Below are 72,089 nucleotides of genomic sequence, written 5' to 3'. Positions count from 1 at the left end.
AGAGGAAGGGTGAGACAGATGGCTGTGAATCCCTAAAGCGCTTCCTCCTCTCTGGCGTCTTGGTCTATCCTCACCTGACAGCCTTGTAGCCTAGGAGTCAGGTTCAATTTCCCCATCCCCACAAGCCTGCAGCAGGCTCTGCTTGGTTTCCCAAGTTTTAGTTTCAGCTTTCCGCTTGGCTTCTGAGCCTCCAAGCTCCACGCCACTTACGAACTGTCAAATGCCTCTATGGAGAAATCCTGGTGGAATATTGGCCCCATCTTACTATGCTTTCCTTTCTCTCAGACCTTTTATGCTCTGGCTGGTTTAGTAGTCCTCTAATGCCTTCAAAAAGATTTGGTTTCATATTTTGTTTTCACTTTGTAGTTGTTGTCGGTGGGAGCATCAGTCTATTAAAAGCAGGTTGCCCTTACTGAAGATGGGAAATCCAAAGGTCCACTTAGAGACTCTCGCTTTTATAATCAATATTCTGATACTAGTTGGATTCACTGAAAATATTCTCTGAAAGGCAGTTGCTTGCCTTACTTAATATTTGGGAAAGACAAAAATACCTTTCTCTATCTCTTTCTCTTTGTTCTATTCCATTCATCTCCTTGTCCATTTGCCCAAATGATCATTCCTCTGCCTTCTAGTATCTTCAGTCTGTGATGAAACAGAGGGTTATAATTTATACTTTCCTACAGGAAGAGCCATTACATCTTTGGGATCTGGACTGGAAACTAAACACTCAAAGAAACACGGATGTTATTACACCATTAATTCTTCCTTCATGGCTGTAAAAGTTTAGCAGAGGTGTTTAATCATTATACTTCTAGTAGCATAAAGAGGACAACTGTATACTCCCTAACCTTAAGCCTGCCTAACGTAGTTACAGCAATGGATTCTCCAGGGTTCCAACCAGATTCACTCCACAAAGCTAAATATGCATATTCCAGCTGGCCAGACTATTGGACGCCGACAGTACAAAGCTGAATCTATTTCTGGGCATTGCCCTCGGCTGTAGGAACTTCCAAGTTCCAGATTACACCACCACAAAGGAAGCTGATACAGAGAAACAAAGGCCTTGTTCCTGTGAAGGGCTGTCTCAGCTCAAGAGAGTATCATGGATTGACTAGACCTCAGTTGAGACCACATTGCAGGTCAGCTTACCCCTCCACCAAATTCTGACTCTTCATCTATGTACAGGTTTGTCTTCTGTAATCACACCCCAAAAAGCCTTTTGCATGTCACTTCCATCTTAAGAGTTTATTTTCGGGGAACTTAATCAAAGGCATTCACCTAATGTTTGCTATAATTGTCCATTTTATTTCCTAGTGCTCACACTAGCTTAGCGTCCCTTGCTCTAATGTTAAATTCAACCTTAGGCAGATGGCATGCAACTACAAGGGCAATTTGGGTCAAAACAGGAAAAAAAGCTGGTAAGGAGATATATGGCATGCCCACCTAAGCTAATTTTTAATCATTCCAGCTCTGGAGTTTACAAGATAAACACAGTAGAGTGAACAACAGGGATTAATGGAAGCTAAATGTCTATTTACCAGCTTTGATAATGAGCCTATTATAAAAACAGGCACACAAGAGCACGTGGACTGAACAGATAGGTGTTCAGGATAGACTGGTGAAAGTTTCTATCTTGTTATTTCTAATGATTTCTAGGCTCAAAAGAGAACTAATTATACCTGGATTGATTTACTCTTACCTTCTGCAGCTCACAAAGTCAGGGCACACCGCTGGAGAAAAATACAGAGCAAGATTTTACCTCAGAGGAAATTTAAAATTAGAAAGTAACCAAAACACGAATAATTAACAAGTTGACTAAAAATAGCTATAACTCTCAGTTATTTTGGCATGTGTTATAATTCTGACAAAGAGCAATTGGTTTCCATTGATTCTGTGCAAGTAATTTGAACAAAAGGAGAGTTAAATTCATTGCAAACTCTTTTGTGGAAATCTGTGGACATAATGATGGATGGTTGATTTAGGAAGCAGTCAATATTTCCATAGATACAGGATTTACCTTAAGCAGCTTGTAAAGTTCCCTTTGGTGCTAAATCCCAAGTGGCCTGTATTACACAACCTGCTCCATTTTATTTCAGTGTTTCCTTGTTTTAAAAAAAGTCTTGCATTCAGTACAAACAATTCGAAATCTGTATTCTGATTCAAGCTTGGATTATGTTACCTCTAAGCCCAAACACATTCAATCTGTTTCTGAAAGCTATGTTATACGGTCTTCAGCATTAGTAATAAAATATAACTAATCAAGAAAACCAGCATGCTATCAAATAAAACCCTCACAGATTAAAATTGAAAGAGAAAACAGTAAAATTGGAAGGTAGTAAAGGTGAACAGTTTAAGAACTCTTACCATGGAGAGCTCTGAAAGTCATGTAGGTTTATTTGAATCATCTCCATCTTTCTCTAGGATTAAGGTCCATGGAAATAAGGAGTTTCTGTCTACCACTTAGAACAGCACATAGTAAGAACTCAATAAATATTGAGTAGATTAATAAAAAAGAAAGGCTGGATGAAAGCTATGTAACTAATTTTTCCAAGCAATTAAAAAGATGCATCAGATTTATTTTAAAAAAGAAGAAAATAAAACCTAAAAATTTTCATATGAAGAGCATAAAGCTCTTAAATGTTCAATTTTCTATCCATGGCAGTGAAAGGCACTGCAGGAAAAAAAGTTATAAGGATTCTGACACCTGGTAAGGCTGATGATACTGTTGATAGCAAAAAATTATCTGTGGCCAGGTGCGGTGGCTCACGCCTGTAATCTCAGCACTTTGGGACGCCGAGGCTAGCAGGTTGCTTGAGGCCAGGAGTTCAAGACTGGCCTGGCCAATATGGTGAAACCCCATCTCTACTAAAGACACAAAAATTAACCAGGCATGGGGTTGCATGCCTGTAATCCCATATTCTTGGGAGGCTGAGGCACAAGAATTGCTTGAACCTGGGAAGCAGATGTTGCAGAGAGCCAAGATTGCACCTCTGCACTTCAGCCTGGGTGCCTGGGTGACAGAGCAAGATTCTGTCTCAAAAGACAAAAAAAAAAAAAAGATTATCTGTAAAACATACCTCATAATCCTGGCTTATGAGGGTAGAATAAAGATATCTTCTTAGAAATGAACTTGATGGAAAAAAAAAACAATTATAAAGATAATATCAAAAGAAAATAGAAAATACCACAAAATACAATTTATGAAGAAAACATGTTAAATACTATAAATATTGATCCAGGATAGTAAAGGCTATCTAGTGAATATATTGGTCTCTTCAGCTTTACAAAAGAGTCAGAAGCCTTCAAAATAGGTTTTATAACCCAAGGAACCACATAATAATTCCTTATTTCAATTGAAACAAAAAAATTAGGTTATCCAACAATCTAGAAAGGTAGCCCTGAACCCTGCTGTACATTCGTGGAATGGTAAATAATATGGTGCTAGACAAAAAGGTACCGGAGATTTAAAGAGAAATTCACATTTGGCATGGAATGATGAAGTGAAAATTGTGGATGGTAAAAAGCTGTGCAGTTATTGGAGGTAGAAGTAAAATTATACACACACACACACACATACACACACACACACAATCACACAATCACTTTATTAAGGATTTTACAGTAATCCAGGAAGGCATTCTGTTAATCAACAGAGAGTTATGCCTGGGAGGTCAGTGAAATTTTATGAAGAAGAAAATGTCACTTATGTTGCTGAATTTCTATAATTTACACTTCTAGTATATTCTTAAGGATGTCATTTTTTTGGTTAGTACAGTAAAGCCTACTCTTCACCTTTCCTCTATCGCCTTTAAGATATGAGTGAGAATTAAAAAGGAAATACTAGCATTTAATTAAAAATATGCAAAGTAAAAAATGAGAAAGGGGAAAAAACACCTAGACAATTGATAAATATGCACTAGACATATTACACAAACTACAGGATGAAATTTTGATCAGCATTTCAACTTGAAATTAAATAAAATATGATCTCTATAAAGAAAAAATATATATATATAAGATCTCAGATAAAAATATAAAACAACAAAATGACATTAAAAATGAGTCAGGAAAATATAATTATAAGGATTCCAGGATGATATTGGGAATATAACAGTTTTTTCATTTTTCTCACTCCCCTAAAGCACACACAGATGGCAACTGCAATAAGCTCAACAAAAACACGCAGACAACATATATTATGATAAATGGTGAGCAAGTACCCTACAGACTCCAATATGGGAAAACAGAAATACCAACAACGTGTATTAGATCTGCAGAGAAAAAGACAACAGGGCGTATCGTGACAATGGAAGCAGACAAACACAAAAGTTAACAGCAAGTATTCACTGCAACGTATGAACGGACAATGAAGAAGAGCAATCAAAACTTGGAGGGAGCTCTAAAGTGTCCAGTTCAGATCACTACAAGTGAACTTCATACTGGAGCAGTACACATTCTGTGGAATCCCAACATTTACTAATGAAAACTTCATTCCAGGAGGAAGAGAAATTGAGGAGAAACTTTTGGAGATAGAACCCACATTGAACAAGAAGTAAATAAAAAGGAAGATTCAAATATAACCAAAAACGGAAGCAGAAAGAGCAGATGTCAGAAAACATGAAGCTATATTTTTATCTCTTTGGGAAAACAACAGAAATGAGATCTCCAGAGAAATAAAGCTGTAAAAGTTATCCTGAATGCATCTCTCTCTTTAAAGTCACAGGATGCTTTCCTATAATAAAAAACAACTCCAGAAGGCATGTTTTCAAAATGAACCAAGAGAAATTAAGAGATGACAGACTCTAAGAAAAGACAACAATAAAGCATAATTAGAAAATACTCAAAAATCAGGGTGATTAAGTAAAGAATGACTTGAAAATAGAAGTGATAAAATTCGGCAAAGCTATTTTTCAACTATCATTTCAGAAACGAGTATTTAACAAAAAGAATGCAAGATAACAACAGATCATGACTTGTGTCAAAATTATTTAAAAGAAAAAAAATAGAAACAAAAGGATTCACGAGAAAAGTAGTATATATTTTCAATGAAAAGAGTCAAACTGTAAAATACTTGAAGGAATTTTTCCTGAATCAAATGTGAGGACCATGACCTGTAACACAGTCCCGAGGGATCCTGTGACCAGGTGCCCAAGGTGGCCAGGCTACAGCTTGGTTTTATACATTTTGGGGAGACACAAGGCATCAATCAATACATGTAAGAGGTACGTTGGTTCAGTCCAGAAAAGTGGGACAACTCAAAGTGGGGGTTGGCAGGGAGTTTCTGGGTGGATTCAAACATTGACAATTGGTTAAAAGAGTTATTATCTAAAGACCTGAAATCATTAGAAAAGAGTATCTAGGTTAAGATAAGGGGTTTTGGAGACTAAGGTTCTTATTAGGAGATGAAGCATCTTGTAGCAGGCTTCAGAGAGAATGTTTCTTTTATTTTTTTTCTTTATTTCTTCCAAAAAAAAAGAAACAGGATACATGTTCAGAACATGCAGGTTTGTGACATAGGTATACATGTGCCATGGTGGTTTACTGCACCTTTTGACCCATTCTCTAAGTTCCCTCCCCTCACCTCCCACCCCCAAACAGACCCTGGTGTGTGTTGTTCCCCTCTCTGTGTCCATGTGTTCTTATTGTTCAACTCCCACTTATGAGTGAGGACATGAGGTATTTGGTTTTCTGTTCTTCTGTTAAGTTTGCTGAGGATGATGGCTTCCAGCTTCATCCATGTCCCTGCAAAGGACATAATCTCATTCCTTTTAACGGCTGCATAGTATTCCATGGTGTATATGTACCACATATTTTAAATCCAGTCTATCATTGATGGGCATTTGGGTTGGTTCCATGTATTTGCTATTGTAAATAGTGTAAATGTTTCTTATCGAACTTAACAAGGTGCCAGACTCCTAGTTAATTCTCTTCTGGATCAGGCAAAAGACCTGGAAAGGGAGGGAGATTCTCTATAGAATGTAGATCTTCCCCATAAGAGAGAGCTTTGCAGGGTCATTTCGAAATATGTAAAACAAATATATCCTGGGTAAAATACTTTGATTTCTTTCAGGACCTGCCATCTGTCATGTTGGTATCTCATTGCTACAAACAGTTGGTTTTGTCAGTCTTAAGGTCTCTGTTTTAATGTTAACGCTAATCAGTCGTGCCTAAATTATAAAGGGAGGAGAGTATAATAAGGCATGTCTGACCCCTTTTTCCAATCATGGCCTGAACTAGTTTTTTAGGTTAATTTTTGTAATGCCTTTGGCCAAGATGAGGGGGGCTTAGAATTTTATTTTTGGTTTCTGATAAAGAAAAGTGGCAAATGAAATTCAATATACATAGATTTAGAGCTCCCGAAGAAGAAAGTAAAAGCAATGAATGATACAAATAATAAATACATATTTTAAGAAAACTTTTCCAAATTAAAATATTATATGAATCTATATATTAAAATAGCATGCCACATGCCTGTGAACATTTACTCCACAACACTAAAATTATTGTACCATAAAAAGGAAACAAGCAGAAAGAAGAAGAAAGAAAGAAAAAAGAAGAAACGGAAGGGAAGAGGAAGGAAAGAAGAATCCTTTTGAACTTCTGGCAAATAGTTAATAAAAGTCAAATGACTTATGAAGAAAAAAAAAACTCGTGTGTTCATTAGATTTTTCAAGAGCAACATTTTATATCACAGTATATTTAAAATATTCAATAAAGTAAAATTTAAGTCAAGGACTTTATATCCAGTCCATATAATATTCAAGTGTAAAAGGCACACGCACGGTTTTATTTCTATGCAAAAATAGAAGGAATATTGCTTTCATGATTCTTTCCTGAAAATCTAAAGAATAAGTTTCAGACAACCTAAATGACTGAAATTACATAAATATAAGGCAGGTGATGAACATAAAATTATGTATTTTCCATGGGGATAAATAGTGAGTACAACAGAGTATGTACTGACTTTCTGCTCTGACAATAAAGATTTAGCTAAACCATCAAAAATAGGTATAGTGATTGACTCAAATGATGGTGTGGTGACTTCTGTGAAATGCTCTCCCACAATATCAATGAAAATACTAGCAAAGCACAATTAACCACTAACCATTTCAGAACTCTGGAAATTAACCACAGCTACGGAAAACCAAAAATCATTTATCCAAAAGCGACTACTGACTATCAGTAAAGCAAGGCAGGGTGTGTAACATTTTTAACTTGGGATTATTCCCATTCCTACTTCATTGGCAGCTCAGTAATCTTATAGTCATGAAAAGCCAGTATTCTTGCAACCAATCAAAATCATTTACCTCAACTAAAACTCCATTAAAAATACAATCTTCAGAGCACAGTCAATATTTTGTCTAAACTTTCAGCTCCCAGAATAAAACTCTATTCCGAGGTACTATGGCTATTCAATTTAACTCAGAGCTCAGCTCATCAGGAAGAACATTTTAAAAGCCCTACCCCTATGGCATTTCCAGAACAATAGCAATTTATTTTTTTATTTTTATTTTTTATTATACTTTAAGTTCTAGGGTACATGTGCACAACGTGCAGGTTTGTTACATATGTATACCTCTGCCATGTTGGCGTGCTGCACCCATCAACTCGTCAGCACCCATCAACTCGTCATTTACATCAGGTATAACTCCCAATGCAATCCCTCCCCCCTCCCCACTCCCCACCATAGGCCCTGGTGTGTGATGTTCCCCTTCCCAAGTCCAAGTGATCTCATTGTTCAGTTCCCACCTATGAGTGAGAACATGCGGTGTTTGGTTTTCTGTTCTTGCCATAGTTTGCTGAGAATGATGGTTTCCAGCTGCATCCATGTCCCTACAAAGGACACAAACTCATCCTTTTTAATGGCTGCATAGTATTCCATGGTGTATATGTGCCACATTTTCTTAATCCAATCTGTCACTGATGGACATTTGGGTTGATTCCAAGTCTTTGCTACAATAGCAATTTATTGACAACACCATAGCTTCCTGAAGCTATGACTTGATCTGCTTGTGGCAGACAAGAGCCTAGCCTGAAATATAAAAGGAAATAATTGAGAACAAGATGATCATAAGGAACTTGAATGTTCTGACATATTTCTGAAGATCGCAAAGGCTGTACTCATGCACAAAGCTGTACCCATGCCCAAGGTGAAAGACAAGACGCAGTCACCACTGGCTGGTCTGGCAGCCCTGCACAAGCAGGAAGTCAAAGCTTGTAAACTACCTGAAATATGAAGTTATGCCTTCTCACACAGATGCCCTTTGCAAAGGGAGGAAGACAAACAAGTAAAGCATGTAAGGAAATCTGACCTATATTGGCTGATCACATTGCAATGACATAAGGATGAACCCTAGAAAGCCAAGCATAAAAATTAAAACAGGCCAGGCGCAGTGGCTCATGCCTGTAATCCCGGCACTTTGGGAGGCCGAGGTGGGGGAATCATGAGGTAAGGAGCTCGAGACCAGCCTGGCCAACATGGTGAAACCCTGTCTCTACTAAAAATACAAAAAATTAACTCGTCATGGTGGCGGGCGCCTGTAATCCCAGCTACTCAGGATGCTGAGGCAGGAGAATCACTTGAACCCGGGAGGCGGAGGTTGTGGTGAGCCAAGATTGCGCCATTGCGTCCAGCCTGTACAACAGGGTGAGACTCCATGTCAAAAAAAAATTAGAACAGATTTTTTTAAAAATTAGCAGAGAACTCAGTGGCTTCAATTCCAGAGAATGTAGAATCTACAGTTTTAGTTCAGATAATACCCTAAACAAATAAATAGCAAGAGGAAAGTAGCAACAAAATAAAAAAATTAAAACCCAAAAATATAGAAAACTAGAAGGGGAAAAATCATCTGATTAAAGTTGTTACAGTATATTATCTAAAATATTTAGTTTTCAACAAAAAGATAATTATGAGAAACGCAAAGAAATGAGAAACTATTCCAAATACATAGGGGAAAAAATCCAATAGAAAATTTCCCTGAGCAGGTCCAGATTTTAGATTTAGTAGATAAAGACTTAAAAGTAGCTATTATAAATGTTTAAATAACTAAAAGAAATCATGAGAAAAGAATTAAAGAAAAATACGAGAATTGTGTCTTGTCTGAGAATATCAGTAACAATGTTGAGTAGAACATCTTGATATTGATAATGAAATAGAAAATGTAAAAAGAACTAAATATAAATTCTGAAGTTGCAAAGTATAGTAACTAAAATGTTAAAACCCACTAAGGTGAAATAAAGAGCCTATTTGAGCAAGCAAGAGAAAAAATAAGTGAACTTCAATAGAAGGCAAGAAAAATTACTCAGATCAGAAAGGAAGAAAAATGAGCAGAACTTCACAAACCTGTCAAGAATACAAAAATACACATAATAGGCATCTGAGAAAAACACAAATAAAGTGGCATTGTCTGGGGAAATACCCGAGGTTCGTTTTCTCACACTAAGGAAAATGAAAACGTAGACGCACAAGGTGTGGGTTTAAGAGTGGAAAATTTAGGCCGGGCAAGGTGGCTCACGCCTCTAATCCCAGCACTTTGGGTGGCGGAGGCAGGCAAATCACGAGGTCAGGAGTTCGAGACCAGCCTGTCCAATATAGTGAAACCCCGTCTCTACTTAAAATACAAAAATTAGCCGGGCATGGTGATGCATGCCTGTAGTCCCAGCTACATGGGATACTGAGGCAGGAGAATCATTTCACCCCGGGGGACAGAGGTTGCAGTGAGCAGAGGTCGCGGCCACTGCACTCCAGCCTGTATGACAGAGCTAGACGCCCTCTCAAAAAAAAAAAAAAAAAAAAAAAAAAAAAAAAAAAGGGGGGAAAGTTTCAGGTGAAAGAAACAAGAGAAAAGCTCCCTCTTGTAGAGTAAGGACTGTTCTGGATCTCCGTCTGCAGCGGAACGCAGCTGGTTTTATAGAGCGGCTTGAGGAGGCAGTGTCTGATTTACACAGGACCCAGGGGATTGGTTGAACTAGATGTTCTATTTACATAGCCCATGAAGAGGCTGGCCGTCCAACCTTAATCTTTTATTATGCAGATGAGGTCTCTACCTGGACAGCACCATGACACCCACACACTTAGCGACAAAGAAAAGGGAAGAGAAAAACCTCCATGTTGGATATACCTGGCCTCCAGCACAGCTGCTGGCAGTCACCTATGCAAGCTTCCAGCTTGCTTATGTGTGCTTGCAGCTTGATTTTTCAGGCTGCTTTGTGTTGAAAAGAAATGATTTGGGGGCTGCTTTTGTATTTTATTCATTTATTTATTTGAGACAGAGTATCATTCTTGTCGCCCAGGCTGGAGTGCAATGGCATGATCTCGGCTCATTGCAACCTCTGTCTCACAGGTTCAAGCGATTCTCCTGCCTCAGCCGCCCAAGTAGCTGGGATTATAGGCACCCGCCACCACATCCAGTTAATTTTTTTTTTTTTAGTAGAGACGGGTTTCACCATGTTGGCCAAGCTGGTCTCAAACTCCCAACCTTAGGTGATCCGCCACCTCAGCCTCCCAAAGTGTTGGAATTACAGGCATGAGCCACCACACCCGACCAACTTTTTTATTTTTTATTAAAAGAGAAATCTTACTGAGGACTCCCAAACCCTCACTAACTGCTTAAGTAATTTCTTTTTAACTCCTACATTACAAAGAGAATGAGGTATAAAAAATATGTGAAAGAATTATGGCTAAAAACTTCCCAAATTTGATTTAAAACATTAATCTATACTTCCAAGAATTTCAACAAACTCCAAGTAAAGCAAAATAAAATTTGAAAATCCATACCTAGAAAAATTTTGACCAAAATGACATCACATAAAAATAACTCTCATTAACAGCTTACACTTCTCATCAGAAATCATGGAGACTAAGGACAGCAGATAGCATCTTCAAAGTGTTTACATAAAGAGATTGTCAACCAGGAATTCCTTATCCAGCAAAACTACCCTTCAAAAGTAAAGCTGAACTTAAGGCATTCACACGTAAACAAAACCTAAAAGAATGTGCTACTAACAGCTCTGCCCTACAATAAAAACTAAGGGAGTTTTTTTGGGCTGCAATGAAAGGATATTTGAATATACTCACAAAAAATACAAAGCACCAGTAAAGATAACTAGATAATATGAATGTATTTTTGTTTGGAACTTTCCTTCTTATAATTGATCCAAAAGACTACAACAAAATGCAGTATTATAAAGCAGTGTTGAAGGGCTTATAATGTAAAAAGTGATTGCATGACATTAATAATACAAAGGAGAGGGGTTAGAAAAGAAGGTATATTGGAGCAAAGTTAATGCATACTATGGAAATTAAGTTAATATTAACTGGAACAAGATTATTTTATTTGAAGATGCTAATTATAATCTCCAGAAAAACAAGTAAGAAAATAATTCAGAAAATAGTAAAGGAAATAGCAAGATAATTAAAATGCTATACTAAAAAATTATCTATTTAACAGAAAAGGCAGGAAACAAGGACCAGAAACCAAAACAAAGCAAAAGAAAAAGACATATAAAAATAGCAAATATGGCAAATTGAAAGCTTATCTAATCTGTAATTATAATAAATATGAATGGATTAAGTACTCCAATAATAAGGTAAAGATAAACAGAAAATATTTTTGTAATGACCCACCTCTATACTATCTACAAAATGCATACTTTATATTCAAAAACAAACAAGTTGAAAGTAAAATGATCAAAAAAGACACACTATTCAAGTACTAAACAAAAGAAGGCCATAGTGGTTGTACTTATGTAAATAAAATAGATTGTATGAGAAAGAAACTTTTAGTAGAGATGAAGAAATTGTATTTATTAGGTAGATATATAAGTAAATATGCATCTAATACATGAAACAAAATACATAAAGCAAAAACTTCTAGAACTGAAGAGAGAAATTGACAATTAGAAGAGTAGTTGGGTTTTCAATACCTCCCTTGTAGTAATGAATAAAATAACTAGGTATGAAATAAATGAGTCAGTAGAATAGCTAAAAAATACTATAAACCAACTAGAGCTAACAGGCATTTACACAACACACTTCTCAAAAATGTAGAATACATGTACTTTCCAAACATGCAGGAAACACTTTCCAGGATACATCAAATGCTAAGGCTACATAAATTTAAATTGCTTAGAGTTACACAACACATATTCTCTGACAAGAATAGACTTAAATTAGAAATCCATAACAAAATGGAATTTGAGAAATTCATAAATATGTGGAAATTAGACAACACATTCACAAAGAACTTAGGAGTCAAAAATAAATCATAACAGAACTCAAAAATATTTTCAAACTTATACTAAAACTTATGGATTGCAACTATAGCAATGCTTACACGGAAATGTATAGCTGTAATATACAGCAATAAAAAATAAAAAATCTCAAGTTAATAATAAGTAGGAGTAAAACAATAAAAATTGAGTGAAAATAAATGAAATACAGAATAGAAAAGCAATAGAGAATACTAACAAAACCAAAAGTTGATTCGTTGAAACGTTTAACAAATTAATAAATCTTTAGCTTATGCTGACCAAGAAAAACAAACTGAAAATACAGATTAATATATTTATAAATAAAGGAGGCTCTTTCGCTACCAACTTTGCAGAAATAAAACAGATTGCCAGAAACAACTGTATGTCAACAGATGAGTTCCCTTAAAATGGACAAATTATTAGAAAGATACAGCCAACTGAAACTGGCTCAAAAGAAATATAAAAAATATACATACACTTACAACTACAGAGATCGAGGTAGTAATTTTAAAACTTTCTAAAGGAAAAGTACAAGCCCACAGAGCTTCACTAATGAACTCTGCCAAATATTTAAAATATCAATACTAATATTTTATAAAATCCTCCATAAAATGAGAGGAAGAAACCCATCCCAACTTACCCTGTGAAGTATTTCCTGATACCAAAGCCAGAAAAAGACATTACAATAAAAGAAAACTACAGACTAATGTCCTTTCTGACTATACACACAAAAATATTCAGCAAAATACTAAAAAACTGAGCCCGGCAGCGTAAGAGAATTTCGTGCTAAGACTACATGGAATTTATCGCAGGAATTCAACATTGGATTAACACCCAGAAATGAATCAATATAATACACCATATTAATAGAATAAAGGACAAAAACAGTATATATCTTCTCAACCAACGCAAAAAAAAAAAAAAAAAAGACATTTTTAAAAATCCAAAATACTTTAATGATAAAAAACATGTAAAACGTTATGAATAAAAGGGAACTTCCTCATCCTGATAAAAGGGATCTGGTCAAAATCCACATATAACATCACATTAGGTGGACAAAGATTGAATAATTTCCCACTCAGATCAGGAAAAATGCAATAACATCCACCTTTGTCCCTTCTATTCAACATTGAGCTGAAGGATCTAGACAAGGTGATTAGGCAAGAAGAAAACAATTTTAAAAATTCCGTGAGAAAAGGAAGAAGTAAAACTATTTTTTCTTTAAAGATGCCAGGATCCTTTACATAGAAAATCCTAAGACATCTACTAAAAAACTACTGGAACTAGTAAGAGCAAGGTTGAGGTTATAAGATCAATATACAAAAATCAATTGCACTTCGACATACTAGCAATGAACAATTCAAAAATGAAATTAATAAAACTTGTATTTCTAATGGTATTCAAAAGAGTAAAATATCTAGGAATCATTTTTAAAAATAAGTTCAAGACTTGTATACTGAATATCACCAACATTGTTGAAAGAAATTTCAAAGATCAAAATAAATAGAAATTTAAAAGATTGAAATAAATGCTACTTCAATCTCTACTTGTTATTTTATATTTGTAAATCAAAAAATTAATAATATTGTTAAAATGCTAATATACCCTAATTTCATCTACAGATTCAATGCAATCTCTATTAAAATTCTAACTAGTCATTTATCAGAAATTGACAAGTTGGTCCTAAAATACATATGTAAATACAAGGAACCAAAAATAACCAAAACAATCTTGGAAAAGAATAACAAATGGACTCCCAGGTTGCCCATTTTTAAAATTACTACAAAGCTATGGGAATCAAGACAGGGTGGTAGTGGCATAAAGACATACAGAGAGATCAATGAGCTAGAATTGAGAGTACAGAAATAAACCGTCCCCATTTATGGTCAATTGACATTTTACACAGATACCAAGACAATTCAGTTTGAAAATGTTGTCTTTTTAATCTGTGGTGGTAAGACAATTGGATATCCACATGCAAAAGAATAAAGGTGGATTCCTTACTTATATCATGATTAATTTACAAACAAATTCTCACAAATAATTAACCTTAAATTAATCATAAATGTGAATATAAGAGTTGAAAATTTAAAAACCCACAGGATTATCATGATGTTAGATTAGTCAATGGTTTCTTTGATGTGACACCAAAAGCGTAAGCAACAAAAGAAATAATAGATAAATTGGATTTCATCAAAACTACACTTTTATTATTCATGGCACACAATCAAGAAAATGAAAATACAATCCACAGAATGGGAGGAAATACATATAAATCACATACACATATGTATACAAAGCGACTTCTATCAAAATCTTTAAAGAACTCTTATAATTCAATAATAAGACAAAAACTAAATTAAAATATAGACAAATTATTTCAATTGCTGTTTTTCCAAAGAAGATAATTCAAACAGCCAGCAAGCACAGGAAAATATGTTCTACATCATTAATCATTAGGGAGATGAAAATTATAACACAAAATTAAATTTAAAAGCCATCCTTACAAATAAAAAAATAAATTAAGCAAATGATGCTAATTGAGTATTTATTTAGTAGCATAATGATGCAGGAAGACACTATTCTGGATGACTTTAAAACAGTGATTTTTGAATGTACATACTCAGTGGGGATATACCCTAAGGATAGAAGTAATTACCACATACACACACTTAAACCTTTTTGCTAGTAATATTAACATTATCATTAGGAAATTGTGTTTGTGTGATATAAAAAAAAAAGAAACATCATTATGACACTTAATGAGTGGAATCTGAAGTATCAGTATGAACTCACAAAGTGAGTTTTGGAAAATTTCTTTATCCACCAAAAAAGCCTAAAAGTAGCAATTAACCAGAAGCAGTGAACACCCCGCATGCTCAGAATACTTTCTCTAAATATTACTTCCAGCTAAGATAAACTAGGGTTCCTTGGAAAAATCATTCCAGATTCTAGATCTGGGGCAAGTAAAAACGGTACAAAATGGGGTTATACCTTTTTTTTTTTTTAACCATTAGAAAGCAAGAAAAATACCAAATGCCACAAGGTTCATGTCCTAAGTGAGGAAAGCAAAGATCACCTGGCGGCCATCATGCAGGCCATTGAGACGCAACACTCATTATCTGAGGAATTCAGAAGTAATTGCACTTCCCTATTCTATTATCTAAAGCTGGCACCTGGGTCCAGGCTCCTTTTCCAAATGGGTATAAATAGCTAGAATTTCTGTACATCTCCGGAATGCATGCATATTGTGATTCATTGTGCAATCCTTGCTGACATTAAGGCACCAAAATGTCTACTAATGTAATCATTTATTATGATCTATGTGGCCAATGTGGTTCAAATTTCCCTTAAGCTCCCACTTTAAGGTCCATAAATACCCCTAAGGAGAAATCCACAGCAGTGCACTCAGTCCTTTCCTGCTTAGGCAGCACACTGCACTCTGCTGCAACATTCTTTCTATCTAATATAACTTTCTTTTTCAAACCTCTACTATTATCAGTAGCTTCTTCCCAACTCATGAGTTGACCACTCTCCAATGGCAGGGCTCTGACATCTCCTCGCAAAAAGCACTCATGGCCAGAGTTTAACAAGATACTCCCGTCCAGATTAGAAAATGTGAGCATTAATGAGGTTAATAACTGCAATGGGTTGCAGCACATCAAACAAGTTTAAATCCAGGAGTTCATAAAGATACAAAAGGAATAACAACAAAGCAAACTGAACTACTACTCGTTGCTGTGCTTTGAAGGATGCTGAGAAAACAACTCATTATTTTGAAAAAAGAAAGCAATAATTAAGCATTTATCCTGCCTCTCCTATATGAACGATGCCTCAAAATAATTAAATATTGATAAGAGAAAGTTTCTTCTAATAAAAGTCTTCCATCAAATAAACAAGAAAGAAAATACAGAAAGGTGTTAAAGCGAACTAAATATGGCCTGAGAAAGACTCCGTAATTCTATATTTGAGTTCTTGTGGATTGACTGTCACCTAACATTGGAAACCTAGCGTCAGAGTATGCGCCTGTAACCATCGCTGAGTCTTGGCCAATCCCGGCAGCTGTATTTCAACTATTTATACACTGCTGAGTGTTCAAACTGTGTTCAAATAAGGCACCCGCCAACAGGCCACCAATCTGGCTGTTTCTGTAGCTCACTTCCGATTTCTGTACATCACTTTCCTTTTTTTGTCTATTAATCTGTTCTAACCACAAGGCACCCCCGAGTCTCTCTGAATCTGCTGTGCTTCCAGGGGCTGCCTGATTCGCAAATCATTCATTGCTCAGTTAAACTCCTTTAAATTTAATTCAGCTGAAGTTTTTCTTTTAACAAAGGGATGTCTGACATTAGCAATTCCCAGTGAATTACTGGAGCTAGACAATGATTATCAATGGCTTCTAATATCATTGAAAAAGAAAAATCAGACATTCCTGATGAAAGTACCCTACGACTATTAAGAAAATACTCTTATAAAAATAAATCGGACAGAAATTTGATACAAAGTCTCTGGATTCAATCCTAAATTTAAAGAAAATATAATGTGCATAAGAACATGATAAATAATACCATACCTCATCAGGTTCCAAATGGATCCTATCCATCTTTCAGTTAACAGATTGCTCAAGTGCTTTCAAAACATTTCCAGAACAGAAAGACCAAAAGTTCCCAAATTATATTTATAAAACCATCCTACTCTGGATATCAAATTATGACAAACACAGCACAATGACACGAGACATAGATGAAATATACTAACAATTGGCATTGTAAATGTCCTAAATGATATATTAACAAGCAGTCTTGAAGGACATTAATATGGAAATATGTGGCCACCAAATGCCTTACACGATGATCTTCATCATTAGCAGAAAAGGAGCAGATATCACTGTAGCTACTGGACAATCAATATTTAATAAAATTCAATACCCATTCTTGACTTTAAAAGAAGTAATATTCTTAGTAAAGTAGCCAAAGATTAAGCCAAAAGCCAGCATTATGCTTGATGGCAAAACACTAAAATGATCCTTAATAAAATCAAGAGTAAACAAAGCTAGCTCTTCTCCTCACTGTTTTTATCATTATTCTGGAGGCCCCAGCCAGTACAAGAAGACAAGAAAAAGAAATATGAGGCATAAAATTTGAAATGATTTAAAACTATTGTCATTTGCCAAAGACAATAGAGCATATCTAGAAAGCCCAAGAGAGTCAGCTGAACACAATTAAGAACTAAAAGAGAATCCAGTAAAGTGGTTGATTATAAAATCAACATATAAAATTCAATAGCTTCCCACTATAAAAAGATCAACCACTTAGAAAACATAATGAGAAAAAGATTGCAATTATAATTGCAACAACGAATAAAAATATAATCGTTAACAAGAATGTGTTAGCACTCTATGAAAAAAATTTTAATTGCTGAAGAATGATAAAAAAGTCATAATTGGGAGGCCGAGACGGGCAGATCACGAGGTCAGGAGATCGAGACCATCCTGGTTAATACGGTGAAACCCCGTCTCTACTAAAAAGTACAAAAAACTAGCCGGGCGAGGTGGCGGGCGCCTGTAGTCCCAGCTACTTGGGAGGCTGAGGCAGGAGAATGGCGTGAACCCGGGAGGCGGAGCTTGCAGTGAGCTGAGATCTGGCCACTGCACTCCAGCCTGGGCGACAGAGCGAGACTCCGTCTCAAAAAAATAAAAAAATAAAAAAAATAAAAAAAAAAAAGTCATAATGAATGGAAAGACACACTATATTTTGGGGTGTGTCTTTAGGATACGGTGATATGATAAAGCTATCAAGAGTCTATAAACCTATAAGGTGTCAAAACTATAAATCTATAAATTTAAATTTATGAGATATTGATATTTTAGAGAGGAAGGAGAGGTAATAGGGACAGACAAGCTAATTCAACAGTAATAGAAAAGTAAACATGAAAGTATATCCAGAATAATTCTGAAGTCTTTTTGAAGTATTATAAGATATAGCAATTCTGAACTTAATATTTGCACATGAATGGAGGACAGACATCAGTGAAATGAAAAAGAGAGTTCAAAAATAAGTTAAATGTAGTATAAGGTATAATGTTAGGAAAAAGCAATTAGAAAAAGATGGATTAATCAACACACGATGTTTGGACAAATGGTTAATCCTCGGGAAAGTAAGGGAAAGTGGATTCCTACTCCAGTCTTTGCATCAAAATTATTTCTATATGGATCAAAGTTTTTTAAAAAACCTGGAAAATACTAGAATAAACATGAAAGGATTTCAAAAATGGTACCACCCAAATTAATTTGTAAATTAAATCCAAGATTCATCAGACACTGGACAAGATTTTTCCATGAAATTTGACAATCTACTCCTAAAATTCTGACAAAGTAAAACATATTTGAGAATGGCATGCAACATTTTAATGAAGAAAAAAGATAGGCCCACTTGCCCTACCTCACAATAAAAATAAAACTCATGTCCTGTATTCATTTCTTTAAAAACAAATATTTATCAAGTGTAACCAAGTACCTGCATTTTTCTAAGAGAGAGTTTAACTATTTTTATGAATATTTTCTCTTCTCTTCCCCTCTCCCCTTTCCCCCTGTTCTCTGCTTCCTACTTAGCCCTTTAGAAATGCAAATACAACCTTTCACCTCCCACTCATCAGACATTCCTTACAGGGCAAGTTCATCCATGCGCTCAAAGAGGCATCTCTCCTCCAGAATTGACAGTTGATTTGCAAACCAAAGCCTGCCACCATGAACCCTCACCTCAACAGAGCATGTCAAAAGTATGCCCATTTGGCCACTTTTACAATTTACCTCTGCCCAGGAAGACCTCAGCTCAACTAACTGCCTGGTAGATGAGGCACCCAGACAGCAGGGAGGATCCTGCCCTTGCTCATTTCCTCCTTTACCTTATAAAAACGCCCACTTTCTACCCCGAAAGTGAAGCCGTACCGCTTCTTCCCCAAGCTAGCTTTGGAATAAATTCACTTGCTTTGTAAATAGCCTCGCTCTTGTTAACTGGACTCTGCACGCAGTGAGCAACTCACCTGCTTTGTAGTTACATAAGTAGTCTTTATCCTCTCTGACCTTAGTTAAACCCTTTGTAAATTAAGGTCAGTAAATGTCCTAGGGTAGTTCACTGTTTTTGTTTTGTTTTGTTTTTCAGTTCTGTGTGAGACGAGGATGTAAAACCCCTTTGAAGCACATGTTTTCTGTGCTTGCTGTGGCCTTTGTTGAAGAGTCATTGAAGAGTAACCGCTCACTGTTCCTAGAAAGGGCACGCTGACTAGTTGTCAGCTGCCTGTTATCTGAGGCAGGTTCTGAGCACCTGTCCTGTTGAATTCCCACTGACTGACGCGAAGTGAAGGACACACCCATTGCCAAAACAAGAGTCTTCCTTGTGTAAACACATTCTCCCCTGGTTCAGAAGAGCCTGCTCCGCAGTGGTTGCCTGGTAGTATTTTCCCCCAGTGCTTTGTTGACAAATGAGACAAGATTTGACACTAACTAGCGGTGAAATATGGCTCCCCGTACTGAGGTGACTGTTTGGCCCTCTCTGTTTCGATGACACATATTATTGAAGGCCCCTTCAGGACATTTTACCTCCAAATGAATTTTTTTTGTTGTTAAAGAAGGAGAGAATGCACTGAGCAGATTTATGAGCCCTGCCTGTCTGCCTGGGAAACTAGCTGTTTTGACATAATCTCCAGAAGATGCCTCAGGTATTGAATTAACTCAACTGCAAGAGGCCGTCACATTGAATAGCCAAGCTTTATTCATTTTCCAGCCCCTAACACCACCTGATCCAAGCTGCTTTAGCATCCAAAGGAACTGCTAGGATTGGCTGAACACTGTAGAGGCCTCATTCGTTTACTCATTCATATTTCAGTAGTTATTGAATGCGTAATGTATATAAACCAGATATTGTCCTAGGTTCTAAAGACACAGAGGTAAACCAATCAGGCAAAAACTGCTACCTTCAAGGAGCTCACGTTCTAATATGACATACAGAATCACATTTATCATATTTGTGTTATTAATATTAATGTTAGCAGGATTCAAGTAAAAGGTAAGTCTACACTTACGGAGGCCGAGGCCAGTGGATCACTTGAAGTCTGGAGTTCAAGACCAGCCTCACCAACATGGTGAAACCCCTTCTCCACTAAAATTACAAAAATTAGCCAGGTGTCACGGCGGGCACCTGTAATCTCAGCTGCTTGTGAGGCTGAGGCATGAGAATCACTTGGACCTGGGAGGCAGAGTTTGCAGTGAGCCGAGATTGCACCACTGAACTCCAGCCTGGGCAACAGAGAGAGACCATGCCTAAAACAACAAAAAAAAGTAAGCCTAGAGCTCCACAGACAAGTTGCAACAGGAAGTAGAAACAGAGCAAGCATATAGAAGCAGTGTAGACAATTAACCTATGTGACCTCATCTTTAATGGGGATCTTCCTCAGGTAGCCATCTACTGAGTGTATAATATCGCGGTAGACCAGTGGAGACACCACAGTTCTGATTAACTTACAAGTAGAAAGTGGTAGGCTCAAAATAGGACGTCAGCCTGTGTGCTTATCCCGTCCCTATTTTCTGTCTGCTTCAGCTCTCTCAAAATGTTTCACATCATTCCTCATGATACTTGAATATCTACTACTAGGAAATCACAACTTTAGATTTAACCTGGCTTTCTATCTTTGATCAATTGTTAAGCTCCCCATAGTAACTTACTCCTTTCTTGTCATGCCATTGAATCTTAACAGTAATGTTCTGTTGCAGCTATTTCGTATACTCACTTATTGGATAAGGAAACCGAGATTCAGAAAGGTTTGGTCAACCTCATGAGGTCACACAGCCAGAAGGGAATAAACACATAGGCAGTCCCAGGTCTTCCTGCTTCACATCTTGCATTCTGAACAGTGCTATTAGATGTTGTGCTCTATAGAATGTTCTCAGTTGCTACTAGGGGGAGCAGAGATGGTAAGTCATGGTCCTTGTCCTCTAGCAATTTATAATCTAGTGTGGAAATAAAGCGTCGACAAATAATTGCAAGGCAGGACTATGTATGTTTTACTGAATAAAACTCTTAAATCTAGGTAACAAAAGGAAGGAATATCTACAAAGCTCATATTACAAGAGAAGGCATGCGAGAGCATATGCTGTCTCCAGCAATTGGGATTGACTAGAAAGGCTACAGATTACACAGTTCACTGCAAAGGCTGGTCACTGAGAATTCTTGCGGTGGAGAGAATATATCTAGATTATTTTTCCAGAGTTGAAGTTGTATGTAAAATCCAACCAGAAATCAGAAGCTCTGGTTCCCCTCCTTTTCTCATACCACATATTCTTCCAGAAAAGCCCTATATTCTCTTCCCCATTCTCTTATAGCCATTTCAATCAAGACTTCATGCAAAATCAGCGTCCTCCAGGGAACTGTGCTGTCCAGGCCTGTGCCCTGCTGAAGTGGGAAAGGCTGTTCACCTCTGGTGGAATCAAATGACCTGGCACCAGGCACTGCTCCTGGGCAGGAGGGGCACTTGATAAATGTTTGCTTACGTGAGAGGAAAATAAAATCCTGGGACCCCCAACTCACTATGCAAAAAGGAAAACAATTAAGCCGAAAGCTGAGTCATGCAAGAAACTGCCTTTCTGTTTGTTCCTAAGCAAATAGCAACAGATTAAAGGCCAGATATCTCCATAGGTTCTACGTTCACTTTATCTAAAGTAAAGTGCCAATTTACTGAGCACAAAATGAACACATAATTGATGATTCTCCTACCTGCTCCTTTTTTCTCTAGCAAAATGTGGATTCAGTAATATGACCATATCTGGCCCCTTTTCCCTCCAGCCTGCTTTTCTCCTTTAAATATTGAGGCCCTCAAAATAATCTTTGGAGAAAGACGCAGACTGTAGGGTGTTTCCGTGATTTCTGTTTCTTTCTTACGGGCATGTCCCTAGCCTTGACAAAATAAACTTCTAAATTGATTAAGACCTGTCACAGATGCTTTTTGGTTTACACTGAGATACATCAACTTCCTGCGAATTGCTAGGAAAGCAGACGCCTGGACCCGTAAGAGAAATTTTCATTGTGCTTCCTCATCCTGAGAATAGTCATTAATTTTATTTTTGACCATCTCAAAAGAAATTTTGTTTTATTCTCTATCCTTTCCTAGAGTGTTACAGAATATCTTGGCTGGGGCAATGTGGTAGATGGGAGTGTCATTCTAGAGGAAGAAGTAATTCTTGGGATTCTTTTTTCAAATTCCTATGAAATCCTCAGTGCCTCAGGGGCCAAGTTAACAATTTGGTTTCTGTTAGGTTTCTGCCAGGTCCGTTTTCATCATGAAGTTGTAGAAAGTAAAGTCTCCACATTGTTATAAACTGTTAATCTGCTCGTCATCATCTGTATTTCAGGTGTGGAAGAGGTACTGCATCCCAAGGTTGCCGTGAGCAAGGGATTTGGAATCCAATAGAAGTTTGCATCATTGAGCTATCCAGGTGCAATCCTGTGGTCACACTTGACTCTTCCTTCCCTTCCTCTTTCCTCAGACACACGGTTCTGCTGGTCTTCATGACAAATCACCTCCCGTAGCCACGCCCACCACCCAGCCCCACCCAGCCTATGTTGCCGCATTAACGGGTGGTATCAATGCGTCAGTCATCTCTGCACTTGATTGCTGCATTATTTGGTTCTCATTATTTGCCTTCTAAAGTTTAACATTAGCCTTGAGGGGGGAAAAGAGGAAAGCCCTGGTGGAACTTGACCTGTATCACTTCCCTGCCACAGCATCCCACACTCCTTACGCTCTCCCTGCTATGGTGCAGGGCCCAGCTTCCTGGCTGACGCCTCCTCGAATCTAGTGGTGGGTCAAGCCGAGCGCCTGTCGGCTCATTGGATTTAAAGTGAGTTCTTCCAAGGCATTCCCTGATTCACTGTTGAGGACCAGGCCGTCCATCTCCCTCTCTCTTTCTTCACCACCCTCCTCCTCAGCTTAGAGCTTCCCTGTTTTTGGTGAAGGTGGACACGTGGCATGAATAAGACAAACCCTCTTTGACTTATGTTTTACATCTTGGACTTTGCCTCCTAAAATAATAACCTGAGAACTTTTTCTTTTTTTTTTTAAATGATTTCATCTGCTTTGGACATGGCCCTGCTGGGGAAAATGACTCATGGAAGAAAGCATTAATATTCTAATTTCCCAAATTATTTCTCTGCCTTGTCCCCGTGTGTGGTCCTTATAGCTGCCATCCTTTCCAGAGGTGTTTGGGAAGTTTTCACAACAATCTTACAGTAAGGCAGCATTCGGCAGGAAACTGACCGGGCCCGTTTCAGGCTTGACCTTGGACCTGGCTGTCCCAGAGCACCCCACTAGACCATGAGGTCTGTGTGGGCCATCCTGTCCCATCGCCTATCCCTTCTTGTAACAGAGATAATGAAGCCACGGAATTTTGTTAAATGAATTAATGGAAGACCCGGCTTCACCCTGTACCACCCTACTTCCCACAGAAAGGCTCCTGCTAACTGCAAAGAGCCCTTAAGTACCCATGTGAATAATACAGGAGGTTTAGGAAATGTTTTCCTCTTAATATGGGAAAAGGGGCTATTCTTAAGGTAAGTTCCTTCGGACCAGAATGTGTCACTGGCCAAGAAAAAGCAAAAAATGTGATCGTACAAGCAGGTATGAATATGTCAAGTCATTAATATCAGCCTCCGTGCAGCAAATTGCTTGTCACGCTTCATTTATACTCATTTATGAAGAAACAGGAGTATTTGCAGAGAGAGGCCATAAATACATTTTACATGGCTCTCTGGAAGCTTTCATCTCCTGACTCGGAAGAGTCTGACAGGGGTTCCCAACCCAGGCAGACTGTGAAGGCAGAGCAGAGTCTGAGAGGAAGCGAGAGGGGCGGGGCAAGGAAAGAAAAGGAAAAAAAAGGATTGTCTACTAAGCAGGAGCTATAAAAATTTATGAGTCTGAAGCAGGCCTGGATTTATGCATTGAGACAATTTCGTTAAACTAAATGAAAGTTAATCTGTTGTAAATCTTTGCAGTTCTCGGTGATTCTGCAGAAATTCATTTACAGTAATTGAGAATAAGAGGAAACATAATGAACTCACTGATCCTGATGTCTCTGAGGTCACTGTGGACATGAGAAAATGCTCTGCTTGCATTTAGAAGGATACGTAGCCATGGAGGTACCTGTCACCTGTGTGTTCTGACCGGGAGGGGGACAGAGCCAGTGTGCTGGTCCCATCCCAGCCCCCAACTGCAGCATGACCTGCCTCGTGCTACTTTTCCATGTTATCTGTACTCATGTGCCCAAGCCTTCAAAAGACCCACCAGGATGAGGTTGCCCGCCCTGCCTCTGGCCTGCACCATGAGTGCACCTGCTGGATACTGGCTGGTGGGCAGATGCCTTGCCTTGCAGCCACCTGTTGGGGAGACACAACCCATGCCTCTGACAGTTGTTCCTGACTCCTCCCACTCCCAGAATCATCTCTGTCTGACTCTGGACCCCCAAATCAGCCACTCAGACAAGTCTTTCAGATTCCATTGAATCTTGTTCAGTCCTCTGTAATCGACTTATTGAGTGATCTGTAGAAAATGGGTTCCAAACATGGAATCATTTTATTCCCTTTTTTTTTGTAATCACTGCTTTCACCATGCTGTCCAACTTTCATCTCATCTTTAATGACATGCTATGTCAATTTTACACATCTCAGTCACTTCTGGTTTTTGAAAGTTAGCATTGTTTGAACCCCTCTTTTACCTTGGATGACAACTTTTCCCTTCCCCTCTTCAGCCAGGCATCTGGCCCCAGGAAGGCAGAATGGGGAGGAGGGGAGATGGCTGGCTTTTTCACGCTTGCTTCCCTCCTTCTGCTGGAGGCTAAGAGAGCTGTCAGGAGTCGGTCTGAGTCACCCCTGAGGATGGATGAGGAAATGCCAGGTCTTTCTCTGGCTTATCCAGCTGTATCCATTGGCAGTCTCTGCTCTGTGCTAGACTCTAAGGATGACATGCCTGGTCTTCTTGGGTCTGTGCTCATCTATACTTTGGCTTTTCCCACTGCCATGACCCTCTTTGGTCCCTGTCAGTGGTCCATGTCACACTCAGAGGGTAAAGGAACTAGTGGACTTCCTGAGATGTAACTGGGTGGTGAGAACACAGAACGTAGCCTGGGATGGAGAGGTTTGCAGCTGTCAGACTCAGTAAAGTCTAACAACTATAAACCTCCACTGTGCCAGAGGGACATATGTTGCTGCTTCTGTGTGGTTGGAGGGGGAACACAAGTTAATCTTTATCAAATTCCAGCAATAAGCTGCACTTCAAGTATGTTTTCTTATTCCATCCTTAACACCTCTGCAAAATAGATATCACACTTCTGGTGTCTAGATGGGAATAAAAATAAACAGAAATCTCATGGGCGTGCATTGTATGATGTGCCATGGGAAAAGACTTCAGGGTTTAGGTGGAGAGCAAAGGAATCCAGAGGGCACAGAATGGATGTTTTGGCAGTGCAGGGAGGCAGGGAGTGGCAGTGATTTGGGAAGAGAAGTAAAAACTGATCGCAATGTACAGGAATGGAAAGTAGTTCTAATTCCCTAGAAAAACAAATGAGGGTTTGGTGCCTGTGAGCATTGCACTGGTGAGCAAGCAGTTGCTTTCTGGGCCCTATTCCCTAAGCCTGTATATAAACACAGAAGACTCTAAGAAGCCCATATGGTGAGACTCCTCTAGTCTATCGCAAGCCAAAGAAGCCTCTTGCAGGAAAGGGGAGTTTCTGGGATCATTAGGCCCTGCCTAAATTAATGCTAATTCAATACTCTGGTGTACCTTTGTGATTAGAACACCTGACCCATATATTGACTGGAACCAAAAGTTCTTAGAAAGGGGTAAATGGATATGCTAACCTGGACACATTTCTTAAAACTATATTAGGAAGTTTATTTCAATTTTTGCCATCCTTCATGTATTTAGGAGAGGAGACTGCTGCCCTGAGAGGTTAAAACTCTAGCCCAGTTTACAATGCTCCTAAATGGAAAATTCAGAGCACTGGCTCAATTGTTTTCACTCCTCAGTGCCTGGCAAGACCTTCCTTTCCCAAATAATGATTTGTTGACAGACTGGTGTCTGACATACCATGCTACACATGAAAACATATATATATATATAAAATATATATATAAAATATATATATATTTTATATATATATTATATATATATTTCATATATATATATATTTGAGACAGAGTCTCGCTCTGTCACCCAGGCTAGAGTGAGGTAGAGTCATCTCAGTTCACTGCAACCTCCACTTCCCAGGTTCAAGCAATTCTCCTGCCTCAGGCTCCTGAGTAACTGGGACTACAGCCTCCCGCTACCACTCCTGGCTAATTTTTTGTATTTTTAGTAGAGACAGGGTTTCACCATATTGGCCAGGCTGGTCTCGAACTCCTGACCTTGTGATCCACCTGCCTCGGCCTCCCAAAATCCTGGGATTCCAGGCGTGAGCCACCGCACCCGGCCTGAAAACATGAATTTTAAAGGACAAATTTATCTGTGGTACTTGCAGTTTTCACAGTTTAAGTCTCATTAATCATTAGTGCTTCTTTTCAAACAAGTTTATCAGGTGGGAGTAAGTGCTGAGGCTGAGAGAGGCAGTGAAGCACAAAGATTCCTACGGATGGATTCCAGAATTGTTCTGACAAGTCTCGGATACCATGTGGGTGTCCCGCAATTCAATTCGGCTCTGACACCAACTACTCAGAGTTAGTGCAGACCCCACACATTAAAAACAAGGTCTCTCAGGTGACTATCCTCACTTCAGACTCCAGTGGCAAGTGGAGATGTCCCAAACCATCCCTACCTTTTCCCCACCAGCTACAAATTCCAAAATACGGTGTTTCCACCAAACTAAACAGACCGCAATTCACCTGTGATGCTGACCACCCAGGATTAGTGTCAGATCCCACAATGGGCTTGGCCCTTGATGAGACAGACCTCAGTCAGATGTCAGCTGCAAGTCTGAGGACCACCCACGCTTTTAACTGACTGGCTGTAAATCCAAGGGTTTCCATGACCCTCTCAGTTTTGATAATTTATTACACTGACTCCTAGAACTCCTGAAAGTGCTATACTTATAATTCTAGTTTTATCTTAATGGACCTAGATCCAGAATAGCCAAATGAGGAGATGCAAAGGGCAAGATCTGGGGGTGGGGAACGGATCCTTCATGCCCTCACCTCATGGAATCAGAGTGTGTCTCTGTCTCAGCACGTGAATCCGTTCACCAACCGGGAAGATCCACTGAGCCTCTGTGTCCACAGGTTTTCACTAGGGTTTCATCACATGGGGATGATTTATTAAATCACCGGCCATGTGATGGAACTCAGCTTCCAGCCCTTGTACCCTCTCTAAGGTCAGATGGCTGAAAGTTGCAATGCTCTAATCACATGGTTGGTCTTTGTGATGACTAACTGTCATCCAGAAGTTATCTAGGGGCCCACCAAGAGTCAGCTCACGTGCGCCAGTCACTCAGGAAATTCCAAGGGTTTTTGAAGCTCTGTGACAAGAACTGGAGACAAAGAGCAGATATATTCTTCATTATACCACACAACAAGATGGAGGAATAACGTCACTACAAGGGAGAAGGAACCCAGGAGGGGAACCAGAGGTTCTCAAAGTTGGGAATACAATAATGAGTGAAAACAGATATGGCCCCTGCCTGAGTCCAGTGGCTGTAGGGAATCAATATGGTATAGTATTTAAGAACACAGCTCTGGTCCTTCCTGCCTCTTACTTACTGTGAGACTTCAAATAGCTTTGTAATCTCTCTGGGCTTGTTTTCCATATCTGTTTAAAGGTGCTAGAAATAGGCCTACCCTCAAAGTCTTGTTATGGAGATTTAATGAGATGATCCGTGAAATGTGCTTAAAACCGTGTTTGACATAAAGTAAGATTATTATCACCATCATCACCATTATTGTAGTAAAGAAGACAGACATGAAAAGTCTGTGAAATAATAATTACATAATTCTCTAAGCAATCAAGGAAAATAAATAAGTTTTATTATAGCCATGTTTTTAAAATTGGGAGTCATAACTCACTGATGAGTCATAAAATCAATTTAGCAAGTAACGGAATTTCTGAAAGCTGAAATAGAATAAATAGAATATAAGTATTCCTAAAAAAGTATTTCCATTGTGTGTGTGTGTGTGTGTTGTACTGAGTCACAATGGAAAATGTATTTCTTCACCTGGCTGTAATTTCAGCTTACTAGACTGTGAGTTCTTTTATAGAACTGTAAGCTATTTGAAGGCAGGATAACATTACAATCATCTTTCAATTTCTAAAAGTCAAACACAGGTCCATGTACAAAACACACATCAGTAAATGAGTGTTCATTAAAAGAGATTGATTGGTGGATACAATTGGATTCTAGATGTCTTCACTGAATATGGGATATAAACAAATGCTTTTGAGATGTACTGAAGTGGAGACAGAAAACAGGTAAGCTCTGGACCCTAATCTCTAAGACTATAAACAAAGAAAACCACAGAAATGCTGGGCACAGCGGCTCATGCCTGTAATCCCAGCACTTTGGAAGGCTGAGGCTAGAGAATTGCTTCAGACTAGGAGTTTAAGACAAGCCTGGACAACACGGTGGGACCCTGTCACTACAAAAAATAAAAAATAAATTATCTGAGAATGGGGGCTAGCACCTGTAGTCTCAACTACTCGAGAAGCTGAGGTGAGAGGATCACTTGAACCCAGGAGTTCAAGGCTACAGTGAGCTATGATTGTACCACTACACTCTAGCCTGGGTGACAAAGTGAGACCTTGTCTCTAAAAACTAATAAAATAAAATAAAGCCACTAGAATATAATCAAGAGAGTATTCTTTCATTTATTCAAGAAAACATTAAATAAGCATGTACTATGTAACTAGCACTATTCTAGGAACAGAGGATAATTACTGAGCAAAGAACCTGTGCTGGTGGAACTTGAATTCTAATAGAGGAGACAGAAAATTAACACTCAGATATATATAATCAGATAAAACAGCAGGTAAGTGCTATGCGGAAAAAGCAAAGCAGAAGGAGGAGAGTGACTCAAGGTGCTTGCCTAGATATGGAGATCAGAGAAAGACTTGGAAAAGCTGATGTCAGAGCATGGACCCAGATGAAGTAGAGTTGAGCCATCAGCTGTCTTGGGAAAGAGCGCTGCAAGAAAAGAAAATGCATGAGCAGATGTCTGGAGATAAGGTGTGTTTGATGCATATAAGGAAGAGCATGAAGGTTGCTGTGGCTGAAGAGAGAGTGAAGAAATTGTGTGAGTGTGCAAGTGTGCATGTGTGTGCATGCATAATCAGGCAACCAAATGCTATTCATGATGAGCTAGGAAAAGAGGACAATGACACCTTGAAAATAAAAGAAATAGCACGCAATGGGCAACCATTATGTACCAATGACAGTGAATTCCTTCATTTAACCTTCACAATAGCCACCATGACAATAACAATAGCTAATAATATATCAGTTAACATCTTTATCACTTGTGTGTATGACCTCATTTATAAGAAACCTGTGAAGCTTTATAAAAGAGAAAACAGGCTCAGAGATTTGAAGTAATTTGCCCAAGTTATTTGGTCTAAGAACAGGCCAACTTGGGTTTTGAGTGATTGCAACATAACCCCACATTCTGATTGCCCACACATTGTCTCTTTATGGAGGGATATTTGAGATTGTGTCAGACTTAGGTAGATCTGGGAAGGCAGAACAAGCATGAGAAGGAAGGGACAGTTCAGGTATATCAGCTTAGATTGAAGCCAGGAGAGAGGGTGGGGGTCCTGCAGGGCTGTAGAAGGAAGCACGACCCATGTGAGGGGTCTGCAGGCAATTCTGCTCCTGTACTCCCCTTGCCAAGTGCCAGCTGCCATCATAATGGGAAAAGGGCAGCTACCTGAATTGTCATGGCCCAGTGGGGACTCACAAGCAATGAAGCTGCCCTCAAACAAAGCTGACAACTTTCTGGTGAGGAGAAGGGCTAAGGCTCAGGAAGGGATGTCCTTGAAGGACGCAGGATGCCGGACTGGAACTGTTGCCATGGTGACAGTCCAAGAGTGCCAGTGTGCTGCCTTCCCTCCACTCTGCCCTTTCTGAACAGGTGCTGTGAGCGGGTGGCCTGGCAAGGATGCTTTGCATTATGCCCCAGACTGACTCCCAGATAACCTCCCATCAGGCTCGGCTCTGGAGCCTGAAAGTCTGGTAGGAGAGGAATTTTCTCACCTGCGGTGGGTAGAAGGTGCTCATGTGCAGGTGTGCCTGCAAATGCAGGGAAGCACCACCCCACTAATCAAAGATACCACACCCACTGCCATCTAAAAGGACCTACAAGGCAAAGAGAGGAGCAGTGGGCATGCCAGAAACTGTGCATCTCTTAACTGATAGGGACAGAAGGCAGAGAAATTCTAGGCAGAAAAAGGCAGGGTTCCTGGTGAAGCCCCAGCCTCGCACCTAGAGCCGAAGCCCACAGTGAGAACTTTCCATCCTCATTTTCCCACTGGAATGTTGCCTTTTCCAAAATCACCCTGGCCTGCCCGCCTCCCATCCTGTACCCATACAAACCCCAGGCTCCAACTAGCAGAGGCGCGGCAGAGAAGGAGAGAAGAGAAGCAGCAGCCAGACATTGGAAAGAAACATTTTGACTTCAGAGGGACAGCTTGACGGTGGGACCTCGGAGAAGAGTTCAACCGGGGACCACCAAACTCCAGAGGAAGACCACCTTCCTACTCCATCCCCTTTTCTCCATCCCACTGACAGCCACTTTTATCGGCAATAAAATCCCCCACACTTACCATCTTCAACATGTTCATGCCACCTGATTCATCCTGAATGCCAAACATGAGCTCAGGACGCAGAGGGCTGTCACACTGAGGTCTAAACACTTAAGCCATCCACAGGCAGGAAAACTAAAAGAGCACACTGTCACTCATGGGCTCTGGGGGTTGCAGGTACCCCCTAGATGCTGCCCCAGGGCCACACAGAGTTCTGCTCCTGCTAGCACCGAGAAGCACTCATCCCAGCCCTGCACCCACTCACCTGTGTGCTCCTTCTCCCATGAGGGGTTGAGAGCTGCAGGCTGAGTAAGTCCTGTGAAGGAGTCAAGGAAAATTTCCTGTTTCATAAGCAACGTCCTGCTTAAGATGTACAGCTCAGTGCACAGTGCAGAATTAAACCTTGCTGAAAAAGAGGCCTGACCTTTGCCCTTGGCTACTGGGAACTGATCTCTAGGCTCCTGGAATGTCATGCCTGATGGAGTGACTTTGCCTTGGGGTCTTGGGTTCTGCTAGATAGCTAACAGCCTAGAGAGCTAACAGTGTGCTTTAGAATGGGGGCTGTCTACATGGGATACTACCAAAGTGACCTGGGGTGGGGGCTTTTGGTCACACAATATCGGTCAGCTAAAGGAGGGCTGAAGACTGAGGTCAGTCATGTGGACAACTAATCACTCACACCGATGTGATGCAGCCATACTACAGACTCTGCACAGCGAGGCTCAGGTGAGCGCCCTGGTTGGCAGTACTCAGTGTGGATGGCCACACATAAACGCAAGGAGGGAAGCATTGCCTTCACTCCGCAAAGGGAGGACGACGAGAAACTCTGCACTTCATCCCCTCCTGGACTCTCCTCTGGATATCTCTTCCCTTGGTCAACTTTTATCTGCGTCTTTTCCCTGTAACAAACTGTAGCCACAAGTACCACTGCTTTCATGAGTTTTGTGAGTGCTTTGGGTGCCCTCCCAAAATTTCAATTGCTGTCAGGTGTAATGGTGGTCTTGTGTGAGCTGCTCCCTGGCTCTCACACTCACCAACTGGTGGATGATGCCTGGGGTCCGTCCTCTCGCTGCTCTTGGCTGGGGATGCCATCCCAGGTCTCTGGGTGTCCGCATGTGCATCTCAGCATGTGTGTTTCTAAATTTGACATGATATGGAAATGTGGCTGCTGTGAGGATTAAATAATGTGCTAACAGAGCAGTGACCTGCAGAATAAACCACAGGAATCCAGAAATTCTCTACTACTCTTCCTCATTCCCTCTGGTCTTACCAAACAAGCCAAGTTTACTCTTAACCTCTGGACTTTTACTTTGCTTCCCCCTGTCCTGGGAAGGAGTGCCCAGCACCTCCCATTACATAGGTCTCAGGTCACATGTCCTTTCCTTCCAGGGGGTTTTCCTTGGCTCTCTCCAATTTGGCTCTCAGCCCAGGCAGCTCCAGCCACTTCTCCCTGTCTTACTTTCTTCATATCTATTGTCACCAGCTGAAGTTCTCTTGATCACGTCTTGATTCATGGGTTTAATGTCCATCTTTCTCTACAGAATTAAGCTCCAGAAGAGTAGTTCCAGATAGGTCTTGTTCATAACTGAATTTATGGAGCCTACAGCTATACTTGGCCCATAGCAGAAAGAGTATTTGTTGAGTTAGTGAATCTCTTTCTTAATTCAAGTGAAAATCAAAGACCAGACAACGCAGAGAAAGAGACCAGTGGACAGCACACAGCTCCATTGAGACAGGGACCAGCATGAGAATATCTCAACTAAACCCTTTCCTCACTTTGTCCAAGTTTCCTCACCTTTTAAACAGATGTGAATTTTGCCTTAATAAAATGAATTGGATGTGAAATTTTTCTAGATGAAATCAAAGCTTTGAACTCATGTTGGGGTTCTGTTACTTGAAACCAATAGTTATTGTTGATGGTAATGGTTATGTTTGGTTTTTCTGTTGTTTTCTTTGGTTTTTTAGAACGGGAGGAGAAATATTTTTGGTGTTTCATTTTTATCTTTTAGCTTGTGTTTTGTAATGAAATAAAAAAGAAATGGCACAGTCAGAAAAGTGTCAAAGAAAACCGCAGCATATGTGTGGATGGAGGAGGCAAATGAAGGGGAAAGGTTAATTATGTGTCTGTGATATGCCCGGATTATAGGGCAGCATGTCTTCCCTATGAAGCCCCTCTCAGATCTCTTCCCAGTGTGACCGCTGAGAGGATTGTGGGTGGAAGCATGAACAAATCTCTGGCACGTGGTGGGCTCCACAAATGCCAGACCACCCTAGATCTGGTCCCCCGCAAATAATTCCGGAATTCAAATTTTAAGGCTTTCCTTGATTGGACAGGATTTTTGCACCTGTAATGTTTCACAGAGTGGGGAGTAATGCATTTGATAATGGCAAGGTGTCCCCTGAAGGGGATAAACTATGCAAATTGGCTTCTCTAAAGAGTAGGCCCGGCCGGGCGTGGTGGCTCAAGCCTGTAATCCCAGCACTTTGGGAGGCCGAGATGGGCGGATCACGAGGTCAGGAGATCGAGACCATCCTGGCTAACACGGTGAAACCCCGTCTCTACTAAAAAATACAAAAAACTAGCCGGGCGTGGTGGCGGACGCCTGTAGTCCCAGCTACTCGGGAGGCTGAGGCAGGAGAATGGCGTGAACCCGGAAGGCGGAGCTTGCAGTGAGCTGAGATCCGGCCACTGCGCTCCAGCCTGGGCGACAGAGCGAGACTCCGTCTCAAAAAAAAAAAAGAGTCGGCCCCTTGATGCTGCCCTTCAGGCTGACAGAGACACAGGCAGAGCTGGTGCTGCCACCTTTACCTGAGGGGTGAACAGGGCAGACACAACTTTGGAGATGTGTGCACATGAAACACACATATCTCTGTATATGTGTGTGTGTGTGTGTGTGTGTGTGTGTACTGTCTCTTTCTCGCTCTACATATGTAATAAACTGAGTGTATATTAATGCTGTCAGTATTTTTATGTATTAATATATATTGTCAGTTTATTTTGATAAAGGAAACGAAAGTGAGAGGTAACTCCAAATCCAGACAGAACCAGGAATAGAAATCTAGAGTGAACACAGACAACATGAATGGCTTTTGGGTGTGCCCTTTTCATCCCTTTGTAGTCACTGTGGTTACCTCCCAAATCTAGTTCTCCTCTGTAAAATAGCCCTATTTAGTTGCACGTCCACATCTCTCCTTGTGTTTTCTTCAAAATAATCTTCACTCAGCTCTAAGGCAGAGCACATCATTTGTTAGCGAATCTCACAGGATGTGTGCGTAGGTGTGTTTATAGAAAGAGATTTATTATAAGGAATTGGCTCACATGATTACAGAGGCTGATAAATCCCAAGATCTGCAGTCAGCAAGCTGGAAATTCAGAAAAGCTGATGGTTTAAATTTCAGCCCAATATCCAGCAGGCTCCAGACTCAAGAAGAATCAATGTTTCTCTTAAAGTCCGAAGGCAAGAAGAGACAGATCTCCCAGCAGTCAGAAAGGAGGAGTTTCCTCTTACTCATGGAAGGGTCGGCATTTTTGTTCCATTCATGACTTCAACAGATTGAGTAAGGCCCATAAACACAAGGAAGAGCAACTCACTTCACTCCGTTTACCAGTCCAAATGTTAAACTTATCCAGAAACACCTGCACAGACATACCCAGAACAATGTTTGACCAAATATCTAGGCACTCTGTGGTCCAGTCAAGTTGACTCATAACATGAACCATCAGAAGTCCACAGGCACATACGTCTCCTTAAACCATACTTAACTGTAAAATAAAGACGATAAGAAGGCCATGACTCTGCCACACATGATACAACTATTCTATGTACAATATAAATTGTACTAACTCCTCCAGAAGAGAAGGTAAAGTCCTTCAGTGCTATTCACTCTCCTCCTTGATATCCATTGTTTAAACACTATGATATAAAATTAGCACTATTTAATACTATGATATAAAGTAAATAGATCTCATGTTACATGATAAGAGAATAGGAGAGGAGAAACAAAGTTATTTTTATACGTACATATATAAAGACACACAACACATGGTGATTCATCAAAGATCTAGAAGCAGAAACACTATTTCACTCAGTAATCTCATTACTGGGTATATACTCAAAGGAATATAAATCATTCTGTGATAAAGATACACACCTACGTGTGTTCATGGCCGCACTATTCACAATAGCAAAGACATAGAATCAACCCAAATGCCCACCAATGATAGACTCGATAAAGAAAATGTGGTACATATACACCATGGAATACTATGCAGTCATAAAAAGGAATGAGACCATGTATTTTGTGGGAACATGGATGGAGATGGAGGCTACTACCCTTAGCAAACTAACAAAGGAACAGAAAACCAAACACCACATGTTCTTGCTTGTAAGTGGGAGCTGATGATGAGAACACATGGACACATGGGGGAACAACACACGCTGGGGCCTGTTGGAGGGAATGGGGAGAAGGAGAGCATCAAGAAGACTAGCTAATGGATGCTGGGCTTAATACCTAGGCGATGGGATGATCCCTGCAACAAACTACCATGGACACCCATGTTACCTACGTAACAAACCTGCACATCCTGCACATGTACCCCTGAGTTTAAAATAAAAGTTGAAGAAAAATTATTTAAATATAAACACACACACATGTTCATAACAAAATAAGGAGAAAATACCCATGACAATTTCAGTCTTCCTTTCTCTAACTGATCATATAGTTGTAGCTCGTGTTAAAATTTCAATACTTATAAAGCATAACATGAAAAATTTTATTCAGGGCCATTGTAGTAGATATGGAGACAACTATAATGGGATTTTGCAATAGAGGACAGAAATTAGCCTCAACCCTGAATATGGCACGGACAAGTGGGGATTTACAGCCAAAAAGCAGGGTGGGAGTCAGTGGATAGAAAATTACTAACAGAAAACTTCAGGGTAAGAGGGATCTGGCTAAATAGACCTCACAGAATTCTTCCTTAAGACAGGCCAGGGTAATCAGACATCACCCAGGGGATAGTGGAGAATGAGGAACCTGATCAGGTATCAAGAGTGATCAGAAACTATGATCGTGCCACTGAACTCCAGTCTGGATGACAGAATAAGACCCCATCTGGACCAAAAAAAAAAAAAAGTGAGTGATCAGATATTGAGGATGGTGGGGGTGGTTCTCACTAAACGGACTTAGCAGGGTTCTTTGCTAAAACTGGACTTTACGAGGAAGCCCACAGATGAATCTAGGAGAAGATTCAGGAGCTTGAATAAAATGGGTTCAAGCCAAGAATCTCTGTCACTGGTATTCATAACTTACCTTCTTCCATTACTCATTCTATATTTGCTTCACTATCAGCAAGCACTTCAACTGGTCATAGTTCTTAATCTCGTGGGATGTCTTAGTCAGTTTGGGCAGTCACAGAATGCCACAGCCTGGATGACTTAAACAATGAAAAAATGTATTTCTCACCATTCTGGAGGCTGGAAATTCAAGATCAAGGATCTAGATCAGGTGAGGGGCCTCTTCCTGGTTTGCAGTCTATGTTCTCACTGTGTCCCACATGGTGGAGAGCAGGCAGAGAGGGATAGCACACATGCGTCTTCTTAGAAGTGCACTCAACTCATTCATGAGGGCTCTGCTTTTATGACCTAATTTCTCAAAGGTCTCACCCCCTAGTATCATCACATTAGGGGTTAGGCTTTCGCCATATAAATTTTGAGGGGACACAAGCATTCAATCCATAACAAGAAGTAACCCAAACCTTTATTCCTGAAGGATCTGGACCATTCATAGTCCTGTCTGGACTGGGTTATTTTAGTTTCTTATTGACTTTGATCGTAGAATACGGTAACAATAAGACACACATTAAGGGGTCTCCTGTATTCCAGCACTCACCTTTACCTCCACTGTGGAGTAGTAATTCAATATCTCCTTGGTAGTCAGCATCTATCACCCTGGCCAGCACAGTAACTCTCTTCTTCTTCTGTGAACTAAGTGGCACGAGAAGTCCAAAGTGGCTGGGTAGCAGTCTTAACTTCCAGTTCAATGGACTTACTCTCTTGGTGGAAGTATTCCTACCTCTGGAACTAAGACTTCTAAGCCAGCAGAGCATAATAGGAAGCAAAAATTCTGCAGTAGGTCACTACGGGTAATAGTGAGTGGTGCCACTCCTATTTCTATCCTTTAATTCCTAGACCCATAAGTCTTGGCCATGAGAGAAACAGTATCATATATTGAATGTATGTTGCATACTTATTCAGAGTTTTCATGCCCTTATGGAAAACCTTGTCCAAGCCCTACAAGACAATGTCACCTAGCTGGTACCGTAACTGGATCTTAAAAAGGCCATTCTACATTTTCATAAAACTAGCTGCAGGTGTGAAATATGGTAAGACCAGTGAATTGAATGGACATGGGTCCATCGCCACACTTTTTCTGTAAAGTGAGTTCTGTAATCAGGAACCCTGCTGTGTGGAATACCATGACTATGGATTACTCAGGTAGCTGGCTGATAACCAGGGAATGCGGCCATATTGGAGGCTTAGTGTTGGTCTTTGCTGCTGGCAGATTGGGCACTCAGGATAAAGTATTCTGTAAATACATGAATGATAGTTTTTGCAGAAGCATTGTGTGTGTGGAAAGAAAATCTGTATCTGAAATAAATGTCTATTCTACTAAGAACAAAGCGCCGGGCGCAGTGGCTCAAGCCTGTAATCCCAGCACTTTGGGAGGCCGAGACGGGCAGATCACGAGGTCAGGAGATCAAGACCATCCTGGCTAACACGGTGAAACCCCGTCTCTACTAAAAAATACAAAAAACTAGCCGGGCGAGGTGGCAGGCGACTGTAGTCCCAGCTACTCGGGAGGCTGAGGCGGGAGAATGGCGTAAACCCGGGAGGCGGAGCTTGCAGTGAGCTGAGATCAGGCCACAGCACTCCAGCCTGGGTGACAGAGCGAGACTCCGTCTCAAAAAAAAAAAAAAAAAAAGAACAAAGCATTGCTTTGCTTCCGTGATGGAAGTTGTCTTAGTCCGTTTGCGCTGCTGTAAAAGAATACCCAAGGCTAGATAATTTATAAAGAAAACAGTTTTATTTGGCTTGCAGTTCTGCAGATTGTACAAAAAGCACGGTGCCAGCATCTACTTCTGGTGAGGAGCTCAGACTGCTTCTACTCATGGCAGAAGGCAATGAGAAGCTGTGTGTGCGTGTCTCCGAAGAGAGGGTAATGCAGAAAGAAAGGAAGAAGGTGCCAGGCTCTTTTTAACAACCAGTTTTTGCAGGAACTAATAGGGTGAGAAATCACTCATTTAGGATGGCACCAAGCCATTTATGAGGAATCTGCCCCCATGACCCAAACACATCAAGTTTCAACATGAGATTTGGAGAATCCAAACAAACCAACTACAGCATTCCACCTTTGGCTTCCCAAATCTCTTGTCCTTCTCATGTGAAAAACACAATCATCCCTTTCCAATAGTCCCCAAAAGTCTTACTTTGTTCCAGCATCAATTCACAAATACAAAATTCAAAGTCTCATCTGGGACTCAAAGCAAGTTTTTTCCGGCTATGAGCCTGTAAATCAGAAACAAGTTATGTACTTCCAAGTTGCAATGGTTGTACAGGCATTTGGTAAACATTTCTATTCCAAAAGTGTGAAATCGACCAAAAGAAAGCAGTAATAGGCCCCATGCAAGTCTGAAATCAGCAGGACAAGCATGAAACCTTAATGTTTCAAAATAATTCTTGACTTCACGTTCTCATCCTAGGTACACTGGTGTGAGAGGTGGGCTCTCAAGGCACTGGGCAGCCCTATCCCCATGGCTTTGCGAAGCATGGCCCACATGGCTGTTCTCATGGTTTGAGGTCTAGTGCCTACAGCTTTTTCAGTCTGTGGTTGCATATGGCTGATGGCTCCACAATTCTGGGGTTAGGAGGGCAGCAGCCCTGCTCTCACAGCTCCACCAGGCACCGCCCTAGTGGAAGTTTTCTGTGGTGGCTCCCACCCTGCAGAGGCTGCTGCCTGGGCATCCAAGCTTTCCAACACATTTTCTTAAATGTAGGTGGAAGCTGCTGAGCCTCCCCATTGCTTTCATTCTGGGTTCCTGCAGACTTAGCACCACATGGCAGCTGCCAAGGCTTAATGCTGTGCTCTCTGGAGCAGTAACCCAAGCAGTACCTGAGGCCCTTTGAACTGTCTCAAACCAGAGTGGCCAGGGTGTGAGGAGCAGTCTCCTGAGGTGGGCATAGGGAAGCGGTGGGCATAGGGAAGCGGTGGGCATAGGGAAGTGGTGGGCATAGGGAAGCGGTGGGCATAGGGAAGCGGTGGGCATAGGGAAGCAGTGCTCCATGTGTGTTCCCCAAACCATTGCCTTCTCCTAGGACTCTGGACCTGTGATGAGAGCAATAGTCTCAAAACTTTCTGAAATGCCTTCAGGGCCATTTTCCCATTGTCTTGACTATTAGCACCTGTCTCCCTCTAATCCATGCTAACTTCTCCAACAAGTAGGTGTTTCCCAACACCCTTGGATTACTAAAAATGATCTTTCCTTTTCTAGCACATGGCTGTGAATTTTCCAAATTTTTACACTCTGCCTCCCTTTTGTTCATTCCAGCTTTAGGTCATTCTTTGACTGCCATATCTGATTGTAAGCTGTTAAAAGCAGCTATGATACTAAGAAATTTCTTTTGCCAGATACCCTAGATCTTCAGTCTTAAGTTCACCCTTGCACAAAGCCCTAAGGCATAAATACAATGCAGCCAAATTCCTTATTACACCATAGCAAGAGTGATCTTTCCTCATTTCCATCTGAGAACTGGTCAGCATAGTCTTAACTGTGTATATTTTTGTCACTATTTTGGTTACAACCACTAAACCACTCTCTAAAATGTTCCAAACTTTCCTTCACCTTCCTGTCTTCTTCTGAGCCCTCCAAACCCTTCCAACCGCTGTGCCTTACCCAGTTCCAAAGCTGCTTCCACATTTCCAGGTATCTGTACAGCAACACCCCACTCCTCAGTGCCAATTTTCTGTCTTAGCCCATTTTTGTTGTTATAAAATAGTACCTGATGCTGCGTCATATATAAAGAAAATAGATTTATTTGACTAATCATTCTGTAGGCTTTATAAAAAGCATAGCACCAGCATCAGCTTCTGGTGAGGACCTCAATCAACTTCCACTTACAGTAGAAGGCAAAATGGAGCTGGTCTGTGTAAAGATCATACGGTGAGGGAGAAAGCAAGAGAGATTGTGGAGGTGCCAGGCTCTTTTTAACAACCAGCTCCCCCAGAAACTAACATAGTGTGAACTCACTCACTACCATGAGGATGGCAGGAAGCCATTCATGAGGGATTCATGAACCAAGAACCTTGCATTAAGCCCCACCTCCAACACTGGGATCAAATTTCAACATAAGGTTTGGAGGAGTCAAACAAGCCAAACCATAGCAGAAGCAGACCAATGTAATCAACCCGTCACCAGGTAGCTGGCTGATCACCAGGGACTGGGGCCACATTGGAGGCTTAGTGTTGGTCTTTGCGCTGGCAGATTGAGCACTCAGCAACGTCCACAGCCAGGTCAGCCATGGTGAGTGGAAGTCCATGTTGCTGAGCTCATGCATAACCTCCATCCTTACCACCATGGCCACTTGGTTCGTGAGCCCATTAGGCAATGATGGCCAATCAAACTGGAAAAAAAAAAATGTTACTTGGTGGTTTCTGAGGAAAATAGCTCCTCTTTCTCCAGAGAGACCTTTCAGAGGAGGACATGTTCTCTCTTTATGTGGACCTGGAAGCCTGCAGGTCTGGGAGCAACCACAAGGAGGAGCCAGGTACAAGCAAGGCAGAAAGCCACCTGGCCCTGCTCACTTTACTGAGCTGCTGAATGTCCAACCCTGAGCCTAGAACTCCATGGACACTTCGTATGAGCCAATTACCACTTAAGCTAGCTGAGTTGGTTTGCAAACATACTTGCATCCTATTTAAGGCAACTGCACGTATCCTGTCCTCACCAAACTATTAGCTCTACATCATTTGTTCATCTATTTATCCATGCATTCATTCAATAAATAGATGACCTACTTTGCATCAGTTACTTACTAAGCACTCAGAGTAAAGTCCTCAGTATTACATGGAATACATGAGCCTTCTCTTTATGCTCAGAATCTAGAAATAAATACAAAGAACTTTTATTAAAACTAAAAAGGATGGGCTGTGCGTGGTGGTTCATGCCTGTAACACAAACACTTTGGGAAGTTGAGGTGGGTGGTTTGCTTGAGTTCAAGATCACCTTGGGCAACATGGCAAAACCTCATCTCTACAAAAAAGTACAAAAATTAGCCAGGCATGGTGGTACACACTTGTAGCTCCAGCTACTTGTGAAGCTGAGGTGGGAGGATTGCTTGGGCCTGGGGAGGTGGAGGCTGCAGTGAGCCATGATCACAACACTGCACTCCAGCCTGGGCAACAGAGTGAGACCCTGTCTCAACATTTTTTAATAAGTAAATAAAGATGTGGAATAGTAAGACAGGTGCCATTAATAAGGTGGTATAAGATGCAGAATGAAACAAGGAGAGCATTAATCCACTCTATTTTAAGTGGAGAAAAGAATAGTCTTATTTTTTTCATCAACTTCTATTTTCAGTTCCAGAGTACATGTGCAGGATGTAAAGGTTTGTTACATAGGTAAATGTGCACCATGGTGGTTTGTTGCACAGATCAACCCATCACCTAGCTATTAAGCCCAGCATCCATTAGATATTCTTCTTGATGGTCTCCCTCCCCCATTTCCCACAATAGGCCCCAAGGTGTGTTGTCCCCACCATTTGTCCATGTGTTCTCATTGTACAGCTCCCACTTATATGTGAGAATATGCAGTGTTTGGGTTTCTGTTCCTGCATTAATTTGCTGAGGGTAATAGCCTTCAGCTCCATCCATGTCCCTGCAAAGGACATGATCTCATTTCTTTTTATGGCTGCATAGTATTTCATGGTATATATGTGCCACATTTTCTTTATCCAGTCTATCACTGATGGACATTTGGGTTGATTCCATATCTTTGCTATTGTCAACAGTGCTGCAGTGGATGTAAGTGTACATGTATCTTTATAATAGGATGATTTGTATTCCTTTGGGTATATACCCAGGAATGAGATTGCTGGGTCAAATGGTATTTCTGCTTCTAGATCTTTGAGGAATCACCACACTGTCTTCCACAATGGTTGAACTAATTTGCATTCCTACCAACAGTGTAAAGTGTTCCTTTTTCTTCACAACATCACCAACATCTGTTGTTTCTCTACTTTTTAATAATCACCATTCTGACAGCTGTGAGGTGATATCTCACTGGGATTTTGATTTGCATTTCTCTAATGATCGGTGATGTCGAGCTTTTTTTCATGTTTGTTGACTGCATGACTATCTTCTTTTGAGAAGTGTCTGTTTATGTCATTTGCCCATTTTTTAAGTAGCGTTGTTTGTTTTTCTCTTGTAAATTTGTTTAAGTTCAAGAAAGGAATAGCCTTAAAAGCCTCCACAGAAAATATCTTTTACAACAAGGAGACATTCTTTTTAGGCAGAAAGGTGGTCAAGGATACCTCAGGCAGAAAAATAAGCATGTTCAAGACTCAGGTATGAAATAGCAGGAAACAGCTCAAGGGACAACAAGCAGTTTGGTATGATTACAGTGTGTGGATATGAAAAAAAGAAATGTTGGGAGACAAAGCTGGATAACTAAGGAGGAAAGGATATGGAGGGCTTTGCATGCCACCATTAGGGAGACCCTGCAGGGCTTTAAGCAGTAATTTTCCATTCTGAAGGTTCTCACAGAGTCACCTTTCCCCTAGAAAGCCTTCTGCAATATTTTTCAATGATCCCTGAAATGTACTCTATCAAATTTTGTAGCCTGCAATTCTCTGGCATAACACTGGAGTCCAACACCCAGAAAGGTCCAGATCTAGTGTACTAGTGACTCAGTTCTCTCTCTGGAGTAATTAGGTAGTGTATTAAGCTTGGTCAATCAAATTGAGGATCCTTGGTGACTTCAAATTTATCCAGTGGCATTTGCCCTTGAAATAAATTAAGGAGACTTCTTTGATTTATTATCATAGTGAGAGTTCCTTGTGATGTAATTACAAGGAAACATGGGCAAGAAGGAAGTATTTGTTTTGTTTAATGTGTTAAGTTTTACACTCACTTTATATGAACATAGCATCACCCTCCTTAGAGTTTGGCATTTGGATAACTTGTTAAATGATTAAAAGATTTTTGTTATTTCCTTTGACAGCTTCTTGATTATTTTTCTCAGGCCTGGAGGAAAGTTTAGCAAGCACCATAAAAATGTGTGCACCCTTCATAGTAGTCAGACTGGTCTAAAAGGCTCCCTGGATCCTCAACTTCCATTCCCGTTCCAGTGCCTTTGCTTAAGCTGTTCCCCCAAGAGTAATGCTCTTTTATCTGTTTGCTCCTAGGCTTTTGTTTATCAAAGCCAAGTTCAAGTCTTCTTTCATGAGATCAGGTTAGAAAAAAGCCCTGGGATGGTAGTGGGAAGACCTAGTTGTGAGAAGTTTGCAGAGTTTGCACTTGAAGATAGCTGAGCCTCAGTTTCTTTAATTGTAAAATGTGCTATTTCAACAGTGCAATTCAAGACACAAGTATTGAGCAATTAATAGAGATAATTAAGATAGTATCACTTTTTTGAGAAATTTACAAACTGAATGAGGAAAGACTCACAGACTCACACACACATAAGTAATTATAGCAGGTAAATATGATTGCACAATATGGGAAATTATCTCAATAATTTTTGACATAATTTTTTGACAAAAATTATTGACATAATTTCCAAAACTGCACCAAACTAGTACTCTACAATTTTTTGCTTTCGTAGTTTATTCAGCATTTTATACGTAATTCATCATACTGTTTATATGGGTTTAACTTCCTTTTCAAACTCAATTAAAGTATAAATATATATTTAAGGAAACATTTGCAATATGCCTCAGAGTTGACAGAGATGTCATTGGTGATCGCTAATTAAATCATCACATTAAATCAGTGAGCTAAGTTTCTGTTTTTCTTTTACAGAATAAGGAACTTTGGGGCAAGAAGCACCTTGTCCGATATCAGAGAGGTAAGTGGCAGAGCCACAATCCAAGCCTCACTACGTTCTTTCTGTGCCACAATGCTTGGTCGGAGCCCTTAAGTCAGGGTTCAGATGTTAAGCCACTGTCCTTTTCCCTGCCTATCCTACCCCCAAATCCACTCTCTGTTCTATACTGCTTTAATCCTGAAATATTATTCTTCTTCCAACTTGCTTGCCTCTTTGGAACAGACACCCCTCTCTCTCTGCCTATAATCCTCATCACACACTGAGCTACACATCTCATCCCCTCCCATCCACATCCAGACTTTTCTCTGTTGACTCTTTCTTCTCGGTGGCTCTGCCCCTCTGCTCACTGAAAAATGTTAAAATGCCCATTCATTCAAAGCCAACATTATTAAGTGGCTGCTCTATACCAAGCCTTGAGTTGGACGTAGGGTTTACAATGATGAATAAGGCCAGTCCTGGTGGCTGCCTATAATCCCAGCGCTTTAGGAAGCCAAGGTAGGCAGATCACTTGAGCCTAGAGTTCAAAAGTAGCTTGGCCAACATGGCAAAATCCCATCTCTACAAAAAAAATTTTAAAAATACTAAAATTACTGGGGCATGATGGCATGTGCTTGCAGTCCCAGCTATTCAGGAGGCTGAGATAGGAGAATCACTTGAGCCCAGGAGCTCAAGACTGCAGCCAGTCACAATTACACCACTGCACTCCAGTCTGGGTGACAGAGTAAGACCTTGTCTAAAAAAAAAAAAAAAAAAAAAGGATGAGTAAGACATAGACTTTTTCCTCATTGAGGTCATAATCTAGCCCTGGGAGTTACACAAGGCCATAAAACTATTTCTCTGCAAGAAATTTTTGCTCTTACTAAATTTTGGGTAGAGATCAAGAGAAACTGTGATTTAAAAAATGTGGAACCATGAAAATCCTGGCCAAATACCCAACCACACGTTTAAAATTGATCAACTTGCCACTCCCCATAAATGTTTCAGTGATGATTTATCCCCAAACCCAACTGCATGGTATTCTCTGTACCTTAAGTTGCCTTCCCTCCAATAGGCAGTCTCTTCTTCAAATACCTTAGGCTAGAAATTCCATCTCATTTCTAAAAGTATTCTGCCTCCTTTCTTCTTTTTTTTTTTTTTTTTTGTTTGTTTGTTTGCTTGTTTGACACAGTCTCACGCTGTCTCCCGGGCTGGAGTGCAATGGCGGGATCTCAGCTCACTACAACCTCCGCCTCCAGGGTTCAAGCGATTCTCCTGCCTCAGCCTCCCAAGTAGGTGGGATTACAGGCACCTGCCACCAGGCCTGGCCAGTTTTTTGTATTTTTAGTAGAGACAGGGTTTCACTATGTTGGCCAGGCTGGTCTCAAACTCTTGTCCTTGTGATCTGCCCTCGTCAGCCTCCCAAAGTGCTGGGATTACAGATATGAGCCACCACGACCGGCCTTTGCCTCCCGTTCAAGGTGATGTGTTCTTCTTATACCATCTACATTTTGCAAAGTGGGCAGGGTTTGTCCCACATTCCCCACATTCCCCGAAATTCTTCTGGTTAGTCTCACATGCTTTTGAAGAGGAAGGGCTCTATGCCCCAAACCAGAAAGGATACAGTGCTCCATTTCTAATTTAGTGTCTTGTCATCATACCCCAACCCATCAAAGAAAAATTTTAGATGGGTTTGTTCCCTTTACAGTGTAATTTGTGATGTAACAGCATCAAAGTACACATGGCAATTGTCCTTACAGACACCAGAATATAATTCCATCTGGGAAAAATAATAATTCTCCTACGAGTAATACTGGCCTGTCCTTTGAAGAATAGTAAGCCCACCACCATTGTGGTTTGATGGATTGAGTGGTTGGGCAGGTGTCCAACCAAAGTACTCATGGGCACAAGCTCAGATACGCCAGTACCAACTATTTTAATTAGAAGTTTTTTCTGACCAAAGAAGACTAGTGAACAGTCAGCCAACCAATTCACCCGACATACAACAATTAGAGTTATGCTAAGGGCTGAAAGGAAAAACATTGGGTACACCAAAAGCATATAATGGGTGGGAGGGCTGAACTAGTCTAGAGAACAGAAAGGAGATGTAAAAATGGTTTTAAGCTGAAAACTGTCAAAGATCAGGAATGAGCCTAGAAAAGGGAGAGGGGCTTTCAGAGGTCAAGCACTGTCAAAGGCCCTGGGGCAGGAAAGAACTGGGCATATTCTAGGAACTCATGGATGAGTTCCTAGAACTGTTGGGACTGTTGGGACTGGAGCAGGGTGAGCCAGAGGGCAATGGTGAGCTCAGAGGCTAAGGCATTTGGCAGAAGGCACACCAGTAGGGCCTTAGAAGCCAAGCCATGTCAGATTTTGGCCTTGATCTTAAAGAAAGAAAAAAGTGATTTAAGGATTTGGTGAAGGAGGTAAGAAGGAAATCGATTTATTTTCTAAAAAGACAGTGTCGGGGAGGAAAGCCTCCTCAATCCTCCTAGGGTTCCTGATTAGGGGGTCTAAAAATAAAACTGGCAGAGACAGATGGATAGGAGAAAGCACACAAATTTATTGAATAAAAGTTTTACATGACATGGGAGCCTTCAGAAATGAAGATCCAAAGACTCAGGGACAACTGTCTATTTTTGTGCTTCGGTTTTATGGGGAAGAGACGGCCATGTAGAAATGTGGCTGGACCAAAGGGTATGATCTAACGGTGAGAGACAGAAGCAGGGGAAACCTAGCTAGACCCCTCTTTCAGATTCTTCGTGGCCTCTCTGTGTGGCATTCCTTTCCCCTGGGTGTAGGGCAGGACCTCTGAAATGAGGGTCTTATGATCTACTTTCAGACAAAGTAGGTCAGAGAATTTCTTTATAGCCAGCTCCTACACAGAAAGGCAGAGGAAGGTCAGAGTAATATTTCTAGGTTTTATGGCTTGCTTTAGGGAAGGAGAGTTTTAGTTCCTATGGTCTGCCTTGGGGGAGAAACAGGAACAAGAGAAAGGAGGGTGGGAGAAGGCTGGAAGACCTTGCTTCTAGGGCCCTTTCAATGGACTTTCATTGAAAGCACTCAGCAAGCCAAGGTGCCGTAGTTTGGGGTATCGTGTTTTGAGCCCAACGATGGCTCAAACTATTGCACAGTCAACAGGTAGAGGGAAGTGGATTGCAGGGGTTTAAGTTGGAAAGACATGACAGTGGTTAAGGAGAGGAAAAGGGGGGCCTGGACTCTTCCCTGAAAGGGCTGTGAATTGGGTGTAGCTCAATGTTACTTACAGGCAGAGCCCTCATGGTAGCATTCTGTGTGACGTCAAGCCCCGCACCCTGTAGACCAGCGGGTGGGTCCACAGGAAGCCCCTGAGATGTTCTGAGAGCAATTCATTTACAAAAGCATGGGGAAAAGCCAGAAGGACAGTCTGGGGCTATAGGAATGGATAAGACTTGTGGACATGCTTAGTCACAAGAGCTTTTTTGAGGATTAAATGAGAAGAAGTATATTAACTCTTTGGTCTAAGACGCAGAATATTTTTAAAAGCTCTTCAAATACTGGCTAGCACTGATTAATTCCACCCCTTCTTCTATGCATCGTTGCTCTCAGCTCCATGAAAGGAAAGGGGAGCCTCCTATGCAGCTTTTTCTCCAGCATTGAGCACAGTTTCTGGTATATACACATCATGTTATCTGTGAGCCCTTGTTGATTAAGTTAAAGTTGTAAATTTAAAACTTTCCCAAGATAGGAATTCTAGCTTCGGAACCTCTTGTTTCCCTTATGACACACTACGGTGCCTGGAAAAATCAAATCCAACTAATGTTTAAGATTGATCTGGGAATTTCTAAAGAACAGGTCTTACTCCAACTCAAGGTCTGTGAAAACCCAAGGAAAGGCCTCCCACAGCAGTGTAGACCCAAGGAAGTGGCTTCTTGACCAGGTCATAGTAGGACAAGGCTGCCCAGTATGGTTGCTGAGGAAAGAGCCACAAACGACCACAAAGGCAGAGCGCAGCATCCAGTGTGAAAACCCAGCCAAGGACAAAGCAGGGAGGACTGAAAACCAGGCCGGAAGCTGAATGAACTGACAGCAGTGTGGAACACGAGTGAAGAATGGGGCAGGCAAGTGGTTCCAAACTAACACCATGAGCATGCAGCAAGCCTGACCCTGCCACAGTTGAGTCATGACGATCGTCCCGGGCAGAGTCGGCTTGCAGTCAGAAGAAACCGTGCAGGGAAGATCTCCAGAGAAACATCCTGGGTGCAGTGCTGAAAGGGGACAGCACGGCAGGACAACATCCAGGAGAATGTCCAGAAGATGGTACAATCGAGGAGGAGAAGGAGGGAGAAAGCTTCGAGGAGTCAGCACTCAGAAGCAGCACGCTGTGGTGGGAAAAACACGGTCCCTACGTCACACCAGAGACCAAGTCCCTAGAGCCACATGGAGTCTCCAAAGTGTGGGGGACCATGAATGCTTTCTCACCAAGATGATCTGACTATGAAATGAGATGAAGTATGGAAAGTACCTGGCACAGTGCATGGCTCACTCGAGATGTTCCCTGAAGTCATGCATTTAATACATATTTAATGAGCACCTACTATGTACCAGGCAGTGTCCTGAGAACTAAGGGTGCAGTAGTGAATGAAACAAAATGTCTGTCTTCAGGAAGCTTATATTTGAGAGAAGATGGCAAAAGATAGATAAATATATTTACTAGTTAGAGGCAGGGAGCAAAAAGAGCTATAAAAATATAAGACAATATAAGTAAGTGTACTTAGATAGAATGGTCTGCAAGTGGTATTTGAATAGATAAGTAAATGAGGTGAGTGAGGGGGCCATGCACAGATCTGGGGGAAGAGTGTTTCAGGCAAAGAGAACAGCAGGAGCAGAGATCCTGAGATGGGATGGGCTTGGTGGGTTCAAGAGGTAGTAGATTCTTTTTCTTCTCATTCTGTGCCATCAGGACAGCTTGACACATGACATCTGTGGACATTCCAATCCTCAGTCCTGAAGCTGTATCAGTCATTCTTTGAGAGATGTATTCCATATTCATTCCTGCATCTGCACAGCTCCCAATTTGTAAGCAGAGTGTTCACATCCTTTAGAGAGATAAGATTCAGTCACAGAACTAATGTGTCCCTAGGCCCAATGGTGGCCCCCAGCCCCAGGGCTCCTAGATTTCTAGATCTCACACACTGCTCAGAGTACCTTTCAATGCATGTGACAGCAAGACACATGCTCAGGAGGGAGTGAGATTACTCACAACGAGTGAGTGATGGGAGATAGAAAGAAGGTGGAGAAAGGGGCCAAGAGGTCCATGAACACACCCTCTGAATAGCAAACAGAGGCTTGGGTTGTACCTCCTAGGCAGGCTCTCCCCAGGGCTGCTTAACGGAGAAGGAAGGTGGGAGTGGAAAGGCAGGGGGAGGTCTGGAACATTTTCTTTTGCTTTGTTGGCTTTGTAAAGCTAAAAAAATTCCACCAACTGTGATTCTAGTCCTGATTGCAAAACATTCTGTTATTTAGCTCTGGGGCTGCGGTTAGCAGATTGTCAGTTTGGCCTCACAGTGAAGTAGCAGCCAAAAAAGATGAGACATTTTAATTTCCTGAGCAGGTGCAGGTATCAGGATTGGTTTCAGAATACCTGTGAAAAATGAAATAGAGGTGGGGAAGGAAAGCAAGGACTGATGTGATGTGGGGTGGGGGTCGAGGGACACAGAGAAGGAAGACAGAGGTGAAGCAAAAATGAGGCGAATACAAGCATGTGAGAGGAAACACCACAAGAAACAGAAGCAGGGAGAAGGGGAGATATTGGTTAAAGGGCAAAAGGTATCAGTTAGATAGAAAAATAAGCTTTTGAGTTATATTGTGCAGTGTGGTAACTGTCATGAATAATAATGTATTGTGTATTTCAAATTGCTAGGACAGTAAATTTCAAATGTTCTCACCACAAAAAAAAAATGATAAGCATGAGAGGTGATAGATACGTTAACTTACTTGATTTAATTATTCTATGATGTATACATATATAAAAATATCACATTGTACCTCTAAAACAATTATAACTTGTCAATTAAAAATAAAAAGATATTTTTAAAATAAAGTAATTTTTTAAAAGAAACAGAAAAAAAGGAGGCAGCCAGAAGAAGCCTGATGAACTCAGAAAAATTACTAAAAGTTTTGGGCTCAAAGTGGGAAGGGTTGCTCCATGCATTTGCTCCCTGGCAGGTTCGATCCTATGTATTGTCAAGGTCAGCACCAACTTGCAAAGTGCCTTTCTGAAATTGTGAAGGACACCACTCCCTGTAGGCATGGCCCCTGCCCTAACTGTCCTCAGCAAGCCCAGCCTGGGCTGCCTTTCACCCATGCACATGCCTTTGTGCAAATCAGCACCTGCACCCCCCACCTGGCGATCCTGTTCCTATGATAAAATTGCTTTTCAGTAAGGCAGCAAGACTTCGAAAGGTTGGGAAACAGACATTCTGTCTTGAGAAAGAAGGGAGCAGAGAGTGTGGGAAGTAGTAGGTAGAATAATGTAGCCCAAAAAGCATAGCTGCAAAGATGTCTAATAGCCCAAGGCAGGCACCAAGGCCACATCTCAAAGGGAACAGTCAATCTCCTAAAATAGAGCCATTAATACAGTAGAAAGAGTCAGGGCACCTGCCCAGATCCCACACTCTGTGACTGCCTTCCCACCACTCTCTCAGCCTCACACATTCAATAAATGAATGCATGCCCTTACTGTCATGTAGATCCTATCCTAGCCTATCCTAGTCTATCAGTGATGATGGGAATGAGAAGGAATAGCAGAGAATGTAATGACTATCTTATATGTGCCTGAGGTCTGTGTTTGCATTAATTCACTCAACAAGCATTTATATAGTGTGCAGTACGTGCTAAATAGTCCTCTAGATACTGGCCATGTAACAGCATCAAGATAATCGGATCCCTTTCCTCAGAGGACTGATGTGATGATATTGGAGATAACGAAAAGGCACTAAATAAAATGGTTAAGAGCATGGGTAGGCATGGTGATAATAACAATGGCGGTTCATTCCTCAAGATTGTGTAATGATTAAATTAAAGGATATGTGTAATGTGGTGCAGTGTGTGGCTCTGAGTGGGTGCTCCGTGACACTAATTATCTTTCAATAATTCTTTCTCTCCAACCCGAAACTCTAGTGATAGGAAGAAACTAGCAGTTTCCAATGTACAAATCTAGAAGAGTGTCGCTTGCACTGTTACAACAAGAAAAATGTTCATAAGACTTCAAATTCATGAGTATCCTCAAGTTCATTAAAGAAGTGAAGTGATAAGACAAAACTAACGGAGAATTTGGAGGGTAAGTCACTGGCAGAGAGAAACAAGACCCAACAAGATACTTCTGAATACCAGTAAGACAATTTAGCAAGCACATTTTAATAAATTACTGAAATCTGAGCACGGCCTAGTGTGAGAGTGTGAAAGCCCCACAGGCCACAGACAGAGAGAGGTGCACACCCTCGGGCAGGCTTTTCCTCCGGGATCTCAGGATGGGCTCCCAGGGAAAGTCAGGGAGAATCCTGAGAATGCTTCCCTATGGAGATTGCCGGTAGATGCAGGATACAGCAGTCACTACTGAGATGTGCCCATACCTATTTTCCTATTTTCTCTACAGAACAGAAATCTTAAATCTTGATTAATTAAAAGGCAACAAAAACGATTGCCTGTAGGCACTGGAGAAAACCCTCGTCAGCTGGGAGAAGGGACCGGGTTGGGGGAGCGGGGAACTAGTTATGGAAGAGGGACAGGAATACATGCTATAGCCACCAGCTTCTGGGAAATGGGTGGAAAAACTTGAAAAAGCTACATCCCCAGGAACCAGATGCACAGTGACTGCCCAGAGCAAAGGCTTAGTCATAACATCAGACAAGGTATCACCTCTGCTTCTCACATTGTACTAACAAGCACTGAGTGCACGTGAAGGAAAATAGAACTGAGCGCCATGAAAGAAAAAATATCCTCTCCGCTATGCAGTGCACAGTGAAAATACAAAGCTCAACATGTAGACCTAGAGCCAAAATTGGAGCCAGCATTGAGAAAAAATGCTGTGGTTTATTAGCTCACACACTAACTGCATTTTACTGGTGGAACGTGAAGCCCCGGTGCACTGAGGGCAACAAAAGAAACAACACATATCAAACCACGCCCAACTCCCAGCTAGATTAACACACACCACTCCACACTGAAAACCTAGCAGACAAAGTTGTACTCACCTTACAGCATTAAAACATTTTCTTAGATATACAATATGTCTGACTTTCAAAAACAACAGAAACAACAGGCTAAGGTACATGCCAGAAGGTAAGAAAAAGCAAGAGGTAAAGCAATAGTCAGAACCAGACTCCCCCGATGAGACACAAACTCTTGCAGACTTTTCCTCCATTAATCTCTTCAGACTCTATAGGTAAAGGAAGATCCAGCTCTGTCAGTAAAAACAACATAAAAGTCAAATCGAGAATTTCAGTAAAGAAATAAAAGATATAAGAAGAATCAAATGAAAATGCCAACAATCCAAAACACAGTAACAGAGATGAAAAATGACTTAAACAGGCCCATCAGTGTACTCAACATAGCCAAGGAAACTGTCAATAAACTGAAAAAGTTGAATAGAAACTACTCAACTAAAAAAAGTGAACAACGAGAAAAAGAAAACAACAATAGCAATGACAAAACAATGGAACATCAAGGGCTATGGAGCAACATTAAAAGATCTACTCATCAGAACCTCATAAAGGGAAGAGAGATTGTGAAAGAGGAAATGTCAAGAAAGATTTCCCAAGATTTTTCCAAAGTTAGTGACAGACACCAAACCACAGACCCTGAGAGCTCACAGAGAGCAAACAGCATAAAAACCAAACGAGCCACAACTAAGCAAATGATATTCAAACTGCCGCAAACTGAAGACAAAGAGAAAATCTTGAAGACAGATAGAGAAAAAAGGCACATTACCTACAGAGGAAAATAAAATCAATTACATCAGACTTATCATTAGTAACCATGCAAGCAAGAAGTCAATGTAACATCTTCAAAGTCTGGGAGAAATAATCTGCCAAACCATCATTCTATACTCAATGAAAATAAACTTCAAAAGTGAAGAAGAAATAATTCTTTCTCAAATAAATATAAACTTAGGTAATTCATTGCCAACTGACATACTTTATAAGCAACATTACAAAAAAACTTCAAGCAGAAACATGGAAATACACAAGGAAATAAATAGTATAAGGAATGGAATAAATGGAGATGAAATCATTTTTTTCTTACTTTAAATTTCCTTGAAAGATAACTAACGTTTAAAGTAAATAGTAAAAGTGAATTACATATTTATAGTATGTATAATATAAAAGTTAAATATACAAGAACAAAGTTATAAGAAGTAGACGGGAGGAATTGGGAATATAGTGATATAAGATTTTCTAATTATATGGTAAATTGCATAATATTATTTGGGGGTAGAATAGCATTATTTTAAACATATACTGCAATTTTTAAAAAGAAGTATAAGTCAATAGAAGACATAAAATTTCAAAAATGCTCAAATGAGTCCAAGGAAGGAAGAAATAAAAGAAAAATAAACAAAGAACAAATGGAACCCATAGAAAACATATGCAAAGATGATAGGTTTAATTAGGTATATCAATAATCACTTTAAAATTAATGATTTCAATATGCTATTTAAAAGACAGATTATTAGATTTGATTATTTTTAAAAGGAAATCTCATCTATCTATATCTATATCTATCTGTTATCTATCTACATAGTCTACAAGAAACACACTTTAAAGATAGAAAGTAAGAGATAAAAATAAACAGAATTGGCAGGAGTTATAGAGAGAAAACTGCAAGTAAATCTTAGAAATAAGAGAAAGCAAGACAAGCTAGACCCTAGAATAGCATGCGACTATCACTTGTATCACTTCTTTGCTAAAATTATTTAACAGATTGCTAAATTCCATGTAAAATGTAGAAAATTAGAAAAAGCATCATTCTTATCATCATTTTTGCCAAGGAAAAACCTGAAAAATGTGAAAATTTGCAATTTATTTTTAATCCATCAGAAAGCCAAGGTCACAGGGCAACAAGTTAACTTGAAAGCTAAAGAAAGACAGGAACCTTCAAATAGAAACAGGATGTAATCACTTACTTACCTGAGGCAGACACTGCTAGACACCCGAAGTAATAATTCAGCTAATGATTTTAATGAATTGTTTGATGTGATGCATGGGCTAGTAAAAGAATATAGAATCCCTAGGTTTTGTAAACACAAGAGGTATGTATAGCCATTTGAAGGCTCTCCTTCATGATTCTAACTGAACGCTCACCAAAAAATAAATACATAAATAAATGGGAGAATGAAGAGTGCAGAAAAAAAATCCCTCATGGCACAGGCCTTGGGTAGAGGAATAGAAGTAGTTGTGAGAAAGGCACAAATACCTGTCTGCATCCCTTATCGCTCTTACAGTACAAAGATTGAACTATACTGGAAGGGAAAAAATAAATAAATAAAACTCTTGACATTATCAAATTATAGAAAGCCTAGTACAGGTGGGAGTAGAGAGTGAAAAACAATCTTCTGTCATAAAAGAAGAAGTAAGTGCTGGACGCAGACATAAAGCTGAGAGTACAAAAGGATCATTGAGAAGGCACAAACCCCACGAACCATGGATACAGCATATTCCTAATACCAAGGCAATAGTTTCCACCACACCACCACATCAAACTAACAAAAATGAAGTAACAAGTAACACTGATCTATTGCTGGCATAAAGCAAAAAGGATGTACGTTTGCTTTTTTCTCTGGGATACATCATAAAAGAAATACCTAAAACTGAAAGTTGAGCAGACTTAGAGAAAAATCATCTGGCAAACCAGGGCCTGCCCCACTGAAGAATGTGCTAAAAGAGTTTCCAGGCTGTAGCACAGTGAAAGTAACCATAGCAACAACAAATTTCAACCCAGTTCAGCTCATGAATAGACTTGGCCCCTTACACAAAAGGTCTAGCATAAGGAGAAACATGCCAGTTTTTAGGTATAAAAATGACTTATCTTATTCTCTACTGAACTATACAAGATGTCCAACTTTCAGCAAAAAAGTATGAGCATAAAAACAATCAAGGGAAAAAAATACAACATCAGGAGATTAAGAAAGCAACACACCAAAAGAGGTACGACACCAATGTTAGAAATATCAAAAAGGAAATTTAAATAACTAAGATTTATTTGTTAAGAGCCCTAAGGAAAAAGTATTACACAACAAAGAACAGGTGGGTTACATAAGCCTAGAGATAAAACTCTAAAGAATGAACCAAAGGAAATTCTAGAAGTTAAAGAAAGTATTTTATAGCGTCATTAGTAGACTTGGAACAGATGAGGAAAGAATCAGTGAAATTGAGTATCCAGCAATAGAAATGATACAAATAGAAACACAAAAAAATAGAAAAAATAAAATAAAAGTACAGACCATCCAAAAATGGTGCAACAATATATCAAATGGTGTAACATATGTGTAATTGGAATCTAAGTAGAAGATAGTGAAGAAATATTTGATTAAATAATCAAACATTTTCCAAAATTATGACCAAACCATAGATCTAAAATGCTCAGAGAATAATAAGCGAACAAAGAACAAAATAAAAACATGCTCAAATGGAAAACATCTACAAATATTATTTTCAAACTACTGAAAAGTCAATACACGTAAAATCTAGCAAGCAGTCATAGAAAATAAAACATTACTTACAGATAAACAAGGAAAAGAATTACAGCTCACTTACCTTCAGGAACTATGCAAGCCAGAGGAAAATGGAGCAACATCTCTAAAGTGTCAAAACGGCGAAAATGTTAACTCAGAATTCTATAACTAGCCAAAATGTCTTTTAAGTCAGAAAGAAAAGTAAACATTTCCACAGTAAAACTAAAGTGAAAGACTTCATTGCTCTTAGACCTGTGGCTACAAGAAATATGCAAGCATGTTCTTCAATCAACAACAATTACAATACCACAGATAATTTAGATCTGTACAAATTGATGTATGATGCTATAAATAAAATAAATGAAGATAAACATAAAATTTATTTTGTTCTTATTTTAACAACTCTAAAAAACAACTGACAGTCTAAAGCCAAAATAGTAGCAATGTATTTTGTGATTATAACATCTGTAAAAGCAAAAATGTATGACAAAAATAGCATAAAGGATGAGATATAAGAATTGAGAGTATATTATTAAAAGATATGTTACACAAAAAATAAGATGGCATAATTTTTTGAAGGTATACTCTAATTACCTAAATTTTAAACCCCAGGTAAATTTTTAAAGCAATTTCAAAAGGGTATATAAATATTAAGCCAATAATGGATACAAAATTGAATCATAAATATAAGCAATCTAAACGAAGGCAAAAAGGGGGGAAAGAAAACAAGTACAATAAAAAATTAGAAGAAGATGTTAACAAGATTTTAATTTACCATATATCTTATTAAGCTATAACAAGGTAGAAGATTGTAATCCAAATTTATCAATAATTATATTAAATAAAAATGGTATAAGCAATTTATTTAAAAAGAGACTGCTGGAATGAACTGACAAAAGATCAACTGTCTGCAACTAACACATTTTAAATATAAATACAAAAATAAGTTAAAAATACAAGTATAGAAAGATAGATACCATGTAAACAGTAACCAGAAGAAAGCTGGAGAAGCTATATTAATATTTAAGAATATTAACAAAGATAAAGAGGAACACTATGTAATCACAGAGAGGTTCATTATCAAAGAAATATAAATGTCCTAAATGTTTGTATACCTAAAAAGAAGATTTTAATATAGATTAAGCAAAAATTGATAGATGTGAAAGGAGAAGCCAACAAACCCACACATATCAGCGGAGATTCTGATACTTATATGTCAGAATATAAGTATACTTATATATACTTATTGTGATACTTGTAAAATCAAGTAGACAGAAAATCAATAAGAATATAGATAGAGGAAGATAGATCAGATGGCCAGAACAGCACTGACAATCAGCTGGAACTAATTGATATTTACAGAACATTACATCCTCCAAAAAGCAGAATACCATTTTTTTTTCAAGGTCACATGGAACATTCCCCAACTTACACCATAATCTGGGCACAAAAAAAAGCAAATCTTAACAAATTTGAAGAAATTTAAATTGTACAAAATATGTTCATGTATTATAGAATTAAGAAGAAATCAAGATATCTTCAAATATTTGAAAATTAAATAGTATGTTTCTAGCCAATGGCTCAAAGAACAAATTACAAGGAAAATTAGAAAATGGTTTAAACTGAATGGAAATGAAAATAAAATATGTCAAAATGCATGCTGTGTGGAATGCTGCTGAAACAGTGGTTAGAGAAAATTTTATAGCATTGAGTCTTCATATTATAAAAGAAAAGGTCTCAAATCAATGATTAGGGTACCTTAAGAAATTTTAAAAATCAAATTAAGTTGAAAATAAGCAGGAGAAAGTAAACAATAATAATATGACCACAAATTGATGAAATTGAGAACTTTCTTTCTTCCCTACAATAGAGATAATCAATGAAACCAAAAGTTTGACCTTTGAAAAAAAGTAATTACATTGAAAAACCTCTACCCAGACTGACCAAAAATAAAGAAAACACAAATGTAAAGTATCAGAAATGAAAGAAGCACATCATGGCAAATTCTACAGACCAACTAAAAAGGATAACAAACTACTACAAACTCTATGCTCATGAATTTGACATGTTAAATGAACTGGAAAAGTCAGTTGAAATACTAAACTTGTTCAAGAAGACACAGACATCCTGGATAGTAAAATATTTATTAAAGAAATTAAATTGGCTGGGAGTGGTGGTTTGCACCTGAAGTCCCAGCAATTTGGGAGGCCAAGGTGGGAGGATCACTTGAGCCCAGGGGTTTGAGACCAGCCTGGTCCACATAGCGAGACTCCATTGCTACAAATAATAAAAATATTAGCTGAGTGTGGCGGCATGTGCCTGTGGTCCCAGTCACTCCAGAGGCTAAGGTGGGAGGATGCTTGGGCCTGGGAGGTTGAGGCTACAGTGAACCATGTTTGCACCACCACACTCCAGCCTGGGTGACAGCAGGACTCTGTTTTTAAAAAGAAAAAAAAAAAAAAAAAGAAAAGAAAAGAAAAAAATTTTAAATGTATAGGAAAGACATTCAGCAAAGAAAATTTCACAGACTGTTAGTTTTACTGTTGAATTCTACCACACATTTAAGAAATAAAAAGTAAAAATCTTATGAAAATATTTCAGAATATATAAAATAAGGGTCATTTCTCAACTATTTTATTAGCTCATTTGGTATTGTGTTACCAAGATACCAAATGAGACAATGACAGTACAAGAAAAAGAAAACTAAAGAATAGTATCCCGCATGAGCATTAATGCAAAAATTGTTGACAACATACTAGCAAACCAATTTCAACAATTCATAAAAAGGATAATACATCATCACCAAGTGTGACTTATGAATGTAAGTCTGGATCAACATGCAAAATTTGATCAATGTAATTCACCTTATTAACAGAAAAACCAATAGATCTACAGATATAGAAAAAGCCTTTGACAACATGCACATCCATTTGTGATAAAAACTTTAAGCATATTGGGAATAAAAGGGAACTTCCTCAGCTTCCTAAAGAACATCTGCAAAATAACCTACACTTAATGTCATACACAATGATGAAGCATTAAATGCTTTTCTCTGAAAATAATAACATCCAAGGATATCTGTTCTCACCATTTCAATTTGTTTTTGTTTTTGTTTTTTTAAAACACAGTCTCGCCCTGTTGCCCAGGCTGTAATGCAGTACTGTGATCATGGCTCACTACAGCCTCGACCTCCCAGGCTCAAGGGATCCTCTCACCTCAGCCTCCCGTGTAGCTGGGACCAAAAGTTTGTGGCACTACATCCAGCTAATATTTTTATTTTTTGTAGAGACAGGGTCTCACTTTGTTGCCCAACCTAGTCTCAATCTCCTCGGCTCAAATGATGCTCCCACCCTCCGCCTCCCAAAGTGGTCAGATTGTAGGTGTGAACTACCACGCACAGCCCCCCATTTTTTTTTAACTGAATATCTTGGTCAGTAAAATAAAGCAAGAAAAAGAAATAAGAGGCATATAGTTTCACAAAAGAAGAACTAAAACTGTTTCTGTATGTAGAACTAACAAGTGGCTTTACCAAGGTCCCAGGAAACAATATCGATGTGCCAATATTCTACATATGATTTCACACATGGTTGACAAGCTGAATCTAGAATTTATATGGAAAAGAAACTAGAATTGTCAAAAGTTATTCAGAAAAAGAAGAGTTAGTATACTCCTGCTACCTGATACTATAAAGTTGTGGATATAAAGATGGTGTTATTGAAGAAAAGATGGAACAGAAGAGAGTACCCAGAATTAAACCACACATTTATTGTGAGTTTATCTTTAACAAAGGTAGAAAGACAATTTACTGAAGAAGGAATTGTGCTTTCAACAAATCATTCTGGAATAATTGAATATCTATGTCAAAGTAATTAAAAAGAAAGAAACTCTGAACCATGGTTTACACCCCATTGAAAAATTATCTTAAAATTGTCATAGACCTAAATGCAAAATCTATGAAACTTCTAGAAGGAGACATAGTAGACAATCGACATAACCTTGAATTCTGCAAAGTGTTGTTAGATACTATGACAAAAAACACAACTGAGTAAACAATATATAAATTGAATTTCATCAAAATTAAAAACTTCTGATCTTTAAAAGACACTTTTTAAAAACAGTCTTTTGCTCTGTCATCCAGGCTGGAGTACAGTGGTGCAACCATAGCTCACTGCAGCCTCAATCCCCTGGGCTCAAGTGATGCTTCCACTTCAGAAAAAGACACTCTTAAAAAGATGAAAACAATAAGATATCAGTTTGAAAAAATATATTTTTAGTTCACACATCTGATAAAGGATTTGTTACCAGACTATATAAAGAACTCACCAAACTCAATAAACATATAAATATGTAACAGACAAATGGTTTGAACAGGGGCTTCACCAAACAGAATATATAGATTACAGGTAGCACATGCAAAGATGGGCAACATAGCTAATCATTAAGTAAAGCAAATTAAAAACAAAATGAAATACCAGTGAAAAGCTGTTTAATTGCAAAAAAAGAAGAGAGAGAGGGGGAGAAAGGAAGGAAGGAAGGAAGGAAGGAAGGAAGGAAGGAAGGAAGGAAGGAAGGAAGGAAGGAAGGAAGGAAGGAAGGAAGGAAGGAAGGGAAAGAAAAGAAAAGAAAAGAAAAGAAAGAAAAGAGAGAAAGAGAGAAAGAGAAAGAGAGAGAGAGGGAGGGAGGGAGGGAGGGAGGGAGGCAGGCAGGCAGGCAGGCAGGCAGGCAGGAAGGAAGGAAGGAAGGAAGGAAGGAAGGAAGGAAGGAGGGAAGGAAGGAAAAGAAAGAAAGAAAGAAAGAAAGAAAGAAGGAAGGAAGGAAGGAAGGAAGGAAGGAAGGGAGGGAGAGAAGTAAGGAAGGAAGGGAGGAGAGAGGGAAAGATGAAAGGAGGGGAGGAAGGAGTGAGGGAAGGAAGGAAGAAAGGAATGAGGGAGGGATAGAAGGAAGGAAGGAAGGAAGGGAGAAAGGGAGGGAGGGAAGGAGGAGGAAGAAAGAAAGGAGGGAGAGAAGGAAGGAAGGAAAGAAGGAAGGAAGGAAAGAAGGAAGGAAGGAAGGAGGGAGGGAAGGAAGGAAGGAGGGAAGGAAGGGAAAGGAGAGAGGGAAGGAAGAAGGGAGGGAGGGAAGGAAGGAAGGAAGGAAGGAAGTTGGGAAGAGAGGAGGAAAGTAAGAAAGGAAGGAGGGAGGGTGGGAGGGAGTGAGGAAAGAAAGGAGGAAGGAGGGAGGGAAGAAAGGAAGGGAGGGAAGAAAGGAAGGAAGGAAAGAAGGAAGGAAAGAAAGAAGGAGGGGGGTAGGGAGGGAAGGAAGAAAGGAAGGAAGAAAAGAGGGAGGGAGCAAGAAAAGGAGGGAGGGAAGAAAGGAAGGAAGAAAGGAAAGAAGGAAGGAAGGAAGGATGGAAGGAAGGAGGGAGGGAGGGAGGGAAGGAAGAAGAGGAGGGAGGGAGTGAAGGAAGGAAAGAAGGAAGGAATGAGGAAAGAGGGAAGGAAGGAGGGAGGGAAGGAAGCATGGAAGGAAGGAGGTTAGGAAGTAAGAAGGGAAGCAAGGAAAGGAGAGAGGGTGGGAGGGAGAGAGGGACAGAAAGAGAGAAGGAGGGAGGGAGGGAGAGGAGGAAGGAAAGATAGAGGGAGGAAAGGAAGGAAGAAAGAAAAGAGAGTGAATGAGGAAAGGAGGAAGGAGGGAAGGAAGGAGAGAAAGAACAATGGAAGGAAGAGAGGAAGGAAGAGAGGAAGGAAGGGAGGAAGGAAGGAAGGAGAGGAAGAGCGAGAGAGGGAGAAAGGGAGACATGATGGGAGGGAGGGAGAAAGAGAATGAAGGAAGGATGGAGGGAAGCGAAGAGGGAGGGAAGGAAAGGAGGAAGCAAGAAAGGAAAGGGAGGGGGAAATGGGGGAAGGAGGCAGAGAAGAAAGGAGGGAGGGAGGGAAGGAAGGAAGGAAGGAAGGAAGGAAGGAAAGGAAGGAGAGAGGGAGAAAGAGATGATGGGAGGGAGAGAGGAAGAGAAGGAAGGAAGGAAGGAAGGAAGGAAGGAAGGAAGAAAGAAGGGAAGGAAATGACAATACTATTACTTTGGTAATAGCGCCAAAGATGTCCACATCCTAATCCAAAAACCTGTATTTTGCATTTAACGGTATGTGATTTTGTGATTCTGTTTTACTGCAGAAGCAGAGTATAATTCCATCTCTTAACTTGTGTTTAGTCATATGACTTGCTTCAGCCAATGAAAAGATAGTGGGTCTAAAGTGATCAAAGGCTTGAGAAGCAGCTTCTTGAGTCCCTCGCCCTCTTGCGCCGCTGCAGTCACCACGAGAAGAGCTTGGTCCAACTAACCTACTGGCGTCCCATCTCCAGTAGGCTAGTAGGGATAACAGATGCACAGAGCAGAGTTTAACCCAGATTAGCCAATCCACAGACCCATGAGAAAAAGTGCCTGTTTTAAACAATTTTGTTTGGGTATACTTTACTGCACAACATATTTGTTGTTAGTCAGTAAAGGCAGGAAAATAACACTTCCTGGGAAGTAAGATTTAGGGTGGAACACTCCACTGTGTCTGGGTTAGAAATACCTACCTTAGAATTCTGGCTCCACTTGCTATTTGGTCTTAAGCAAGTTTTTAAAATTATTTTATCCATTGTTTCTTTGTCTGTTAACAGTGGACACTATCATAGAATTATGTGTTATGTGTTACATATCTGATGTGTAAGAGCCCACTCTGCTATAGGCAAGATTTATGTTTAAGATTTCACGTAGAATAGAGTGAGATCTTATACATAAGCTATATTGCTTTATATTGGCAGGATTTCAAAGGACAGGAGAGTCCTTTGGATTTATTAATACTATCGATGAATAAGGAAAAGAAGGAGAACCAGGAGTTTGTTGGCTTAACTTCAAATTGGATTTCTGATCAGCTCCCAGTAGGGTCAGAACGTATCTTTGTCAACGTGGGGTAATGTGAAGTCATTCATGTATCAGTTATTTTTAAAAAGCAAGTTATCAAAGCAAGTATAAATCAAGAGTCACAGCTCCTCCCATGGAGCTGAATGTGTTGACTTGCGGTAGCCACTGGTAGCCACCGCCCCATAGCACAACACTTGGCTTTCTTACTCTCGTGCTGCCATTAAGCACGTTGAAAACTCTGACAACTTAATGAGGCATTTCCCAAAATGTGATCTATGGAATAATGCTTTCTTCAAATGTTACTAGATGAATCATGGGGAAAATTTCATATTCCAAGTTGTTTTAAAATTTGGGGGCTAAATAAAATTCTGTCTTTACTACATCTCCAGATGTTTGTGCATCTCCAGAAGAACAAGATAAAGAAAGACACCGTATGCAGTGTACAGCATTACCCACACTCGCTGACCACAAACACGTATTCACTAAGGGGCATCTTGTGGCACTGCATCTTACAGAACATTTCTAAGTAAATGCTGAGTTTCTAAAAGTATCAGGGTGGGACATTCAATAGCGCCTGAGATTAATAGTGGCTGATTTTCTCAATAGCCATAAAACACAAGAGCATTCCTAAGAAGAGATAAAGTTGGCCTGGTGCCACCATTATGGAAATAAACAGTAGCCCATGCCATTATTATTTAATGAGAAATCATAATAAATCTGATGAAGATTAAGCAGGGTCTTTAAGCATTTTGAGTATAATAACATGTATAATATATTGGGCATCCCTTAGGATCAAAACACATACAAGAGACTTACTTATATTATCTCTTCTATTCTTCCTCTGACAATCCTGAGAAGTAGAAACTGTTGTTTCCATTTTACAGACAAGGAAGCTCAACCAGAAAGTTTATAAAATTTTCCTGAGGCTATACTTAGTAAATGACAAAGGGTGGGTAGTAGCAATTTCATTAACAATGTCTTCACTCATTATGTCCCAAGCCATGTGTGTAAACCCATTTCAGTGCAGTTGTGCAGAAGCTTCTCACACTTCCCCATTAGCTAATTGTGATGCCTCCAAACACACACACACATGCCACACACTCACACAAAACAAATTGTGCCTAACAAAGCTCAAAAGTGAGCCTTGAAATGATCAACTTACTTTCAGGTTACTTACCTGCATCTCAGAACAAGTCCACAGTAATATTTATATAAATACAAAATATCCAGCACCCAATTGGATAAAATTTACAATATCTTTCATAGAACCAAAATTAGCAGGCATGCAAAGAAGCATGAAAATATAACCCATAACTAGAAAAATTAATAGAAATGCAGAAATGACACAGATGATAGAATTAGTATGCAGGACATCAAAAAACTTACATAATTATATTTTATATGTCCAAGGAGGAAGAGGAATGTTTCTATATGTAAAATAAGTACCTAAAATATTAAAATAATTCAAATCAAACTTCTAGGAATAAAAAAAATGCAATGTTTAAAATGAAAAATAACACTGGATGAAATTAAAACATACTAAACACTTTAGAACAAGACAAAATTATGCCTAAAGATATAGAAATAGAAACTATCCAAAGTGAAGCACTGAGAGCAAAAAGATTGAAAAAAAACAACAGAAAACAATCAACTGTGGGGCAACTTTAAGTAGCATAAACGTGTGTATTTGGAGTCTATGGACAAAAAGGAAAAAGAAGAAAAACTATTTAAATAAACAACGGTTGGAATTTTTTCAAAAAACGATGAAAATCATAAATCCACAGGTCCAAGAATCTCAACAACTCCAAATCCAAGAACATGAAGAAAACTATACCAAAACACATCATAAAATCAGTGGCAAGGATAAAATCTTATAAAAGCAGTAATATGGTTTGCATTTGTGGCCGCATCCAAATCTCATGTGGAATTGTAATCCCCATTGTTGGAGGTGGGGCCTGCTGAGAGGTGATTGGATCATGGAGGCAGATTTTCCCCTTGCTGTTCTCATGAGATCTGGTTTTTTGAAAGTGTATGGTACCTCCCTCCTCTCTCTTTCTCCTGCTCCAGCCATATAAGATGTGCCTCCTTCTGCCATGATTGTAAGTTTCCTAAGGCCTCCCCAGCCATGCTTCTTGTATAGCCTGTGGAACTGTGAGTCAATTAAACCTCTTTCCTTTATAAATTAACCAGTCTTATGTAGTTCATTATAGCAATGCAAGAATGTACTAATACAGGCAGCCAGACACATTATGAACAGAACAGGTGTGAGAATGATAGATGGTTTCTCATTGGAATTAAGGCGTGCCAGAAGGTAGTGGAGCACCATCTTCAAAGTAATAGATTAAAAAGTCAATCTAGAATACAATACCTAGTTAAAAAAAAATTTTAAATAAAGAGGTTTTGGAGATGGAAAACCTGAGAAAATGTATCACTCTTAGACCTGCACCCAAGAAATGTTAAATGAAGACCTTGAGATTGAAAGGAAAATAGAAACAGATCTCCAAGAAATAATAAAGAGCAATAGAAATGTTCAATGCATACATAAATACAAAAAGCTATTTTTCTTATATATTGTTAATAAATCTTATTGAGAATTAGCTATTTAAAGCAAATATAACAAAAAAAGAAATATACTACTGACACAAGCAACATATTTGAGACTCAAAATTGTGCTAAGTATAAGAAGCCAGATCTCCCTCCAAATTGCCTGTTTCCATTTATATGAAATTCTCATGAACATACATAGAAAATTGCTGCTGAACATAAAAACAAAATATTAACACACTGGATCCAACAATGTATAGAAAGAATTATTCACCACAATCAAGTGGGATTTGTCCCAGGTGTTCAAGGCTGGTCTAACATTCGAAAATCTATTAATATAACCAATTACATTCAAAGGCTAAAGAAGAACAATTATATGATCAGTAAAATAAAGCATTTGACAAGATTCAACATGCATTCATGATATGAACTCTCAGCAAACTAGAATACAGGAAAATTTGTTCCCTTGATAAAGAACATCTACAGAAAAGCCACAGCTAAGACTATACTTAATGGTGAAAAACGGGATGTTTTCTGCCTAAGTTTGGAAACAAAACAAGGATGTTGCCTCTCACCACTTTAATCAACATTGTCCTGGAAGTCTTAGCTAATGCAATAAGATACTAGAAGAAAATAAAAGGTATACAGATTAAGAAAGAAGAAATAAAACTATCTTTGTTTATGGATGACATGACTGTTTATGTATTAAATCTCAAATAAATGACAGAAAAAAAAAAAACCCCACCTGGAACTAACAAGCAATTATTGCAAGGTTGCAAAATACAAAGTTAATATTAAAACATCTATTTCTTGTATGCCAGCAATGAAGAACTGCATTTGAAATTTAAAATACAATACCTTTTACATTAGCATCAAAAAATGAAATACTTAGGTATAAACCTAACAAAATATATACAGTGATCTGTTTAAGGAAGTCTACAAAATTCTGATGAAAGAAATTAAAGATGTAAATAAATTAGGAGATAGTTGATATACAGAGAGACTCAATTTGCTTAAGATGTCAGTTCTTCCCAACCTGATGTATAGACTCAAAGCAGTCACAGTCAAAACCACAGCAAGTTATTTTGTGGATATCAGAAAACTAATCTTAAAGTTTATATGGCAAGATAAAAGACAATACAATATAGAAAATATCTTTATATATGGAAAGATAGAAGCCAACACAATACTGAAGAACAAAGCTAGATAACTAATACTACCTGACTTCAACCCTTCTTATAAAGCTGCAGTAGTCAAGACACTGTGATATTGGTGTCTTATTTACTTACACACAAACACTTCTATGCCAAAATTCATCATTTTGTCCACTTAAAATATGTGCACTTTATTATAAGTTATTATACTTTAGCAAAACTGGAAGAAAGAATATCATAAAGCATATTACCCAAATATGTGAAATGGAGACAAGCAGTTAGAAGGCCACTGAAATTAAACATATATTGTCCCTCTGACCTTCAGCAGGAAGAATATTTATATAAAAGAAAATAAAATATTTTACCCCAAAGGGTCTTTCAGTAAAGCAATAAGTTTACACATGATATGTGAAAGAAATGAAATGAAAAAGAAACTGGAACCCAAAATAATGAAGGGCAGTAGAGCTGCAGTAGAAATAACACCACCGATAAGCCACGTGTCATCTGTGACCTAGCCCCTAGACGGGAGAAAAATACTGGATACCACTGAGATGAGGTAGAAAAGAACAGGGTCATGGAAATGCCTGTGACTTAAGGGAATTTCTTATGAGACAAATCGGCCGTGAGAATGCCAAAGATGACAGGAAAGGTACTCCTGGGACAGGGAAGTAAACTATTTTCTGAAAGTATGTTTGCCACATGATATCTAAAACGAAGGTCATTCAAATGCCACTTCGATGTTGTTTAATCGTTCATGTTTCTCTCTTGTTTAATTAAGGGTATCCTTGCATCCCCAGTTTGACTTTTCAGCTACACTTGGTTAAACATTGGGTTTACTTCTTAGGTTGACTCATATTAGTGTCTGGCACCACTGTTGGCAAGACTATGTCAGCCTGAGCTCAGTGGCCTCAGTATTTTCCTTCAGAGAGAGGCTCCTAAAATCACTTCACATAAAATGAAATAATAAGACAATGTAGGCCAGTGGAGAGAACACAGTCTTCAAAGATAGACTTAGGATAGAAAGACTTAGGAAATAGAAAGAAAGAAAGAGGAGATAGAACTCCAATTCCAACACAGTATTTATCAACTATGATATTTGGAGTATCAGTTAGGGCTTCAGCAGAAAACAGATTCCACCTCAGATGTCTCAGACACTTTAATAAATCGTAACTTACAGGATATGGGCTAAGATATGGAAAACCAGAAATGTTGAGGCATCCAGAGACTATGAAAATGAGGAAGTCATTATCAACCCTAGGCCTAAGGGACCAGGGAAGGAATTACTATTATCAAGGCCTATCAAGACCTGGAGTCACCAAGAGTGACAGTTGCTGAAGTCATGGGGAGAGGCAGCAACTGCCAGAAACTTGGCCAAAAGTAGGGAGGTTGAATAATATCAAATACTCCTTCCACCCTCTAACCTCCTGCCAGTATCTCCCATTGACCAAGCCAACTGGAAACTAGCTGGTGTGGAAGCCCAGGTGTCTCAGCCCATAGCAACCAGCCTCCTGGGGTACAGAGCAAGACCGAGAAGGGTAGAAATAGATATAGTCGTGGTAAGGGGGTATAACAGGGTTCTCTAGAGGGACAGAACTAAATATATATATATATATATATATATATATATATATATATATATATATATATGTATTTTATATATATACACATATATATGTATTATATATACACATATATATGTATGTGTGTGTGTATATATGTATATATGTGTATATACATATATGTATAAAGGAAAGTTTTTTAAGTGTTAACTTACACAATCACATGGTCCCAAAATAGGCTGCCTGCAAACTTGAGGAGCAAGGAGAGCCAGTCTGAGTCTCAAAACTAAAGAACTTGGAGTCCAATGTTCGAGGTCAGGAAGCATCCGGCACGGGAGAGGGAGGTAGGCTGGGAGGCTCAGCCAGTCTCTCCTTTTCACATTTTTCTGCCTGCTTTATATTCTCTGGCAGCTGATTAGATGGTGCCCACCAAATTAAGGGTGGGTCTGCCTTCGCCAGCCCACTGACTCAAATGTTAATCTCCTTTGGCAACACCCACACAGACACACCCAGGATCAATCCATTGCATCCTTCAATCCAATCACGTTGACACTCAGTATTAACCATCACAGGGGGGTATAAAAAACAACAAAACACATTTGTTAGTTATTTGGATTGAGTGTCCTAAATTATCTGAACCTCGATTCTTTCATGTGTAGAAAATGGATCAGAGCACCTATCTCACAGGCTTTTAAAAAAAGAATTAATGATCTTTGCAGTACAAAGCATTTAGCACATTGTGGGTCTCGTAGAAATGATTTAGCAAATGTTGGCTTCCTTCTTCTACAGCATCAGGTAGACATGGACACAAAGTAGATCCTCGGACTATGCCTGAAGAATCTATCAAGACAGAAGTTCCTGAGGTTCCAGAATCCATGGTATCTGAGAGGACCTTCCTCCAGATGTGAGATCACAGACGAGGGGTACAGCCTAAGCATTAGGGCATAGCAGCCAGTGGGGGTCAGGCCATACCAATAGCAATCTAATGTACAGTTTGAAACTTACAGCAACCAGATTTTACCAATGATCTCCTCATTCCAAAATAGCAGTGTGAAATAAATCTTAAGAGATGGTGTGCCAGCCTACACAATGACGCTCTCAAGAGCTGAGGAGAATATATATTTTGGTAATTAGCTCGGGATGACTGATATGTATTCGAACATACTACGTTCAAACTATTTGCAAATGAGTCTAGCAAGGAGCAGATCTAAGCCTCACACTGGGCAAGTATAACTAAAGCAATGTTTTATTGGTAATTGATGCCTCTCTTAACGCAACAAGTATCCGATTTGTGGTTGGCTTGCAAGCTACGACAATATACCGCTCAGGAGAGGGACAGAACACCTCTCACAAGAGTATATTCATAATATTTTCTGGCAGAAAAAGGAAATTAAGAAAACTAGGAAAAGGAATTCCTGCTCTCACTGATACTCACAGATTTCTTTGGTAAAACCCCAGATTTCCACTCAAGACATACTTTTGAGTGTTTGGCCCACTTATACCATCACACAGGGTAGAATGCTATTTGCTATATTTAGCCTAGATTCCTCGGTCTGACTTAAATCCCTCTAGAATTTGCCTTGTCAATATATTCATTTATTCGTTCATAAATATTTCTCAGATAAATTGTTCTGTCCCCAGAGACAAAGAGATGAATGAGACACGGTCATTACTCTTGGGAAGCTCTTAGTTGTATGGGAAAGCAAGCCATGTAGACTAAGTATGTCCAGTGGTTAGAAGCACATTCAATGTAGATTTGAACACAAAGTAGTCGTGAATTCTACCTGGAGAAGAGCTGAAACGCTATGTACCAAGCTCCTTTACCTCAGCACACCCATTCATTTAGTACCATGTCTGATTGGCCCCTGCACTAGACACAAGACGAGGCTGGGAACACAGCCAGCGGAGATATTATGTGTGCCTATCATGCTCCTGTGAGAATTATGTGTGGTAAAAAAAAAAATACGAAAACCAGCTGGCAGAGCCAGAAAATTATAATGACTAAATTTTGAAGGAAAGGGGAGAAGGAGGATGACCAGAGGGAGGAAAAGTAAAAGGAAGAAGACAATGTCTCATGGGTTCCCGTTGCTATACAATCATCCACAAAGGCCAGAAGAGGATGTGTTATGAGACAGTTTCCTGAAGTGCTAATCTAGTTTATAGTACCTTCCCTCTGCCCAGTCTTTTTATGTGGAAATAAAATGAATCTCCTCTCAGGATAGTTTATAACACAAGAGAGACCGAAACAGCAAAGAAGAAAGAAGTTATTTTCTCTCAGTAAATGAGCAAAGTAGTCTTCATTGTAATGTTCTCAGTGGATTCTTGAGCACTTTGTTCTTTTGAGTTTAATCACTTTATTTTAAAACCTCTGTTTATATGCCTGTCTATGAACTAGGAAATTGGTGTCAATTCAATTATGCAGCCATTTTTTTTAGCAGCTATGATGTGCCCAGCACTGTTCCGGGAACCGGGTTCTGTTCTAAGTGCCAGATTCCCTTGTTAAAAGTCACCACTGCCCTCAAGAATCTTCCACTCTAAGGGAGAAGTTAAATGTAACAATAATAAATAAATTGAAGTACAATAAATACAACTTGATCAGCGCAATAATAAAAGTCTTCTAACAGGCAGAAGGTGTTTAGAAAAGAAGAGAAATGACTATCAGGAGAATTAAAAGAGGATTTCTGAAGGAAAAACAAACAAACAAAAACATCTGCCTGATAGGTTTAAATAGTGAGTGTGAAGTGGTGTCACAGAAATGATGACTAGGGTGATTCAGAAATTGGTTCTCCAACTGAGGCAGCCACTAAGCTTGCAAAATCTGAGATAATCAACATTTTTTTTTGAGACAGTCTCACTCTGTTGCCCAGGCTAGAGTGCAGTGGCACGATCTAGGCTCACTGCAACCTCTGCCTCCTAGGTTCAAGTGATTCCCCTGCCTCAGCCTCCTAAGTAGGTGGGATTATGGGCATGCACCACCATACCACCACACCCAGCTAATTTTTTGTATTTCTAGTAGTGACGGGGTTTCACCATGTTGGCCAGGCTGGTCTCGAACTTCTGACCTCAAGTGATCCGCCCACCTTGGCCTCTCAAAGTGCTGGGATTACAGCCTGAGCCACTGCACCCGGCCTGAGATAATCAACTTTTTCGGGATTCTGAAATCCAGTCAAAAACATACTGCAATCAAAGGAGTGCTTAATGAAGAAAGAGGCTGCTAAAAACAGATGATAAAGCATCGTGGCAGTTTTTGCTTACCTACCTGCTATCTTCCACTCCCTAGATCAGTAGTAACTGTGGGGGTGACAACTCACATTCCTGGAGTGGCTTGCTCGTGTCAGAGAGGCAATATAGACATTTTTTCTCAAAATCTGTGGTTATGCATTTTGACCTGTCTAGTGGTTGTCTGAGGGATTGATAGACAGGCCTCCCCTTTGTTGTGCTCCCTTGGAATGGAGTGATCTTCCAGGCAGCCTGTGTAGAAAGCACTTAAAGATGGATGGCCAGCTAATGCAAGGGATGGTAGACAGACCCAACAGCTGGAAAGGAGAAAGCTGGAGACGAATATTCTTCAGGGAATGAAGGCCTTTGAAGGGCTACCACAGATGCTGGGGAATCTAGAGTGCAATGCACATCTCCAGGGCCAAACACATGCTCAGGAGAGCTGTAAGAGGAGCCTAGGCTTACACCTTTAGCTGACTTTGGACTTTGCACAAGCAGAAATTAAAGGTGAAGACGGAGGTGTAGGTGAACAGGCTTAGCATTGAAGGTGCATTTTGGTTCAGAGGTCTCCAAAGATTTGTGGGGGGAAGTCTTTTTGCTCAAGGTGTTTAAGGAAATTTTTGCCAGATCATTGCTTGACTGCTAAGGTAATAGAGCAGAGATTTCAGTGACCACAGATGAAAGAAATACAGTCTTTAATTTCAAAAAATAGTTTGAAAAAGTCACTAAACAAATTAATAACTATGGTGGTCCCCAACAATCAACAACAACAAACTTTGAAGACAGATGTGAATCTGATTTCCACAGTTACCACATTATAATATTTTAAATGTTCAGTCTTCAACAAAAATTTTTAATGCAA

The sequence above is a fragment of the Macaca mulatta genome, chromosome 12 (assembly GCF_049350105.2).
Source record: "Macaca mulatta isolate MMU2019108-1 chromosome 12, T2T-MMU8v2.0, whole genome shotgun sequence".
NCBI classification, from domain to species: domain Eukaryota; kingdom Metazoa; phylum Chordata; class Mammalia; order Primates; family Cercopithecidae; genus Macaca; species Macaca mulatta.
Note: the sequence above shows the minus strand (reverse complement) of the source record.